Below are 68,623 nucleotides of genomic sequence, written 5' to 3' on the forward strand. Positions count from 1 at the left end.
CACCAGCAGCCAGCCCGCGGGGCCTCCGGGGGCAAGCCCGGCACCAGCCTCTCGGCCCTCCCGCCCCGCCCCCACTGCCCAGCACCTGGGCCTCAGCGCCAGCAGGTTTGGCTGCGGGTGGGGGCCACGTGTGTTGCACATTTGTGCAGCCGTGTACATGCATGTGTGTGTGTGCACACTTGTGTTTGCAAGCCCAGGACTGCACCGTGGGTGTCTGCTGTACCCGTGTGCCTGTGTGATGTGCATGGGTGTTACATGTGTGCCCACACATGCACAGTAGAGACGTGTAGGTGTTCGTGCGTTCTGTGTGCGTGTGACGCACACCTGAATCGGCATGCACACCGGGACCCAGCAGCAGAGGGCGCCAGTGGGTCTCGAAGGCCAGTGCTGGCAGGAGTGAGTACCAGGACCTGAGGCGGGCAGTGTCCCGAGACCCCTTCTTTTTCAGACCAGCCTCCAGCCCATGTGAGGACCGAGGTGCTGGTCTGCTCCAGGAGTCCCCCCAGCTCCTCGCCGCCCCTGGGTTTATGCAGTGCCCTGCTGACCCGATACTGTGGCCGCCACACCTGCCACTTCCCGTCCCAGCCTCAGTCTCTGTCACGCAGAACCCGCGGCCTTGTCTCCCTGCGGGGTCTCTGGGGGCTCGGGAGCCTCCAGGGGCACAATGTGGTGGCAGAGGCAGCTGGGGTCTCACCACACCCACAGGGGCAAGGCCAGGCCGCCGGGGGCATCCCCCAGAGAGCGTGTCTGCAGCAGCCTTGGGACGGGCTGAGCAGCCTCCCCTGACTGACCCCCAGGCCTCACCCTGTCCTGAGTGTCACCTGCTTCCATAAGGGGGTGTCAGGATGAGCCAGAGGCCACGATGGCTTGGCCAGCAGTGGTCCTTTGAGGGGCTGGACTTCCCTGGCCCAGGATCGCTGCCAGTGGTCGAGGCCATTTGGGCCTGTCAGGGTCCTGAGTCTCCTGGGGTCACTTTCCTGACGAAACCTGCCAGGGCCAGCAGCTCGGGGGCTGGGGAAGCTTCCTAGCTGGGGCCTGCACCCCCAGAACGGGGCGTGATGCATCAGGAGAGGCCTTGGTGCTGCCCGCTGTGGACACCCCAATCCTGCCCAGTCCCGCCAATGAGGGGTCCAGCAGCCTGGCGCGGGTCAGTCACTGGGCACCGAGTGCTAATGTGGGGGATGAAGGTCCAGAAGGTCGCAGGGGGTGAGACCCCAGCGCTGGCCCAAGAGGCAGTTCAGGCTGGCCCCTGCGCAGAGGGCCGCTCTGAGAGCCCCTCCTGGAACTCGGACTCCCGGGCCAGCTCTGCGGATCCTCGCCCCGGGGGTGACCAAGCTGGATCAGAGACAGGCCCACGGGAGGGACCACAGCCAAGCCCTACCCTGGCCTGTGGGAACCCAGGGGGATCAGGAAGGATGGGGGTGGGCACCAAGGACCAGAGCTGGGGTCTAGAGGTGACGTGCCGCCATCCCCACTCCATCCACGTGGGGGCAGAGCTGGCCCAGGACACGGCAGGGGGAGCGGGGAGGGGGCACTCCCTGGCAGGGTCCTCAGGGGTGAGGGGCTGCTCCCGTTTGCAGACAACAAAGGGAGTCTCCCGGGGAAGCCTCTCCCTCTCACTAATGCAAACTGCCCCGGGTATCTGACCCCCCAGCTGTCCCCCTGCAGGACCTTCCGGTGAGGAGGGGGAGCAGAACCTGGGGATGGCCTTGCCCTGAGGCGTACCTGGATGTCCCCAGACAGTGGGTCACCCACCCCTGCCCGACTGCCCTCTCTGTGTCTCTGGCCGAGCAAAGTGAAGGAAACTGGTTTGAACTGACTTTATTATTTTGTAAATGTGAAGTTTACAAAGCACTTTACAAGTAAGATCACATCCTGCTGTGTGTAAGGAACGCCAGTGGCCACCACGCGGGTGTGTGGCAGCGAGCAGGATACAGGGGGGAGGACGGAGCGCGAGCCCGGAGTTCCTCCTTCAAACAGACAAGCAAACAGACCAACAGAAAGAACAGCTCGGCAACGCTGGCGCTCAGAGAACTGGATTTATTAACAGTCGTGAGCTACAGTACTAGCTACCCCCAGGCGCCCGGGACAGCCGACTCCTTCAGAAAAGTCTCTGCCCAAACATTCCATCCAAAGGATGAATGGCTGTTCGCACCCAGCGCCATCCAAATGTTCAAGTCAAAAATATTTATACATTTTACACTTAGTTCGGGTTTTTTTGTCTGCTAAAAATAGTATTGCAAGTTTTGGCTTCTTCTGACATAAAAATTACAATCATGTGCAAAACGCTAGCAATGGATGCGGCTGATCCAAGCAGGTCGTCCGATCTGAAAGCCTTTGACTCCGCATTAAGCTTCTTCCCGTTCTCAAACAAACTAACACACCAAAGACCTCTGCCACTTCTGAAACCTCCAGCCCCAGCCCTGCACGGGGCTGGGGAGTCCCTTCAACAGGGACATTCTCCAACAGTAGCTAAAGCTCCGGGCGGCCTCTGGTGTCGACAAGAAGGCCCCGGGCCCCGGCCCACCGGTCGAGTGTCCCATAAAGTGACCCGTCTGAGCGGCCAGGCCCCACCCAGATGGGCCCGCCTCCCCCAGAAGCCAGCCCGGGCTCTCCGCGGCATCCATGTTCAGGGCCAAGTGAGAAGCCGAATCCCACGTGAAGTGAAGCGCCCGCTGCGGGCGCCCGGCACAGTGCACAGACAGACAGTTCAAGTACGAGGCGTGCTCACAGTATCTGCCACATCTCCTGTCCCTCCTACTGACCTCCGGCCCTCGAGCCGCCACAGGCCGTCTTCCTCGAAGGCGCAGGTATGACTTAGCTGTAGAATAGACTATGTAGTATATGCGTATTGCTAATAATCAAGCCGAGGGCGCGAGGTGCGACATCTCCTAAATACTGAGCTGGGGCGGGACGGGACAGGACGGGACCGAGTGTCTTGTAAACAGAGTGGGGAGGGGATGGTTTCCTTAATTGGTTTCCCTTGGGAAAAATGATCAAAAGATGCTAAGGCACTCTGAAGGCCCCAGGAGCCCGGGCCCACCGTCGCCCGCCCCATACAACATTCAGGAACATTCCGGACGCCGAGGGAGCGCCCAGCGGATACAATCAGCAGCTGTGCCCGTCGCCAAGCTCCTGCCCACCACCGCGGGCACATTAGTGCAAATCCTCCTGCAGCCCGCCGGCCCCCTCTGCGCTGGTGGGGACCCCCACGTTAGAGAGGAGAGAGCTTCTCTGTCAAAGTTAGGGCAGGTGGGCCCGTCCTGGAAGGTCCCCAGGGAGGGTCAAATTAAAGTGCAGATGGGGGGGGTCGGCGATGAAGGGAAGCTCCAGAGCACAGGCGGGGCCCCCACAGTCTGGAGGATTGGTCCCGGGCCCAGGGGGCCCAAGCCGGGGAGGAGGTACGTGGCTGGGCAGCCCCTGGCAGCCCCCCCAGGGGAGGGAGGCGGACAGGGAGAGGGTGCAGCGGCTCCCAGAACACCGATCACCTTCCCAGGTGCTGGCGGATTGTTCTAGAGGGCTCCACAGCGTGGGTGGGGAGGAGGGAGGAGGCAGACATGCCCCCCTGGACGCCCCACACGGGCTGCATGGGGTGAGGCCCGCAGGGCTGCCTCGGAGCAGCAAGCCGGTCCCTGCCCCTGCACGCAGGCCCCCACCAAGCTCCAGGCAGGGGTGCAGGCCGAGAGCCTCCTCACTGGACTCCGGCCCCACGGGGGGTGTGGGGCCAGGGAGCCTTCAGGGACCTGCCTGGGTCACGGTGGGCTCAGAGAGGGTGGCAGAACACCCTCCAACCCACTTCTCTGTTTTTAAATCTTTTTTTGCTTTTTGGGGTCTGAACGTTTCCAAACCATGTATGAAATTTTTCTGAATTAAGACAAAAACAAATAAACAATTCCAAGTGGCTGAGGAGGCGAGCGTAGCCCCCAGAGGACTCGGTGCCTGACGAGGGGTGTGGGGGGGAAGAGACCTAAAGGGTGAGGGGCGGGAGGGAAGGCCGAGTCCCACTCACCTTCCCCTGCTCCACACCCACACACAATCAGCACACGGGCCCACACACGGCACATGGGCTCACACACGTGTACATGCACCGGCCCATGTCTCTCAGTCAGCACACGAGTGTGTATGCTCACACAGATATGTGTGCACAATACTGTACATAACAGGTACACACGTGCACACATGTACCGCACACAAAGACAGACAGGTACTGCACACAGATGCACACGTGCCCATACCTCACCAACAGGTACACAGGTGCGCATACCACACACACAGGCACACGCATCACTCACTTCACTCTGACCCCCCACACACACCCCTTCACACATGGTGGACAAGTCTTAGGACAAAGGAAAACAAGGAGTTTGGCCCTTGGGGGCGGAGTCCTGCTGAGCGCCCGCGGGGGATGTCCGGTCCCGGGACTATGCCCAGCCAGTCCCTGGAGCAGCAGCGGCGGCAGGAGCTGGGACAGGCTGCGGCCCCTGGAGCGGGTGGGGAGTTAGACTCAGTAACTCAGAATGTCAGGAAGGAGGCGGGGCAGGGCCCTTCCGCCCGTCCCGATCGTTACAGTATAACGATGCACTACCTTCGTCAGTTTGATACAAGCAGGGTAAAAATCACATTGTTTTCAGGCAACAGTAGCAGCCCAGTAGGTGAGTGGCTTGATCACATTGGATTAGTAGGGCATGCATGCAGCTTTAGTACCGTCCCTCTGTCCCTCCGGCTCTACAAGGGCCCGGGGTAGGCGCCCTCCTGCCTCCGGGCCGGCGTCTGCGGCCGGCTGGAGCTGCCGCCCGCCGGCTCGAAGGGCCGCGGCGGGCTCTGGCCGTCGGCGGGCAGCGGCTCCGGGGCGGCCACCTCCTGGATGACCGAGCCCGCGCCGTCGGCCTCCTCGCCGGCCTCGAAGGCGGCGTTGGCGGCGCCCAGGTCGGCGCTCCCGGCCTCAGTTCTCAGGCCCGCGAGGGGCGCGGCGTCGGGCCTGCGCTCGAACACGCGCGGCTCCAGGCCCGGCGGGAAGTCGGCGTCCAGGCCCGCGGCCGCGCCCATCACCGAGCGGTACACCTCCACACCCTCGGGCAGCATGGACTTGATCTTGGGCAGCCAGCGCTTGCGCACGCGCCGGGCGTTGGTGCACATGTCCGCCGCGATCACGTTCATCTCGCTCTCCTTGAAGCTGGGGGCGAAGTTCTGACAGTACACTGCAGCGGGTGGGCACAGGGCGGGCACCGTGAGAACTCCCCGGCAGGGCGCCCGGCGACCGCCCACCCGCCCGCAGAGCACGCCCGCAGGGAGGGGTCTGACTGCTGGCGCGGGCCGGGCCGGGGCGGGGGGCGGGTGTCGGAGACGGACCAGCTCCACGCCAGCACCCAGGAGCGGGAGGCAGAAGCCGCCAAGCAGATGGCAAAGGCTCAAAATAACCCCAAAATGTAAATAAGGGGTTTTGTTCAAAAAGGAAAATTAGATCTATTTCACGTATTAAAATAGTTTTGCAGCTGAATTCATCACACTTGGAAACAGACCAAGAACATGCACACCTCGGCTCTGAGGGCCCAGCTCCCCAGTACCCCCACCCCCGCCCCGCCCTGCCCCACCCCCGCCCCCTCGACTCACGTTTCACAGCGTTCAGGACTCGGCTGTCCAGCGGCTTGCGGCTAGGGTCACTGGTGGACGAGCGAATGCCAGTGCCGCAGCTGTTGGCCAGCGTGTTTCTAAGGGGGGACAGCAAGTGAGGCGCGGGGACCCTGGGGGTGTCTCTCCCAGGGGCTGTCAGGTGGGGGCTGTAGATGTGACTTTTCACCTTCCTGGTAGGGCAGTAAATACTTGCAGGCCACACATGCATACACATACGCACGCGCGCACACACACGCACACGCACGCAAATATGCACGCGCACACACACATGCACACACACGCACACGCACGCAAATATGCACGCGCACACACACATGCACACACATACGCACGCGCGCGCGCACACAGGCACACACACGCAAATATGCACATGCACACATACATGCACACACATACGCACGCGCTCACACACGCACACACACGCACGCAAATATGCACGCACACACATGCACACACATACGCACGCTCGCACACACACGCACGCAAATATGCACATGCCCACACATGCACGTGCGTGCACACACGCACGCAAATATGCACGTGCACACACACAAGCACACACACATGCACATGCACATATGCACACACATTCACGCATGCACATATGCATGCACATACATGCACACACATGCACTTACACATGCACACAAGTGCATATATACACATGCACACACACGCGTGGCCCCAGGCCTGTTCCAACCCTGGGAATGCAGCCCACATGATGACTCAGAAGAGGGGTTCCAATTCTGGCCAGCGGCAATGCGGCCCCCCCACCTACCAAAGGAGGTGGCCAAGCCCCCCCACCTACCTGTCAAAGAAGGTGGCCAGGAGCCCCCCCCACCTACCTGTCAAAGAAGGTGGCCAGGAGCCGCCTCAGCAGCACCTTGTGCTTGACCCCCGCGCAGAGGTGGCAGTTCATGAGCTGACCCCGCGTGATGTAGACCCCGGAGCCTGTGTGTGAGCAAAAAGTGAAGCTCACTGACCCCTGAACTGAGCCAGGGCAGGGCCTTCCAGGGGTGGCAGGACGCAGGGAGGGTCAGAAAGCTGATGGAAGGAAAATCGCCCAGGACCAACCTGGCACCCAGCTGACCTGCCTGTGCCCCCGGCTGACGGGGCAGAAGGGGCCAGGGGGCCGGAGCCCCATCGAGCCACAAGGGAACTCCCGACGCAGCCTGCTCTGGTCCTCTGAGCCCTTCCGAGGGTGGGGTGGTGGCAGGGGTCAGAGCCGGGGGCCAGGCTGGAGACCGGGGCTGGGTACCCCTTACAGTCTGTCACGGCTTTACCACCAAACCGTGAGCACCCGCCCCTCAAGGCTCCCCAGAGAAGCCCCCGGAGCCCACCCACAAGGAAGCCATGCAGGGACGAGCTCGGGTGCAGGGGAGGGGACACAGGCTGGCCAGTGTCTGGCCTCCCTTCATGGCCAAGGGGACATTCTGGCACTTGCTCACCACCACTAGTGGCTAGTAGCACCTTGGCCTTCACCTCCATTCTACAGCCACGTACTCCCCAGTGCCGCCGGAGTCCTGGGGGCAGTTGTGGCCCTGAGACCCACCCTCAGGATGGGACCAGCCCGGCCCAAAGGGGCTGTGGCGGTGCCGGAATTAAAACATACCGTGATTGCAGGCCTTGCCAATCAGCAGCGCCACTGGCCCCGGGGATTCAATTAAAATGCTAAATTAATTCAATTGAATAACTTCTCTAATGACACATTCTTCTGGAAGGAAATCAGGGACCGGCCTGTCGCCCTGATTGGTGATGAGCTTTGTCAGGGCCGCGGGAGAGACAACCACGGGGGGGGGGGGGCAAGGGGGCTCACCTGCCACGAGCTCCAGCTTTTCCCCGGGGTCCCCCTCGGAGTAGAGCTTGGGGTGACAGCGGTACCCGATCTGGCTGATGAGGCTGGCGGGCAGGGCCACCAGGTCCCGGCGGATGAGGACACAGGAGCGACTCTCCAAGGGCGCTGGCTCTGGCTTCTCTTGCACTGTGGGCACAGAACCAGCCTGTTGGGGTGGGCACAGGCGTGCACGGCACGTCCACTCCCGCTCTGCGGCCCTGCCCCCTACGGAAGGTTGAGGGGGCCGGGAGGGCTGCCCCCGAGGCCCTGGGAAGCCGTCACACAGGGAAGGGGCTTCCCGAAAGTGCCCACCAGGCAGAGGCTGGGGAGCAGCTGCAGTACTGGGGAAGGAAGGGGCAGCCACCACGCTGGCAGGGCACCTGTGCGGGGCTCCCGCCCGGCCATCTGGGCGTGCTGCAGACCCCGGGGGGCGCCAGGAGCAGACAAGCTCACCCTCGGCACCCAGTCCTCGCCTACAGGGCCCCGAGCATCACCCAGTCAGGCTGGGGCCACTTCCTCCCCCAGATGCCACCGGTGGGGGGGAGCATGCCTATGGGAACGGCCCCCAGCAGGATGGGGGTGTACGGCCCCTAAGCTCTGGTCCAATCCTGACAGTCCGGGCGGGGGTGGGGGAGAACCCGGGTCCCGAGGATGATCCTGGAGCCACGCACCCTTCCTCCAGGTAGGAAGAGGCTCTCCGTGTGGGGCCTCCACCCACGCCGAAGGACAGAGTAGGGGCAGGCTGCCTCTTGGCTGGACCGCTCTGTTCGTGTGCACTGTGACCCTAGGGCCAGGCAGGGCGATGCTGTGGTCAGGGGTCTGAGCCTCCCACTGTGAGCGGAGCAGCATGAGCCCCGTGCGTTGGGGGGCACAGGCATCCCCCTGGGCCAGCCAGGAGGCTGCAGTCAGGCCAGAAAGAGCCGGGTTGCTGGGGATCTGGGTTGCCCTTCACCCGTTTCTTTGGGGAATGGGGCCAGGGGTGCAATCACAGGCCCCTCTGAAGAGTCTTCCAAACCCAGAATTCCTGGGCCCAAGGACAGAGGAAAACCGGCCAGCTGACATTTTATTTCAGTTTTTTTGGGGGGAGGGGTACACTGGGCAGTGCTCAGGGGAACCTTTTGGGGTGCCGGGGATTGAACCTGGGTCAGACGCATGCAAGGCAAGTGCCCTCCCTGCTGTACTATTGCTCCGGCTCCCAGTGGATATTTTAAAGCACAATTACCTCCACCCCGGATTACACAGACATGGCACGAGGCATTTGCAGTGTGCACCCCGCAGAACAATCCGGCCACGACACCCCATACACACAGATCTCAGAACAGACATGCCCCCCCCGCCCCCACAGCCAAACCTGTCAGCTCACACGCCCGGAGCCTCTTCTATTTCTGCTCTGCTACGGGCTGCCGCCGCTAAAAATACCCCAAAGAGAGCAGCTCATCTGCAGAGGTTCTCCCCACCTCTCCCTGCACCCCCAAACACTGCTCCTTCCAATTCACAACCCAGTTCTGGGGAACCAGGGCCACAGTGCAGGGTACAGGGAAAAGCCAGTGGGGAGCGGGGCACTTCCTGCACCCCAAGGCCATGGCAGGTTCCTGTGTGCCCCGCTGCCCTCCGGCCTCTGGGGATTGCAGATGGGCTCAGAGACAGTGGGGGTCAGAGCAGGCCGCCCAGGAACTCAGTCACAATGGACAAGGCCAGGTCCCTGAGGCGTGGAGGTGAAGGACATGCTGGCCCGTCCTCCCTGCCTCCTGCCCCGCAGCCTGGGGCGCACCAGGACACCCCGGCTGAGGTCACACGGCAGCCACTCTCCGAGGCACCCTGGCAGAGCGAGGGGGACGGGAGCTATGCTAAATCTTTCTGACGGTGCAAAGGGAGAGAGGAGGGCCAGCACACAGCACGTGGGAAAGAAGCTTGTCCACACCACTGGACACAGGCCCTCCTGGCTGCCCCCCACAGGCCCTGGGCACTGCCGCAGCCCGTCCCTCTGGGTCAGCAAAGACCCACAGAAATATCGGGAAGGAGGGGTGGAGGTGGAGCCGCTCCTGCGCCCCTGGGCGGAGGCTCAGCCCCCCAGGCCGAGACAGGGCCCCCCGGAGGCCCCGTGGTCAAAGTGAGCAACCAATTTTAAAAATGGGCAAAAGCTCTGAACAGACACTTCCCCAGAGAAGAGACAGATGGCACATTAACACATGGGAAGATGCTCCCAGTCATTAGCCCAGAGAAAGATGCAAACGAGCCCCACCGGCTGGGCTGCGCTTTCCTGGAAGGCTCAGGGAAACCTGCCCACACCAAGTGCGGGCAGGGCCAGGGGCGGGCGCAGCAGGGACAGTGAGGCGGGTGAGGCGGGGTGTGAAGCAGGGCCGGTCAGCGTGGAGGCGGGGCAGGAGCAGGTGGGGCAGGAGGGCAGGGCTGGCGAGCAGGAGCAGGGCCCAGACATCCGGCCCCCAGCCCGAGGGTCCTCGAAGCCTCACTCACTCCGCACGCGGGGAGGCACACTGGGCAGGGCGGGGACGTGGAGTGACAGCGTCCCCAGGGATCTGCCGCGCTCCCACCCTCCCGTGGTCAGAGTGGGGGATGGCGCCGGCTGGCCGCAAGCACAGCGGCCGTGGAAGAGTCGTGGGCGGAGGGGCCTGTCTGGTGAAGCCAGACACGGGCATCAGCAACGGGGAGAGCTGCAGCTGGGGGTCACCAGGAATAAGCAAGCTCAGAACACCACCACTGTGGCCATGCCCACATTTCACGGTTGCTAAAAGGCAGGAGCCACCGGGTCCCAGCTGTCTCACAGGGTGAAGGCACCTGGCAGGGGAGAAGGTGAAAAGGAAGCGGAGTGGAGTGCAGGGCACAAGCCAAGGCACCCACTGTACCAGCAGGTGGGAATGGGGCCTGGAGGCCCCGGAGGGCTGTGGCTGGAGCGCAAGGGCAAGTGGGTGGAGCTAAGAGGCTGTGGGGCGGGGGTGGGGCTGGGTGATGAGAGGCGGGGCATGGAGGCATCAGAAGGGCGGGGCTAAGAGGATGGGCGGGGCTAGGTGATGTGGGTGGAGCTAAGAGGAGATGGAGTGGGTTGGGATGAGGAGCGGGGCATGGGAGGAGAGAGGCGGGGCTAGGATATGGGTGGGACCTGGAGGACAGGAGGCAGGTTTGGGTGGGCAGGCAGGGCTGGAGGCCATGCCCTGGAGGGCACCACTCAGGGCCCAGGACAGCAGGCAGCTCTGACTCAGCCCCAGGCCCGGCTGACACCCCTCTGGGTGGTGCCTCGGAAGGCTTGGAGCTCCCTCTGGGCACTACTCCCAGCACCACTGCCACCTCTGCCCCCCCCCCGACCTAGTCGCCACTGTGGCTCTGGCCCCTATTTTGGCCAGAGTCCTCCTGCCCTTTACCCTTCCTAAGCCCCTCGGACTTGGTCTGGGGACAGGTAGCGCAGAAGTCACCCTCGGGGCCCTGTGAGGCGCGGCCGCCGGCTGTGTGTGGGTATGTGTGTCACGCGGTGTCCAGCAGGGGCGGTGTGGGAGATGGGCCCCAGGGTCTGTCCCCACCGACCTCGTCCTAGGAAGCTCTCAGGCCTGCAGCAGGACAGGGGACAGCAGGAGGCCGTAGCTGGGGGTGGGGTCTGGCCCATGCTCCTCTGGGAATGGGTTTGTGGGTGCCCCCCTGTACCCCAATTCTGGTCAAGATGGTACTGTCACTACTCAGTCAAGGCTGGAGCTCCATACACGGGAACAATGCTAGACTGTCCCCACTGAGGACCGGGAGCCTGGGGACCCAGGTCCTGGTTACAGCTCAGCCAGGGAAGCTGGTTGACCGAATGCAAGGAGGTGCCTCAGCCCTACGCCTGCTCTTTGGTACCCCAAAGCCATCTTCAGAGGCACTGCTTAGTCCACAGGGTCCCAAGCCAATTTGATGGACCACCCTCTTCTCAGAAAAAAATGTCCCCCAGGGCCCCCTGTCGCACCTGAGGCTACCACTGTCCTCTGGATCCCCAGCAGCCCCGGGGGGTGGCACTGCCACGTCAGGAAACAGGGCCAGCACTCAAGACAAAGCAGCGGAACCCAAGACAGCAGGAGCCAAGGCCGAGGCGTCAGGGCTCAGGCATCTGCCTGGCACGTGGCTGACCTGGGTCTGAATCCTAGTGCCAAGGGGCTCCCCAGCACACCGGGGCCACTCCTGAGCACAGCCACGAAGAGTGCCTGACCACATGGGCAAGCCGCAGGTCAGAGATCCAGGTGGAGGGTTGTGGCAGAGGAGAATAGGGCAGAACACAGGGTAAGGGGCAGAGGGGACAATCGGTCGGCAGCCATGGGCCACACGAAGGACCCTCTTAGAGGAAATCCATAGGGCAGACAGAGAGATTGTGGGCTCGGCCACAAGCACCTGGTGGAAGCACAAAAGGACGTCAGAAAAGATGGAAGCATCCCGCGGGCCGAGCCCTCTGCCAGGAGCAAGCCATGTCTGAGCGCATGGGGCGGACCCAGCAGGAGGAGTGGGGTGCTGAGAGAGCCCCGGGGAGGGAACAAAGGCTGCGATGAGAACCTTTGTTCTGGAGCACAGTGGGCTCCAATGGCACTAGCCTGAGGCCAGGACACTGAACCACCCAACAAGCTAGTGTCACTTGGACCCGACCCCGATGTCTGATGGGCAGTGGAAATGGGTGCAATGTCCACATGACTGAAGCGTTAACCTGTGCTACCCTCAGCAGTGATATAGCAGCGAAGTCGGGAAAGGGGGTGCAGCTGGGAGGAAGGGGTGCAGCTGGAGGAAGGGGTGCAGACAAGAGGAAGGGATACAGCTGGGAGGAAGGGGTGCAGCCTGGAGGAAGGGGTGTTGCTGGAGGAGGGGGTACAGACAGGGGGAAGGGGTACAGCAGCTGCTTGTGGTGCTGAGCAGGGTGGGGGCAAGAACGACACGCCCAGCCTGGTCATCACGTGGTAAGTGCCTGCATCACAGCATGGGTTCACGGTGACACTCAGAAAGACAGTGAAGGGCCTGGAGCAACAGCACAGCAGGGAGGGCATTTGCCTCGTACACGGCCAACCCAGGTTCGATCCCCAGCATCCCACAGGGTCCCCCAGCACCACCAGGAGTAATTCCTGAGCGTGGGGCCAGGAGTAAGCCCTGAGCATCGCCGGGTGTGACCCAAAAAAAACAAAAATAAAAAGAAAGACAGCATGTTTCGAGAGAAGCATCACCTCACCGCTGCCGCGGGGAACCGCGTGACTGATGATGCGTGGGCACGAGCAGCCTGGGCAGGGCCAGGCCATGTGGCCGGGACACAGGGTTGGGACAGCAGAGAGACCATGAACCAATGCTGGGCCTGACGGGCCGGAGACAGTGGGAACCCAGGTGGGCCTCACGTGTCTCTGGCCCCCACCACTGCAGACAGCCAGAATCGAGCCAGCAGTAACCCCTGAGCATCACTGGACGTGGCCCCAAAAGCCTAAATTAATTAATTAATTAAATAAAAAGACGAATCTAGTGATGAATGCCCAGCAAGTCCCTGTAAAGACACAAGAGGGAAAGGCCGATAAGCAGCTCTGAAAGCTGCCCCCCAGCCGGCCTGCGACTGGACCCTGCTGCCTGAGCTCAGGGTCACTCTCCTGGGGAGTGACCCTATGGGGAGCCGGGGACTGAACCTGCGACAGCTGCGAGCAAGGCAAGCCCCCACCCCGCTGTCTCTCTGGTCTTGAGCCTGGCTTTACTGCGGGGTCAGGTAACTGAATGTGGGGGCCACAAAAACATTGGTAACAAGCTCCCGCAGGGCAGGCTGGGCTGCAGTTCAGAGCATGCACACGGGCAGAGTGTATCCCGGGCCCGGTCGGTAGGGCTCAGCCTGGCTGCCTGTCCCAGGTAGGGATGAGGCCCAGGCAGAAAAGCTGAAGCAGTCTCGCCCGGCCCGGCCGGCGGCCGAATCTTTGCTCTGCCTTGTTTGGGGGCTACACCCTGAGAGGAGACCGAGCTTCCCTGGGCTCAGTGCTTGGGGGTGGCCCTTCGGGGTGCTGGAGCCTGGGTGGCCTGGGGTGTCGGGGCAGAGAGGAGCTGGTATCCAGAGCCCCTCCCCGCCCTGTTGCTGCGTCCTTGTCCTCGGCAGCATGACCGAGAACCAGCCGGGGGGACGGCCACGGTCTCGGAGCACTGCCAGCTACGGACACCCCCAAACCCCACAAAAGCACCCTGAGCTCTGGGCTGCACAAAAACAGGCCACATGACAGACCAGTTGGGACAGCGGCCACCAGATCCCTAAGAACATGCCGGCATGCCGGTGAACGCCCTGTCACTCATCAGCGCTGCACCCCGCCCCCATCCCCGTGCCCCCACCCCTCACCCCCATCTCTGTGCCCCCCATGCTCCCTTGCCCCCGTTCCCGTGCCCCTGTCCCTGCATGTCCCCTTCTCCTGCCCTAGAGCTCCCTGATCCCACGTCTCCAGGCCTGCACTCCTTCCTCATGGGCACTGGGGGTGCCACCAGCCATCAAAGCATGTGCTGTATGGGGTACAGAGGTACCCCAAAGACCCAGCTGGGGCTCAGGGAGACCTTGGTCAGAGAGCCACTGACCTGGGCTCTATCCCGGCATCCAGAGAGCCCCAGGAGAGGGAGGGCCAAGAAACAAGCACGAACAGTCTCAAGGAAACTTCCAGAAGGCGGTTCCTGGGCTCAGGGCTGACACCTCGCGTGCGGCGGCCTGGAGCTCATTCCTTGCCCCCAGCTGCACCCACCTTCCCAGCCCCCGAGCCTGGGCTGAGGGTGGCGAGGGGTGCCCCTGAACGGGGACCAGTCACCACGTTCTGCTGGGCACCTATGTGGCCATTCCTCGGGGCACAGGGCTGCTCAGGGAGTGGGTGGCTGCCTGACTGGCCGCCACCATGTGCCGGGAGGGGAGGGCGCAAACAGTCCCCGCCACACGGCGTCACGGGAGCCACCGGGGTGCAGCAGAGGGGGGCTCAGCAGAGGCCCCGCACAGGACTGCCAATTCCGGTGAGGGGCAGAGGGTCCCCACCAGAAGCAAAGCAGGGAGTGGGTACAGCAGCCCAAAGGGGCGCCACAGGGGAAGGGCCTGAGGAAGCACCCTAAAGACAGCCGGACACACTCTGGGAACGGCACTAGAAGTGGCCAGCACATGGGGGCCTGACCTGGCAGAGAGAGCTGGACACAGGGGATGAGGGATTGGGGAGGAACAGGGGTGCAGGGGGATGAGGTTCCAATGGGGAGAACAAACGGGTGCAGGGAGGCGAGGTTCCGATGGGGGAGAACAGGGGTGCGGGGGGACGAGGTTCCGATGGGGGGGAAAAGGGGTGTGGGGGAAAGAGGTTTTGATGGGGGAGAATGGGGGTGTGGGGGGATGAGGTTCCAATGGGGAGAACAGGGGCTCAATTTCGGGGGACAGAGAGGACAGCCCGAGGTCACCATGCGAACACCCCTCCCCAGGTATCCGGCCCGAGAGGTCTCCTGCTGGATACAGGAGATGCTTCAGAAAGGCCGTGGGATGGGTCGGAGCCATAGGCCAGTGGGGAGGATGTTTGCTTTGCATTCGGCCAACCTGGGTTGATTCCCAGCACTCCATATGCTCCCTGAGTACAGCCCCAGGAGTGATCCCTGAGCACAGAGCCAGGAGTGAGTCCTGGACACTGCTGGTTGTGGCCCTAAAGCCAATTAATTAATTAATTAAACACCATGGGGCCAGAGAGACCAGCACCAGGGCTGGAGTTTGGCTCCACATGGTGGGGTGGGGGCGGGGCCCAGACTATCCCCATCACCACATGGTCCCCTGAGCACTGCCAGGAGCAACCCCCAAAGTACAGAGCCAGGAGAAGGCCCTGGGAGCTGAGGGTGGGGCACCCCCCAAACAGAAGGGCTGAGTGGCCTGAGGCCCAGCCTAGAGGAGACAGAAACCCCAGGGCCCAAGAAGTGTCCGAGAGACAGTGTCTGTGTTGCAGGCTATAATGCCCCAAATTAGAGACATAGTCTGGGGAATATTGTCTGCCATAGAGGCAGGGGGAGGGTGGGAGAGGGGGGGTATACCTGGGATATAGGTGGTGGGGAATGTGCACTGGTGGGGGGATGGGCGTTTGATCATTGTGAAATTGTAACCCAAACATGAAAGCTTGTGACTATCTCACAGTCATTCAATAAAATTTAAAAAATTAAAAAAAAAAAGTCCGAGAGAGTCTCTGAGTAAAGGGCCATAGTCCCAGGTGGAAAACATGAGTCAATGGACGTGAGTAGACGTGAAAGAGCTTCTTTACATTTCAGAATTCTTCGAAAGAAAACTAGAGCCCCGTGTGGCAAGGCCAGTACCCAGGCTTGTTTGGAGTCACCTGACGATACTGATGCCCAGTTCTTGCAGGCGCCTGAAAACGGCATCCTCCTGTGTCAAGTGTGCGTCAGCCAGGAAGGGATGGGGCGCCCTGGAAACAGCTCAGGGCGCTGGCCTCGAGGGTACGAGGTCACGAGTTCGAATCCCGGACACCCCACAGGCGGCCCTCGCGGCTCTGTTCTGTGCGCCCCCGTGCCATGAGCAGGTGCTGCCTGCACCGAAGCCCAGAGGGAGAGGAGAGGGCCCCACCCCAGCTGGCCACAACTCTGGTGGCCAGGAAGCGTGAGCACTGAGGAGCGAGTGTGTGGGAGCGTCACAGAGCCCCGTGACGGAGGCCAAGCCTGTCCCAGCTCCAAGGGGAGAAGGGCCGGAGGACTGGGTGAGCAGCATCCCCGCGGGAGGGAGATGGCCCCACCATGAGGAACTCCACACGGGCTGCCACCAAACCCAGCCACTGGCCTCGCGCAGCCTCGGGAGGGTCCCCTCGCACTGCCTGATCTGCAGGAGAACTCACGCCTGGGAACTGCCGGGCCAGACCTCTCAGCCCACGGTCACCCCTACACTGGGGGGAAACGCCAAAATAAATGACAAAAAGCACAAATGTCTTCTCCGAGCAACACTTTTAAGAACGTGAGACAAATAGGAGCATGGAGAGAATGTTTCCATGCCACTCGCCAACACAGGGCTCGGGTCTGAATACCCAAGCACGCGCAGCTCTCGGCAAACAGCCCAGAGAAAAGCGGGAGACTCCACTGGCACAGCCACGACAGAAGCGGAAGGACACAGACGAGTACAGACGAAAACGGCCAAGAGACAACTGGACCCCAAAGGGACAAAGCCCAAGACTCTGCTCTGCCTCAAGCCGGGCCACACATGCACGACTGAGGCAGGACCAGGCGGGGACAGGCACGGAGCCGGGTAGCTCAGGGAAGCGACGAGAAGAAACCACTCAGCCACAGAGCCAGCGGGCGAGGGGGGACAGAGGAGACAGCAGGCCTGTCCCCGACCCATGGTAATGAGCTGATGTGGGAACAGTCTCCAGCTCCAAATGAAGCAGTCAGGCCACGAAAGCAGGGCAGGACCGCGCTTACTGCTCCCGCATCTCGGGGCACACACAGGCCACGCCACGCCACACCATGACGGGAAACTGGGTCAATTTAGCATCAAGAATGTTCCCATAACCAACAACAGCACTGGCAGAAGTGCGGGCCCAAGGGGCTCTGCGGAGACCGGCCTTGTGCCATGCGAGAAAGCACGTCCTGGGCACAGGCTCGCTCAGAACATGCCGAGGGCACAGCGTGCGTCTTATTCCGGCCCCCAAGCCAGAGCCACGCAGGCTGGAGGGAACTCACGAGGAAAAGGGAGCCAGTGGGATCCTAGGAGAGAGGCCCAGGCAGCCCGGCGTGGATGGCCGCCGTGGGAGATGCCACGCGCTGCCTGAGCCACCCGGAGGCCAGGGCAGGCCAGTCACGTGAGCCATAGGCCCCAAGGAAGCCGCTTAGGGCCTCTGTCATTGCCTCAGGCAGAGGCCACCAGTGGTGCCCCCTCACACCAAGACTCAGCACGAGGCCACTGGGGACAAAGGGGACCACAGATGAGTCCCCACACATGGCAGAGTCCATGAGAAACATGTTCTATCCAGTCCCTCACATAGAGATTCCAGAACAGACAAAAGGGGGTGACAGGAAGTTGGGAGCGGGGATACTGAGGCCAGAGCTGAGCGGGGAGGAGCCGAGGGGCAATGCCTGCACTGACCGTGTGACCGTGAATCGGATGGAGTCCGAGGCTGCTTGACACAGGCGGGCGAGGGGAGCCCCTCGGGGCTGAGGGAATGGAGGCTGCAGGGAAGTGGAGCTGAGGGCAGGGGGCCGCCCTGGGCAGACGCTTTGGGTGTATGCCGGGCTGGGGGAGCCGGGAAGTCCCTTCATCTGGAGGGGCCGCTGCTGCGGGAGTCACAGTCTGTCCACGAGAACCACAGACTCTGGGAGGGGACACACAGGACAGGACACGGCTCAAGAGCCAGTCACTCGGGGACCCGGGTCGGAGAGGCCCCCGGGAGCAGAGTACGGGATCGCCACGGGGGCACTGCAGCCCTGCAGTGGAGGGGGATGCCGTGAGGACAGTGGCGGGGGCCACAAGTGCTCCGAGGTGGGGTCAGCAGGAAGCGTGGTGCCAGGGCTGGCTGGGGCAGGAGGACGTTTCCCAAGGGGGTGCTGGGGCCCCCGGCGTCCCCAGAGCCTGCGGAGGCGCCTGGCCATCACTGCCAATAACCTAGATTTCCACCAGGAAATCATCCCTCGATGCCCCACTTATGGGACCAGGCTGAGTATCAGTGGCACCCGGCCCCAGCCTCGCACCCAGGGCTGGACCAGGCTCTGGGGCTCCCTCCCATCTCGTGGGCACGGGAGCCTCTGTGGGTGCCACAGCAGAGGGTGGCCAGGTGCAGCGAGGGAGGCAGGACACGGCCAGGCTGGGCTCTGCAGCCTCCACAGGGATAACCCACAGCCCCTCCTGCTGGGACCAGGAAAACGGGCTCAGGGTCTGGGGTCTGCGGCCCGGGAAGGCCCAATCCTGGGCTGTGGATTCTTCACTTCAGGAAGAACCAGGGCCTCAGGCTGGCACCTAATGCTGATCACACACAGCACCAGTCTCCAACCCCCAGTCACGGAAGCCCGCGGCACAGCCCTGGGTGCCCCCAGCCCTGACCCCAGGATCTCCCTGTCCCCAGCCCCGACCTGGCCCTGTCTGTCCCCCAGCCCTGATCCAGCTCTGCCTGTCCCCAGCCCCGACCCGGGCCTTCTCTCTCCTGACCACCAAAAGCACTTCTAGCATTCTCACTCGGCTTAGCACCTGACTGTGCCAAAGCTTAAGCTTCAAGCCGTTACTCAGGGTGCTGGAGAGATGGCACAGCGGGTAGGGCCTTTGCCTTGCACACGGCTGACCCGAGTTTGAGCCCCGCGCACCGCTGGGAGTGGCCCAAACACGAAAGCAAACCCAAATCCTCCCTGGGGCCCCGCCCCCGCCCTCCCGTCCGCGTCACCTGCATAGCCGCCGGTGGCCTTGATGTACATCTGGCCGTACTGCTCCTCCACCATGGTGTCGTAGGCCTCGTCGTCCTCCTCGTCCTCCTCATTGTGGTAGGAAGTGGGGCTGTCCGTGGTGGGCAGGCTGCTGGCGCCTGGACTGGTCCTCTCCCCCTGGGAGTAGGGCACCTGCTGGATGCCGGGGATGAGGGTGGCCAGGCTGGGCACACCGTAGTAGGAGACCCGGGGCAGCTTGAGAGGGGCGGCGCTGGCCGCTGCCACGGAGCCGTCCCGGGGCCCCATCTCCAGCGGGCGCTTGGGTGCGAGGCCCGGGCCGGTGGCCGGCGGCAGCTCCACGGCTTCATGCTTCACTCGGGTGAGCAGCGGGATGGGCACCGAGGGAGACACGACGTAGGGGGCGGCAGCCGGCTGCAGCTGGTTGCAGGGGCTCTGGGGCTCCGAGCTGGCATCGTCCACCATGGCGGTCTGCGAGTCGCAGTGGGGCGAGCTCACCTTGGCCATGAGGTCCGTGCCACGCTCCACAATGTGCTGGATCTGCAGGAAACCGGCTGTGTACATGACCACCAGCTGCTCGCTGGCCGCCATGGTCAGCCGGCCCGTGTAGCAGAAGGACAGGATCTGCTGGAAGCAGGCGGGCGGCACAGAGCCCGGCAGCTCGAAGGCGCTCTTGCTGTTGCCGCTGAACAGGTCTCGGAAGTAGAGGCTGCTGGCGGCCAGCACGGCCCGGTGGGCCTTGAAGGCCTGGCCCTTGACCACGATGGACACATCGCAGTAGAGGCCCAGCAGGCGCTGCTCATTCAGGCAGCCCAGCACGGTGCTCCCAAAGTTGGGAATCTCGATGTGCAGCACCTGGGACATGGCGGGGGCGGCGTCCTTACTCCCTCAGGCCGGCACCCGCGCGGGGCACATCTGCGGGACAGAGGGCAGGCGCTGTCGGCGTGGGCTGAGAATGTGCGGACTCAGCGGGAAGGGCCCCTGCCACGCGCCCAGCAACTCTCAGGAGAAGCTGAGCTCTGGCAGCTGCCCCGGCCCGGGGGTCACTTGGGCTCTGGCCGGAGTTTCCCCCTCCTCCCCCCCCCCCCCCGCCTTCAGCAGAGGGCAGCAGCATCCCCCCAGGAGGGGCTCCGCGCCTGAGCACCCCACCTACAGCCCAGCTCCAGGGCTCCACAGAGTTGGGAGCCCCTCACAGCCCACCTCCGAGGAGCCGATCCAGCCCGGGGACCCGGAGGGGCTGGGGAAGGGGCTGGTGCAGTGACCAATGGGCACCTCCCCCCGCCCCCACCCTGCCCCACCAAGGGCTGCTGAGTCCGGCAGAGGGGCCGGCAGCGGCAGCTCAGGACCCCAGCTTGGTTCCCAGACTCCCGGAGTTGGAAAGGCGGGGCGGTGGGCGGGGGGGGGGCGGGGGGTGAGGGGGGGGACTCAGGAGGAGGGGGGCCCCCACCCCGCGCAGCCCTGGAGAAGTTGTGGCCGAGGGGGCACCTACCTTTGGCCGCTGCCGCCTGTGGCCCCGGCCCCGGCCCCTCCGCCTGGCAGGGGCCCGCCCGCCCGCCAGCCCGCCCGCCCGCACACTGGCCGCCCGCAGCTGCTCCGGGAATGCAGCAAACGGAGCGGGAGCCCTTGGGGTGGGGAGGGCGCAGGAGCCGATAGGAGGAGGAAGGCGAGGAGGAGGGGAGGCAGCGCTCGGCCGCGGCTCAGCTGCACGCAGCCCGGCTCTCGGCTCTCCCGGGCAGCAGCGCTCAGCATCTAAATGAAGAGGCCGGATGCAGACGGACATTCAGGCAGCTCCCGGGAATGAATAGCCGCCTTTGATTTGGGAGCCGAGTAAATGCCAGCTCCCAGCCCCGCTTTAAAAACAGTGGAGAGTCGGTGCCAGAGGAATGCGCGCTCAGGGTGCTGGTACAAGACAGACTTTTGATGACTCACTGCGATGCAAACAAAGATGGCAGAAATACTGTACTGTACGTGGAGAAATGCTTCGCGGGGCCACGGCGGCGGAGACAGCCTGGAAATTTATAGTGAAGCTTTGCATATGAATTACCCAGCAAACTGCCGCCTGCCGCCCAGTGCAGGCCGTGTGTCAAAGCATTTAAACTATTCCAAACAGTCTGCGGCTGGCAGAGCCGCCAGGCTACTCCAGGGCGGCGGGGGCCGGCGAGTGGCCGGGACAGGGACAGGCCAGAGCTGGGGGAGGAAGTGGGGCCCGAGACGGGAGGGAGGAAGCGGAGGAGAAAATGAGGCCGAAACAGGCGCAGGAGGAGGGTCCAGGCAGCCCCACTATGTGCCCGGGGCCCATGGCCGCCCTCCCCCCAGCACCAGGGCATCTCTCCCCCTGACTGGGGTCCCAGGATGGAGGTGCAGCGGCCCCACCCCCCTTACCCTGCGCCTACCCCTCCAGCTTTTCTCAACAGGGCACTTTGTGCTGTGGTCACTACAGGCTGCACGTGCCACGGCCCTGTGAGCAGACGGGTGTCCAGCGTGGGTCACGGCCTCCCCCTCCCAGGACCCCTTTTGCAGCTGGACCACTTGGCTCACATGGGCCTGACTGCCCAGTCTCACCTCTGCTGCTTACCTGCAGCCAGCTGGGGCGAGTGGAAAGGCAGGGGAAGGCTAGGGAGTTGGGGAGGCTAGGGAGTTGGGGGAGGGTAGGATGCTGAGAGGTCAGGGTGTTGGGAGGTCAGGGTGCTGGAGAGGTTAGGGTGCTCAGGAGGTTAGGGTGTTGGGAGGCTAGGGTGTTGGGAGGTTACGGTGTTGGTGGAGGTTAGGGTGTTGGGCGGTTAGGGAATTGGGGGAGGGGAGGGTGTTGGGAGGGGAGGGTATTGGGAAGTTATGAAGTTGGGGAAGGGTAGGGTGTTGGGAGGTTAGTGTTGGTGGAGGTTAGGGTGTTGGTGGTTACAGGGTTCATGGAGGATAGGGATTTGGGGGAGGTGAGAGTGCTGGTGGAGGAGGCAGGAGCCGGGACCCTGTCAGCCCTGAGGCACCCTGGCAAATGCCGTCTGGCCCCGCCCAGGTGAGTTGCTCCTGTGCCCAGAAACCAGAGCACACAGGGTGCTGCCCACGGGCACAGGGACTCCACCTTACAGGACATAAGAGCTTGACTGGGTTCCACAGACATGGCCCCCACTGGGGCAGAGCGGCCAGAGCCCTCGGCCCCCACTGGAGCAGATCCCCTGCGCCTCCTTGGGCTCCGTCTCCAGAGCAGCGGAGGGGGCCCACAGGGAGGGCAGCACCCACTGTGGCACAGCCCAGACACCTCCATTCCCACCCTGACCGTCTCCAGACCCCAGACACCTGGCCGCTGCTCCCGCTCTACCCCAGCTCCACGGCACTGCTGGAACCCTTCCCTGGGACCGAGGAGCACTGCAGAGTGGGTGTGGGGAAACTGAGGCAGGCCACTGCACTGCTAAGTAGGCCTCGGGCAGCACAGGCTCCCCACTCCACAGGGAATGCTCCTCGCTGTGACGCCACATGGGGAAGACTGCGGAGGGTCGGGCCTGACAGACATCTCGGGAGCCTCCGGACCCTGGGGCCCACCATGGCCCACAGCAGGAGTCGGGGTCGGGTCCAGGGTAAGGACGGGGGGCAAGGCTGCAGCAGAGCTGAGATCCTGGGCTGCCGGGCTGAGGGGCAGGAGAGGGGTCTGCACAGGGGCCACCTGTGGGCCACTCCTGTGTGTCCCCAGGGATAGGGTATCTGCCCCTGTCACTCGCCTCTGGTGCCCTCTGCTAGGACCACACCCCATATACAGGAGGCTGCTGCTCCCCCAGAAACTGGGCGTTGGGGCCGGGACCAGGACAGCCGGTGGCCGCCGTGTCCTCAGGACACCGCAGGCTGCCCCGCCCGCCTGCCCGCTGGGGCCCGGGCTGGTGTTCGGTTGCTTTCTTAGAAGCCTCTGCAGACCTGAACAAAGCTGGGTTTGAGGAAGAAAGAAGAAAGTGGGGCTCGAGTTACACCCCACAGGACAGCCGGGCACCAGGCACCTACCCTTTCCCTGTCCCCACCAAGTCACGGGGGGCCAGGGGCCACCGGTCATCCTCGAAGCAGGAGGGACAGTACTGCAATGCCCACCCTGTCAGAGTGCAGGAGGGTCGCGCCCAGGCACCCAGCCAGGGCCTGCACGGGCCCCTCTGTTGGGCCTCCTTTGTTTGGGGACCCCCACATGCACATGGGGCACAGCCCTATGGCCAAGGGGCAGGCCAGGGCCCAAGAGCTGCACATGTGGGCCTTGGGGTGCAGGAGGGGGCCGTCCTGGCTTCCACCCCAGCCCAGACCCCTGCCTTCCCCTGCACCGGGAGCCCCTCATGCCCACGGCCACAGGCACCCTCCAGAGGGCCTGGGAGGTGGCAGCCCCGGGGCTCAGTGACTCAGGGGCGCAGCGGCACTTCCAGATTTCTGGGGGTGCTGGAGCTGGGAACGGTCCCGCCACACGCCAGTGCCCATGGAACGCTTCCTGCAGGGACGGGGCCACGGGCACACCGGGTGGGCTCAGCTCAGCCCTGCGCAAAGAGCTTTCTGCACCAGGCGGAAAGCCAGGAGGGCTGGCCTGGGAATTCCAAACATGTGGCAGGGTCCTGCCCCCGGCCCAAGGGAGGCCCCTCGGAGGGCACACGCCTGCCACAGGACGGGAGCCTCGAACCTGACACAGCACACAGCCCAAGCCAGCCAGCACCTCCATGGCTCCAGCCACAAAGGCCCTGCTGGCTCCCCAGCCCCGGCGTCCATACCCACTTACCCACCCAGGGAGGGTCCCCCAGCACCCTTGGGCCTGGGAGGCCTGGGGGTGACCCAGGCTGAGCCGTGGGCAGGGCCCATAGGCACCCCCAAAAGGTGACCTGCTCCCCTCCCCTTAGGGGTGCTGGGAGGAGGCGGGGGTGGGTCAGCCAGCACAGGGACGGGTGCTCCCTCATTAATATTCATTCCCACTCATTTGCATCGCTTCCATAAATAGTCGAGGTAAGACACAGTTCTCCTGCATTTCTAATTATGCCGAAAATCTCATGTAAATCAGACAGACACAAAAATACTAAATCAGCAGGGGTGAGGTGGGGGGATCACAAGGAGACAGCCTAGCCAGGAACGGGTGGCAGCCCAGGACCACCTGACCTGGCAGGGCTGGGGGGCCCAAGCCGTCCCCGTGCTGGCTCTGGGGCTGGAGCCCTGAGCCCTGGCACCCAGTGGACTCTGGGCCCACCTCAGGGTCCCGCTGATACCCACCCAGCGTTGGCCTCGCAGTGGGCACAGGAGGGCCACAGAGGGGCTGTCAGGAGCCTGGAGACAGCGACACAAACCTCAAGGCCACATTCTAGCTTCCTCAAGGCCCCCCAGAGCACGCGTCCTCCTCCCACCACGCAGCTGCTCACCATCCTGGCCCTGGACACAGGGGACTCAGCCCTGTCTGGAAGGGGCGTCCAGGCCTGGGGCACACGGTGGGGTACCTCACGGCAGTATCCGGGGGCTGCCCCTGTGCCTCAGGGGACAGAGGTGTCTTCTGCCCTCATCTGCCTGGCACCACGCCCAGACTTATTTTTAAGCCCATTTACTAGAAATTCCACAAATTAAAGGAAATTCGGGTAATGCAGACAGGTCCGGGGTCTGCGCAAAGTGCAGGCATGCGCTGCTCCAGGCTGAGACCACCCACAGACCCTGCCGCCCGCAGCACCCACCTGAAGGGAGGAGAGCGGGAGGACATGGAGCACAGCCACTCATACCCTCCTGTATATGGGGTGTGGAAGGGACATGCCTGGTAAACACAGACACGTTGCACACACGTGTACATCTGCACACGTGCACACACACTGCCGGAAAGGGGCACCCACAGTGCATGGGCTGGGGCCTTCACCTCCTAGTGTCCCCACAGTCACCGGCTTCCTGCCCACCGGCCTCCATCCACAGCACAGGGAGCTCCTCGGAAGGAGCCTGACCTCCCAGGAGCCTCGGGACCATGAGAGGGGCCACCAAGTGCAGGGGCGGGCAGAGGAGGGGCAGAGAGCACTGAGAGACCAAGGCAGCCTCGGCCAGGCGCTCTGGGCCAGGAGACCCCTCAGAACCGAGGACCCAGCGTTCAGACGCCTCCACTGCCCTAGGCCTGGGCCCAGACACGCCATCACTCCTGCACTCCTGCCGACAGTGGCCTCCACCCGCTCCTGCTGGACAGTGGCCTCCACCCGCTCCTACTGGATAGTGGCCTCCACCCGCTCCTGCGGAACACTGTCCCTCTCCCTTTGTCCTGGGCACTGAGGCGATCGCTCACTTCCTGCCCGGGCCCTGCCGTGAGATTCGCCCTTTCTCCTTTCCCCGCCATGTTCTGAGACCTGGCCCAGGGGAGGGCAGGAAGGGCTCAGGCGAGCAGGACCAGGGCCAGTCATCCGCGACGGTATTTCCAGGCATGTCCCTTCCTAGAGATTCGGGTTCACAGTGCTGAGTGGTCTGGCGAGGGGCGGGCGCCCGTCCCGGGTGACGTGTATGGCAGTCCCTCAGTCTGCTGCTGTGGTGTAGACGAGAGCAGCCCCGCCCCAGGGTGCCGAAGACGGCCGTGACGTGTGTGAATCTGCCCGCATCGCTGTGGGCTCGGAGCTAACAAGCTACTTTCTGACTGATGCGTCCTCACATCCCTGACTCTGAAGGAGCACAACTTTGTTTTTTGGGGGCTTTTCTGGTGTTTGGGCAGTACTCAGGGGTTACTCCTGGCTCTGTGCTCAGGGGACCTGATGGGATGCCAGGGATCAAACCTGGTCAGCCGTGTGCAAGGCAAATGCCCACCCGCAGTCCTACTGCTCTGGCCCCAGGAATACAGCTTTGGGCACAACACGTGAGCCGGTCCTGGCGGGGACCTGGCCCAGCATCCGCTTCTCTGACAGCTCCCGCAGGCCGGACACGGATCCAGAGCGGGAGAGCCCTGATGTCACAGGCAGGGGCGGGTCACAGCACACTGGGCGTGGCCCCCCTCGGAAAGGCAGGGCCCAGCACTGTCCTCCGGGAGGGGGCCAAGCGCAGACTACTGTGGGGCAGCTCGTCTGGGCTCCCCAAACGCCTCACACTGGCAGCACTTTCACATTATGCACAAGATTATAAAAAAACATAAAATTATACAGTCAACTCTATTGAATAATTCTGACACTGATCTCAAAATTAATGTGGTCGATTTCTGCTTCCGGGAGTCGTGTCTGCAACTCCGGAGTGCTGCTTTTAAAACCTGCATTGATGACTCCAACGAGTCTCCAAAAATGCCCGCCAAGGGCTGGCCTAGCCCAGGGTCCGCCCAGGGTCTGCCCAGGGTCCATCCCCGGAAGCCTGCAGGGTCCCCGAGCACTGCCAGGAGTAAGCCTGGGGCACAAACAGGTACGGACCAAACCAAACAAAAATCTTGGCCCCTCCCCTGAGAATGAACAGCTGACTGGACAGTGCCAACGAGTTCAGCGTCCCCCAAGGGAGGAATGACCGGCCGCTTGCATGAGGGCGGTGGGGAGAACTGGAGCTGCGGTGGCCGGGCCAGTCCCAGTGCCACACCAGCAGACATCGGGCTCTCGAAGGTACCATCTTGTCTGAAGAAAAGCGCAAGGAATTTGACCACCAAACAGTTAGAACAAGTAACAAATTCCGCACCCTGCAGAACATAAGATCAATATTCGAGAATCAAATGCATTTCTCCTCAGCTATGATGCACAGTCTCAGAATGTAATATGGTTACAACTCCACCTCTGATGTCACAATGTAATTAGGAATACATTTAACAAACATAGCATCACATCTGTACTTCAAAAATGCAAAACTATGGAAGAAACTGAATATCTAAATAGGAAGATATCCGTCTTTGTGGATTAAGAGCTCTACTGTCAAGATAAAAGCCCCCCTCCCAAAAGGCCCTCAGGTCAATGCACCCCTAATTAAAGGCAGCAGCTGACACATCAACTCTAATGTCCCTGCGGACACTCTGAAGGCCCAGAGCTGCTCGCCAGCCCCAGGAAAACAAAGCTGGAATGTTCGCAGTATCAGCACCAACGGTAAGGCCACAGGCATCAAGCAGCATGGCCTGCCCAGGGATGGGTCCAGTCACGACACAGGAATGAGCCGGCGGAGAAAGAGAGCCTTCTGGAATCGGTGTGGACAACGCCCAAGAGTGACCGAGGCTGGCCACCCCTCGCCCGCACTAGGCCCTGAGCACTGCACGGTGAGGCCCCGGAGCAAGGGCTCCGTCCTCATCAGTGGTGCCGAATGCACACACAACCGAAGGCAAAATTGGAACTGGGCCCAAATGAAAACCTTCTGTGTTTCAAAGGGCACTATCGAGGAAGAGGGGCTGGGGCATGGGTCAGTGGGCATGGGGCTTGGCTGGCACACAACCAGCAGCCAGGAAGGTGGGGACGGGGGAGGGAGGGAGGAATAGAGGGCGGGAGAGAAGACCGGACAGGGGAGGGGAGGGAGGAAGCAGCGGAGGGAAGATAGAAAGGAGGGAGGGAGGGAGGAGGGAGGGTGGGAGGACGGAAAGGAGGGAGGAGGGAGGCGGGAGGGAGGAGGGGCGACAGTAAAGTAGGTCTCTAGATGGCGCATCTGGAATAACGAGGGCCAGATAGCGTGGAGGGGACGAGGCCCCGCATGTGGCTGGCCTGCACGGGTCCCCCACCCCCCAGCAGAATGAACGGACTCCAGGCCCAGCAGCAGAGAGCCCACCTGTGAGTGCAGCCTCTGAAGAGACGATTCTCCAGGAGCGCAAGGGACACGGTCACAGTGCACGCGCACCACGGCAGCGGCAGCGGCCAAGCCAACGACGATTTTGTTGTTGTTCATTTGGGGTCACACCCAGCAGTGCTCAGGGGTTGCTCGGGGCTCTGCACTCAGAAATCACTCCTGGTGGTGTTCAGGGGACCCTACGGGATGCCAGGGATCAAACCTGGGTCAGCCAGGTGCCAGGCAAACACTCTCCCCGCTGTACTTAGCGGTGCAGTCTTCCCCAGGGCCAGCAGCACCCGGCCAGGAAACCAACCAAGGCCACTTGTCATCACATAGTCAAACTGGAAACAGTAACAGAAAAGCAACACAGAAAGCTCCCAACCTTGGAGATCCCTAAGAAACTTCTGAATCCGGGGAGGAAAGGTCTCTGGGAACCAGACCCTGGAGAGTTTAGAGCACTAAGGCATGTAGCAGAAAAAGGAAGGTTTACATCAATAATCTAAGTTCCCATCTGAAGAACCTGGGGGGGGGGGGCGGTGCGGGAGAGAACAGAACCGGCTCAAAGCAAGCAGCAGGCAGGAAATAAGAGCAGAGATCAATATAATTGAAAATAGAAAACAACAGGGGGAATCAATGACGCAAAGAGCCGGTTCACTGCAAAGATCAATGAAACTGACAAGATTTCACGAGACTGAGCGGGACCAGACAGGCCGGCCACAGGAGTGGGCGAAGGACGTCCGGCCCTGCGCAGACCAGCCATCGACAGGTCCAGCGCGGCCCGTCCCACAAGAGCCCCCACACTCTGCCAGGATCCAGCGTGTGTGCCCCCCGTCCCCGCCAGCCTCCGCAACAGGACAGAGAAGGGGCACATTTTCGAAGGGAATTCTATCACGGCTTTCAGAAAGGAGGTGATGACACAGACGTCACCCACGTCACTCTGGTACCTAGAGTAAACGAAGAGACGCCACGGCGGGAAACGGTCTCATCTCCACCAAGGACGTGAGTGTGTGGTTCAGACGTGTCCCAGAGCCCGCTGGGTAGAGCGGGTTCCCTGTGGAACAGGACCATGAAGCACGACCCTCGGAGGGCCGAGGCAGGGGAGCTGCGAGGACCGCCTTCCATCCCCGCAGCTCACCAGACTGAGCACAAAGCCAGGAGTCAGCCCTGAGCACTGCCATGTGTGGCCCAGAAACAGAAATCCTTGACAAATAGGCTCCGGCATCAGAGGCACAGAAGGCCATGGCTGCCTAGGGGGTCTTCTGAGATAGTGGGAAACTCCAGAGACCCTCGCCAGGGGCCGCAAAGGACACATCCAGTTCACCTTCTCCACAGGATGAGGCGTGGCCAGGGCGCTGCCCATGACCCCACGGGCACGGACAGGTAGGGGCAGCCGGGCGGGTGGGCATTCTCCCCCCAACCCCCCAGCTGGGCCATCGCCTCTCCCAGGGCCATGAGGGTGGCAGCCACGTCCTAGAGGCAAAGCAGGGGGTGAGGGAGGCCAGAAGCACCTGTGAAAGCCCAGGCAGGTATCACCAGAAGCTGGTGGAGCCTCTGGATGCCAGCACAGGTTAAAGATGCCTCATTTTCCAGTCAGGGCTACTTCCCTGCCCTTCCTGGCTGGCCACTATCCGTCCTGAGCCACTTCCTGACTGGCCACTATCTGTCCTGAGCCACTTCCTGGCCGGCCACTATCCGTCCTGAGCCATTTCCTGACTGGCCATTATCCGTCCTGAGCCACTTCCTGACTGGCCACTATCCGTCCTGAGCCACTTCCTGGCTGGCCACTATCTGTCCTGAGCCACTTACTGACTGGCCACTATCTGTCCTGAGCTACTTCCTGACTGGCCACTATCTGTCCTGAGCCACTTACTGACTGGCCACTATCTGTCCTGAGCCACTTCCTGGCCAGCCACTATCTGTCCTGAGCCACTTCCTGGCCGGCCACTATCCGTCCTGAGCCACTTACTGACTGGCCACTATCCGTCCTGAGCCACTTACTGACTGGCCATTATCCATCCTGAGCCACTTCCTGGCCGGTCACTATCTGTCCTGAGCCACTTCCTGGCCAGCCACTATCCGTCCTGAGCCACTTCCTGGCCGGCCACTATCCGTCCTGAGCCACTTCCTGACCGGCCACTATCTGTCCTGAATCACTTCCTGGCCGGCCACTATCCGTCCTGAGCCACTTCCTGGCCTAGGGCACTTCCTGACTAGGCTCCCAACCTAGGTGACTTCCTGATGGACTACTGCTTCCTGGCCTGGGCCACTTCCTGACTAACCTACTTCCTGGCCTGGGCCACTTCCTGACTGACCTACTTCCTGGCCTGGGTCACTTCCTGACTGACCTACTTCCTGGCCTGGGCCACTTCCTCACTGGGCCACTTCCTCCCTGGACCACTTCCTCCCTGGACCACTTCCTGACTGGGTCACTTCCTGGCCTGGGCCACTTCCTGACTGGGCTACATCCTGGCCTGGGCCACTTCCTGACTGACCTACTTCCTGAGTCACTTCAGGAACTTTCAGAAAGTTGTCCTGGGCACTGTCCTGCCTCTTTGCCAGCCGCACACCTCACACTGTTCCTATCAACCATGTGGGGGCGGCCCTTCCATGTGCACTGGAGATGCGCCCCCTCCGCAAGGCCCTCTTTCCTGTGGGCTCGGGGGATGCTGCAGCCGCCCTCAGGAATAGCTGTGAAATTTCAGCCTAACCGTCTGCATGTGGCCGAGTCTGAGTCTGTCTGTTCTGGCCTCGCTACTTGGCGTGTAAAGTCAGCCCTGAGCCCAGGCTAGCCCGCACCCTCTCTGGCCAATGCAGAACGCACTGCCCTTCCCTGAGGACAAGCCGTCTCTAGGAGGGGGACAGTTATGGACGCTTTTCCGGAACCTGAGTCAACCTGTCAGCTGCGGTGGGCACGTCTGTGTCTGCTTTCCAGAAGAAAGAGCAGAGAAGGGGAGTTCTGAGAACACTGAGGGCTGAAGGAGGCTCACCCAGAAGCAGAAACAATCCAGGGTGGGCAGACAATCAGGTGACGGAAAAGACTGAGCCCCAGAGAAGGCTAAAGCCATAGCCCGGGGGCTCCGTGAGAGAGCAGCCCTTCCCAAACTGGGGCCCAGTGGAACCCTGGTGTGATGTTCCAGGGGGTCAAGGTAAAAAATGCACAAATGAGGGGGTCACGCACAAGACCAGGGAACTAGCTGGTATGAGCAGGGTCCACGGGGAGAGAGGCGGGAGGGGTCACGGCTGGAGAAAGGCTGAGAAACACCAGGGGGGAGGTCAGCTTGAATGATCTTTTTTTTTTTTTTTGGCTTTTTGGGCCACGCCCGGTGATGCTGAGGGGTTCCTCCTGGCTCTGCACTCAGCACCATATGGGATGCCGGGGATCAAACCCGGGTCAGCGGCATGCAAGGCAAACGTCCTCCCTGCTGTGCTATGGCTCCAGCTCCTCAGATGCTGCATCTTAAACTCTGGAGAAAGTCAAATCTCTGGAGAAAGTCAAGATAAATTATTGAGTAACGGGAGTTCATCGAGTATCTTGATCAGTATTACTCACTGAACTAAGGTAGCTTTGAAAACCGGGAAGCCAAACCTATACAGAGTACAAATATGTTTTAAGTAAGAAAAATAATGAGTGGAGGTATTTTTGTTGAGAGAAAAGTAAGAATTCTGCCTTACTGTGAAATGGAGTAAAGGAAAATCCCCAGTCTTGGTTTTAAGATGGTGAAGTTTTATCTCTACCTCTGAAACCTTTGTTTGTGTCTTGGTAACGTGAAGGTGCTTTATTTTTATTTTTATGTTTTTTTCAGTGTTTCGGTTTCGGGGCGACACCCAGCAGTGCTCAGGAATCACTCCTGGCGGGGCTCAGAGGGGGACTGCACACATCAGCCCTGGGCTTCAGGGGAGGCACTGTAAGTCTCGTAATGCCTGGGACAGAAATCAAAATTCTAAGGAAGAAAAACTATCTTGGCTAGTTAAAGGGAAAGTACATAGGAGGGTCTCGGAAGAGCTCCTAACACATCAGTACTCTCTGGCTCTACAGACACAGAACCATTAGGCCCGTTATGGGAAAGGTCCTGGGAAGCAACAGCATTCACGCAGAAATATCGGACCTTCTAACAGACGTGGAGAATAATATGCTGCCCTGAAATTCTGTGGAAATCCTGAAGACTGTTATGTTCTGGTTAATTCTGGGTATTTTAGAAAATTGTATGTCACGAATTGAACAAACCTCTTTGCTATTATCTGTAATAGTGTCTTTAATTGTGAGCACTCTAAAGCCTTTTGCCATTTACAGAATTGTACCCGTCCCTTATGTTCAGAGAGTCCATGGGGGGAAAGACTTGGACAGACACTCAAGAGGACGGATCTGTCACAGACCTGAAGCTGAAACTGCAGAGCTTATGGAAAAAATGGACACTTGAAAACTGCAGATCAGGATTTTCTGAGGGGACTGAATGGACTACTGAGAAGGAATTTAATTTTGACCTCCAGAAACCTGGTAAATTGTGTCTTACGTAAGGAGAACTGAAACACTTGCTTTTCTCTCTTGACAGGTACCTTTACGGTCGTTTTTCTAAACATTCATGGCAATATGCTTGCATAAATCCAAGAAATCAATCCTTTCTCTTTGCAACAGATCATTGGAAATTGATGATATCACTGAGGCTTTGCCTGGAATGCTAACACAGCGGCTCAGGCCCTTGCCCTTGCACGAGGCTGACCAGGGTTAGATCCCCTACACCCCATAGGGTCCCTCGAGCACCAACAGCAGTGACCCCTGATCCCTGAGTAAGTCCTGAGCACCACCGAGTATGGCCCCAAAATGAAAACAAACAAAAAAACTAAGATTGACCTCAACAATGAGAAACTGTTCAATGGTTTGTTAGAAGGGTCTGGCCTGGGGGTCAGAGGGCTGTTCCAGTGGATCAGAGCTTTGAACACAGCCGACCTGGTTTCACATAGGGTCACCACCCCCAGCCCCACAAGGAGTAACATCTGAGCAGTTAGGGGAAAGCCTTAGGTGTGCCACTGGGTTGACCCCCCCCCACTCCCTCCCATAAGAGAAGGAATGAAGACGGAATGTTTCTCATACCCAGATGCAACTTCCGGAAGCATTTGCCGTTTGGTTCAAAACTCACTTTCACTAAGACCAGGGAGCAAGGTGGCTGGGACACACATGACAGGCTCAGATGACAGAGATGACAGAGACTGCGGGGATGAGAGAGACTCTGAGATATAACAAAAACTCAGATGACGGAGACCCAGCGATGACAGACTCAGATGGCAAAGGAATAAGGGACTGCACAGTGGAGACTCAGAGATGACAGAGACTGCAGAGAGAGGACAAAAATTCAGAGATGACAGAGAATTAGATATGGTGGAAACTCAGAGATGAGACACAGCAGAGAGATGACATATTGCAGAGATAACAGAGACTCAGAGATGACAGAGATGTGTCAGACTTAGAAATGACAGACTACAGAGGTGATGGAGACTCAGAGATGACGGAGACTCTGAGAAGCCTGCGCGGGGGAGTCCTGTCATCTGCTGGTCAGGGACACAACTTTTGGGATCCTGACAGAAAGTGCCCCTTGCACAGATCCATGCACCCTCACGCCAGGAAACTGGTCCCACGAAACAGCTGGAGGCAGCAGCTGCTGATCTGGGGCTTTCTCCAGAAGACCCGAAAGCTGGGCTGGACAGCAGCAAATGTTGCCCAAATGTCTCCGCAAAGTCCCTCCGCTGAACGGAGGTGGAACGGCTGCCCTCCGCGGGCTCCTGCCCACCAGCCGCTGTCCCGTCCACCTTCTATGCTTGCTGCTTGGCTGGAAACAGCCAGATCGAGTCACCACTCCACTCCCAAACGAGCAACATGGGTTCTGGAAACCTCGGACGAAAGGGAAGCCCCTCGAAGGAAGTGGCTCCCCGGGAGAGGCCGTGGGCTGCCCACCCCTCCCACAGCCCCAGCTCGGCTCGATCCCTGGCGTCCGATCATACCACAGGCAGGAGTGACCATGGCCACGGAGAGTGAGGCTGCAGAGTTCGCCCACAGCTCGGCCTCCCGCACCAAGCCGAAGCCTTACTGCTCAGGTGTGAAGAGAAGACGGAAACGAGGGGTTTTCAGAGCTGCCCTAAGACCCCCAACCTCTAGGAAGCCCTTTCCAGAGACGGTGGCTGTCTGTCCTTGCCCACCTGCCAGCCAGTCACAGGGTCTCTCCATGGGGGTTCCAGGAGGAACCCCCCTCACCTCCCACAGAGCCCCCGGAGACCCAGCCAGAGGCAGATGGAGGGCTTTAGTAGGGCCAAGCGGCAGTCACCCCAGGACGAGCAGGGACATGACCCGGTGCTGGGTCCCCGGCCAGGGCTTCTCCACAGAAGGACTTCAGAGCCCAGTGCTGAGACTCGGTCCAGTGGGAGAGTGGACATGGGTCTGCATGGATGTAGAACAGGACAGACATGCAGGAACACGGAGACAAAGGCCAGACATGAGGACAGGGATGGAAAGACGTTTGAGGACACCAGTGACCAGCCAGCGCAGCAAGGTCACCACAGGGACACCCCGAGGTCCAATATGACCGCTGAGTGTCCAATGTGTGGCTGTGCCGGGGGCAGGGGCCAGGTCAGAGGCAGATGAGCACAGGCTGAGCCTGGGACATGGGGTCTCTGTCCTGGGAGCAGGGTCTAGTGCCTCAGCATCACCCTCTCAAACCTCACCTGCTCCCGGTTCCGGTCTGAGAAAACCCCGCCCTGGCCAGTGTGGACACTCTTGGCCCACACTATTCACTCCCAGATGTCCACCTGTCCCATTCCGGCTCTCCTTGTCCTGAGTTGCCGCTGTTGTTGGCGCCAGGGATGGAACCCAGGGCCTCAAGAGTGAGGGTCAAGTGCTCTACGCAGCCACTTCCCAACCCCCAAAGGCACGTTTCAGAAAGCTACACGCCACTGAGTTGTGTCCACCAGTGCCTAAGCACCGGCTCTGAGTGAGGCGGGGTCACCTCGTGAGGGTGTCGGGGCACTTTCTGCCAGCCGGTCCCTCCGTCATCCTGGTCCCACTAGCTGGACAGGAAGCCGGGTCCAGTTCCTGTCCACACCCCATGGAACCAGACACACTTTACTTTTGTAATTTTACTTTTGTTTTGGGGCCACACCCAAACACCCAGCAGTGCTCTGGGGCCATACAGGCTAGGCGTGGGACCCAGTGACGGGCAGGCAGGTGCCCTCCACACTGCGCTATCCGGACACGGCAGCAGGGAGGCCGGGGTGCCCTGCGCAGAGAGAGAGGAGGCGCTACGGACGGGCACATGCTGGGGGTCCCAGGGGAGTCGGATTAGGGGGTGAGGCTGGATGTTCCATGGGACCCAGTGTCCACCCGAGGTGGATGTGGGGGTGGTACACCCCTGCAGTGGGTGGGAGCACCGAGTGGCTCACACACGACTCAGCAGTTTCCAGGCCGGCAACTGACAGGAATGAAGCACAGGTGAGCCAAGGGGCGTGCAGCCCAGCTCAGACCACACAGGGGCCCCCAGCCCCGGCAGGAGTGACCCTGAGCACAGAGCCAGGAGTAAGCACTGAGCACTGCCAGCTCTGACCTAAAAACCTAAAAATAAAATAGAGAAATGGAACCTTTGACAAAGTTCCCAAAGACAAGAGAAGTGGCGCAAACCCTCCAGATAACGGCCAAGTATTAGGTGGAACTACACCAGGCGGAGCAGAGGGAGGACCCAGCAGAAGGGCGGCACTCAGGGAGGGACCGTGGGGTCGTGGTCCCTGCAGGCCTGCAGCCGCCACAGACCACCGGAGCCGTGGGCAACTGGACAGTCACGCGCCACACTGCACCAACACGTGCTGTGTTGATGAATCCTCCCCAACACGTGCTGCCGAGAGCATCTGAGTCAGGGGCAGCAAAAGCAGCCAGAGCCCCAGCGGCCACAGCCCAGAGACCCCCAGCAGCTACACCCAAAACCCCCAGCAGCCACCCCAGCAGCCTCACCTCCCAGGCCCCTAGGGGCCATCGCAGGCCCCAGGTGCCCGTTCCCGTGCAGCTCCGTGGGTTCCTAGCAGCATCACTGGTACGTTCCCGGGTCCTGCCAGACTGGCCACCACGGGGACACGTGGCTTTGGCCCACTGAGGGCTGGAGGGGCCCAGTGGGAGGCGTGCCAGGCCCACAGCAGCCCCAGGCTCACCATCTCGGCATCATGGAAACAACGGATTCTTTCCCTTTCCTATGCGCAGTGGTGCTGGGGACAGCGCCTGGGGTGGCCCCGCCTTTGACGCCTCCCTGTCCGTCTCAGCCAGCACATGTGAGGGTGGGGCCCAGGACTGGTCCTCATCCTCACACGGGAACCTGCTCCTGGGCAAATGAGGGGTGTCTGCCTGCAGGGCTAAGTCCGCCACAGCGGCAAGGGCCCGGGCCTCAGTATCCAGTAGCTGTCACGCCCCTCTCTTGGCTGCAGCCTCGCCTTTCCCGGCAACGTGGAGGCAGGGACAGTCCCCAAGGGGAGCGGCCCAGCTGAGATCAGGAGGGAGGTAGGGCCGGACGTCCCAGGAGCAGGTGGCTGAGGGGAGGGCTCGGTCCCCTTTGCCATCTGGGGCTTCTTTCCAGGGATCCCCAGGACGGGTCCCCAAGGCCAGCCCAGACCAGCCAGGGGCTGAGGGCCCGACCCAGCTCCCGGCCCATTCGGCCACCCAGGCGTCCTCCTCCTTCAGTGGGGACGGAATAGCTACCGACACGAGGCGCACGCTGGCGCTCTCCCACATCCTGTGTGCGGGTGGGACAGCGCGTGCAGGCCTCCCTCCAGGATGGTGCGAGGCAGAGGATGCAGCCAGATCCCCGGGCAGGGGCCACGCGGGGCAGGGACACGCCAGTCACCCCAGGGAGGCGGGTGCTTCCGGTGCTTCCGGCAGCTCCAGAGGGCAGGGGTGAGCGACACTGCACAGAGGATGTGGCTACGCTATTTCACTTCCTAGATTCAGGCCCCATGAGGTGGGGTCACGGGGCTGGCTGAGCTCAGCCCCCAGCCTCTGCGGGTGCAGGAAATCAGACAACGCTCCTCCAGGAGCTGTGCCCAGGACAGACCCGGGCGAGAGACGGCAAGGGCCTTCCAAGACCAGGGACAAGGGCACCTGGACACCTCCGGAGCCCCGGGGAGGCAAGGGCTGATCTGGGCTGTCCTGCGGCCCTGAGGGGGCTCAGGGCACACCAATGACACGTCAACCCCCAGGGATTCCAGCAGTGAGGTGGACAGACCAGCTCAACTGGGCCTCCCAAGTGCCTCCTACCCTTGGGGCCGGGAGGCGCATCGTGGTGTGCCCACAGGCCCTAGAGAATTCCCTGGTGGGAATTAGCGCGTGTGACGTGATCACAGCTGCAGGCCAGTGCAGAAAGATGGGCTGCCCTTGCCTCACGCCCACCTAGGGCATGGATGGGGGCCTCCTGCAGACAGGGTCAGGCGGTGGCTGGGCAGTGCCCCTGCAGCCTGAGGAACAGGGGCCCTTGGTGCCCGGGGGCGGCTCAGTGGCTACAAGAGTCAGTTTCCAAGCACAGGGCCATGAGCCAGATGCCCATGGCTGCCCGCATGCCCAGGACGCAGCCCTGTGTCTCTGCGTGAGCCTGCAGGCCTGGGGGGGAGGGGTTTCTCCCCAAAGGCAGCCGCAGGATGACCAGGAGGCCACGTGGAGCAGGGGCCCTCAAGGGCTCTCACCACGCCTGGTCCTCCCTGGGTCCACCAGCAGGCCCTGCCACATGCCCCATTCATCCCTGCTCCCAGACCCGCATGTTTCTGAGGCGCTGCCAGACCCCAGGACAGGCAGGCAGGGGATCTGGGACCCACAGAGGCCTCAACCCCCAGCCCCTGCCCTCGTACTGGAGCCCGGGCTGGCCCAGGCTGAGAGAAGGCACGGTGGGGCAGGGCTGGTGCAGCCAGAGAGGAAGGAAAAGCCATGGACGTCTGCCCAGCTCCCCAAGCAATGCTCGCCCCTTCCTAATGGGACCTGGGTGACCCCCCAGTCCCTGGACGGGCCTGTATGGACACTGTGGGACTGCAAGTATAACATGCAAGCCATTAGGGGGTGGGGGGGGGCGAGAGGCCCGAGGGCCGGCGACAGCCCAGACTGAGGCAGGGAGACACAGTGCCCCTCGGGACCCAGACAGCCCGACACTCCCCTCGACACTGGACACTGCCCCCCCTTGCGCCACGATCCGGGTGACCTTACATGCCTGGGTCTACACAGGGGCTGCCGAGGCCTTGCCTTTGGCCCAGGAAAGAGGGTCCCAGAACAGCCTTCGAGGACCGTGGAGGCAGGCCTGCCCTGGAGGGTCTACCAACAAACGGCTGCCCCTGCCCGACTCACTCCGACTCCAAGGCACCTCTGGGAACGAGGTGGGGGCTGGGGGGCACCTGCAAAGCACTCACGGGTAGCCTGGGTGAGGCCTTCAGCATCCGGCACAGCTCCGGACTCCCTGCTCCGGACCCCCGAAGAGGTCCAGCCCTTGCTGCAGTGGGCAGCAGTGACCCTAAGTCTAGCTGGAGAGAACACAGGGCTTAAGGCACTAGCCTTGAGCACAGGTGATCTGGGTTTGGACCCCTGAGCCCTGTCAGGAGTGACGGCCCCAGAGCCAGAAGTAAGCCCTGAGCACTGCCAGGGGTGGCCCCCCACCCCAGGGACCCCAGGCCCAAGGGCCTCCCAGTTGAGGAAGGCGGGTCTGCAGGTAGGAGGGGTGGCCCCTGAGCAGACACAGGCGCCTGACCACAAACTGGCCAGGACCCTGCTACCTGTCTTCCTTCAAGCTCGCCCGGCCCTTGTGAGGGAACCAGGTCCAGAGAGGGGTCCCTGGCGGCATGGAGGCGCCCCAGGGGCCTCTACCTCCCCCCCTCCCATTGCAGCTCTGTCCTGTGGGCTTTCCAGGACCCACCTCCAGGGCCTTCGCCATGCAGAGGGCAGAGGGGGCCGGCTGGGGCGGAGGGCGAGGGGTGGCCAACCCCTCCCCCCACAGGCGAGCCACCTGCTCAGCGGGGTCTGTCCTGCGTCTCCAGGACACGGGTCATGGAGGCAGCACTCAGGGAGCACTGCAGGCCTGGTCCCTGCCGGCCAGTGTCCCCCCCTCCCTGAGCTGACCACAGACGGCCCGAGACAAGAGGCTGCAGGCACCCGGGCGGGCGGGAGCGGCTTCCCGGAGCGGGCGGGCAATTTGCATAATATTCTTTGCAGTTAATATCAGCCTCTGATAATGATCTCGGCATAGCGCAGGGCGCTGAGGCGGCTGTTACAACACTCAGTAATCATATTTTAAATTATGTTTCCCTTTATAGAAAGGTGTTGCAAAAACACACAGACATGGAATCTGGCTGTGCAGCCAACCACCTGACCAGCTTCCCAGCCACACAGCCTCGCGGCGTCACCCACCTCAGGCCACCTGCAAGGCCCAGCTCCAGCTGCCCAGGACAGGGGTGGGGGGTCACTCCTCAGCAGCACCTGGGCTGGGGCCCACCTGTCCCCCAGGCACACCCCAGTCGGGAGGTCCCAAGGCAAGTGATAAGTGACAGCTACGCGGAGACTGGATCCACCCACTGGGCTACCTGTCCCCCAGGAGGATGGTGGGGGCAGGGAGCTGGGACCACAGAAGGGAGAGGGGGGACAGGGCCAGGAGGGAGCCCCCAAGAAGCTGCACCCCATCCTATTCACTCTCTCCCTTTCAGAGCCAGGGGGCGACCACTCAACCTCTATTTTCTTAAAAGCTTTTTTTCCCCTCTTTTATTAAAAAAAATCCAATTATAGCAGGAGTCTCTCAGTAGGGGTCAGTGTAGAATAAGAATAGCCCAAGTTAATGGACATGACACCGCAAGATTAATGCTAAAGGGCTTCGAAAGTTGTATGATGCAGATTTCATTAACATTTTAATTGTAATGTATCTTTTTAATCTTCTCTCACCCTAATGGCTCTATATCCAAAAAAGAAAAAAGGAAGAAAAGACTGCTGAGACAACAGAAAGTCTCACTACACAAACCTAACAACGCTCAGCAGAGCGATGCAGGAGAAATTAAATGAGCAAAACTCAGCTAACAGTGCCCCTCGCAGCAGCCCTGACGCCTCTGGCAGGGACGGGAGGGAGAGGGGGGTCACGGCGGGCCCCTCGGCCACCGCAGCAGCCTGCGCCCTGCCCACTGGCCTGGCTCCAGCGCTGTCCAGGAGAGGGAGGCGCTCTTCCAGAAAGTGCCAGCCCTGGAGAGGGGGAGGGGCGCGTGCCCCGGCGGGGGGTCCACAGCTGCATCTCCAGGTTCAAAGGGGGAGCCCCAAGGCTGTCTGGGAGGGGGCGCTCAGTCACGAGCCGCCGCAGGGAAGCCTCACCCCAAACGTGGCTGCCCTCGAGGAACCCAGCGCTGGCCCGCAACGCCCGCTCCCGCACTGACTATATATGGACACTTTCGGCCCTTCGTCCTGCCGGCCCTGCCTGCGCCCAAGCCCACAGGCGGGGCCCGTCCATGGCCGGGTGCCCTCCTTGATGCCAGGGCTGAGGGGGAGGAAGATTCCTTCAGAAACCCAGAGCCAGCCTTTCCTCCCGGGGGGACCAGAGAACCACGCCTCGGAGAGAAAAAAGCCTCGGTCCTCTCTGGAGACGGAGAGGCTGCATCCCCTTAAAGGGGCATGCATCTGCAGGCTGCAACCTGCTAAGTGGGAGGGAGCAGAAGGGACGGGAGCCCCCTCCCCCTCCCAGGCCAGGCCTGCTGCCTAGCACCGAATAAGGAAACTACTATGTAGCACTGTAAAACCCAGCAAGGCGGGGCTCAGAGAGGGCAAGCTACCCATCCAAGGTCACACAGCTTTGAGTTGGGCAGCTCCAGGAAGAGACAGCAAGCTCCTTGCAAGGGCTGAGGCTAAGAGCAGAGGTTGGGGGCAAGGTCAAGGTTAAACTCCCCCTGCAGAGTCCACCCCCAGGAGCCAGCATCCTCACCCTCATGCACTGCCCCATTCTGCAGATGCCAACCCAGGGGGTGCCACCAGGCTATAAAGGGCACCACCTCTGCCACTGTCTGCAGGACCCTCACCCACAGGTGCTCAGTGCCAAAACCTGCATGTGGGAGCTGCTGTGGTGCAGAGGCAGCTGGGCGCTGTGGACCAGCAGGTGATGGGACAAGGGGCGGGCGGGCAGGCCAGCTGGGAAACGTTATCCTGCACATGATCTGGAGGGCCAGCCCGGGGCAAAGGCACATGGAGGCTGACTAGATCGGGGGGGGGGGGGGGGGGCAGGGGGGAGGGGGAGGGAGGGAATCACAATCACTGCCCAGGATGCCCTGCGGCGTACAAACACAGGGAAGGGCTGGGGGCAGCAGACACAGGCCTGGCCCAGGGCCACTGCATGCTGTGACACAGGCCCCTGCACTGGGGCCTCTGGCCTTAAGCCATATTCCAGTGCCCACTCAGCGAGGCCAGAGGTGCTGCGAGCAGACCCTGTGGGAGGGGCCCAACAGACTCCACAAGCCCCCAGGGTACTCCAGCGCCCAGACCACAGCCCTGGGGTCAGCAGCCGCAGAGTGAGCCTGGCCCTAAAACCACGGCACTGGGAACCCAGGCCCCACACTGGGTCAAACTCCCCGAATCCCGCGGAGTCGGGCAGCGAAGGGCTTGCTCCTACGACATGCTGAAAAGTTCGAGGAGGGACCCAGAGGTGCTGGGGCTGGCACAACCCACTCTCACACAGCAGCAGATTCCACCCCAGACTTAGTGAGGTGGTCATCCCCACAGCCCAGAGGGACAGCAGACAGGAGGGGCTGCCCCGACTGCTGTGGGCAGCAGGATTCCAGGACACCCGGCTCTGCACCGGTGGCACAGGCCCAGGGTGTGTGTGTGGTGGGGGGAGCTTCCTCTTAGCTGCTCCAAACCGTCCCCTGAGGCCCAGCGGTCCCTGGACAGGGGCAGGGTGGCCTGAGGACACGTGCCCCTGGCCACAACGCAGGCCAGGAAGCAGGACGGAGGTGCAGGAAGGAGGCTGGGCGGCAGATGGCCCGCAGGAGAGCGGGCGCACCTGTCCAGCCCCTAGCCCAGCCCCGAGACCCAGCCCTGGGTGTGACTGGCGAGGACAGGCGTCTGGCCGCTGAGAGGTGACAAGTGATATCTTGTTCTAATTCTGTGCTCTTTCCAACTGCTCCCCGAAAGCGGGGCCCAGCGCCTGGGGCGCCTCCTACTTCCTCTGCCAGGTGCCACCCAGGAGCGCCGCGGCCCTCGGGGCAGGGCCGGGCCGGCGGGGCGCTGCTGGGCCGGGCCGGGCCAGGCGGGGCGGGTCGGGGCGCTGCGGGCCGGGCCGGGGCTGCTACGGGGCCGGCGGGCCAGGGCCGGGCGCGGGGCGGCTGCGGGGTCGGGCCGGGGCGCTGCGGGGCCGGGCGGGCCGGACCGGGTCTCGGAGCGGCTGCGGGGTCCGGCCGGGGCGCTGCGGGCCGGGCGGGCCGGACCGGGTCTCGGAGCGGCTGCGGGGCCGGGCAGGGGCGCTGCGGGCCGGGCGGGCCGGGCGGGGCGCTGCGGGCCGGGTGGGCCGGGCCGGGCCGGGCCGCTGCTGCAGCGCACCCCCCCCCCCCCCCCGCGCCCGGTGCCGGCTCCTTCCTGCCCGCACCCTGCTCGCTTCCTCCCGGCGCGCCCGGCCGCGGTGACCCGTCGGCTCGGCCCGGCCCGGGGGGCCGGGGGTGCGGGCGGCTCGGCCCGGCCCGGGGGCCGGGGGTGCGGGGCGCGGGCGCGCGGCGGGGGCCCGGAGCGGCGCGCGGAGGAAACTGAGGAAGGGGAGGCGCGGCGGGGCAGGGGCGCCGGGGTCGGGGGCCGCGCGCGCGAACTTGGCCGGGGCGCGGCGGGCACTGCGGCAGCGCGGGGCGCGGAGTTGGCGGCAAGTTGGCGCGTACCTGCGGCCCGGCCCGGTCCGGCCTGCGGCGCTCGCGTCCCCGGCGGCTCCGCGGACTTTCTCCGACCTCGCCCAGCACCGGCCGCACCGCGGCGGCGGGGGCGGGGCGCGCGGGGAGGCGCCCCGGGCCGTTTAAAGGGACAGGCGCCCGCCCCGCGCGCCGAGGGGGCCGCGGGCGCGAGTGCCCCCTGGGCCGAGGCGCCGGGCACAGCCGCGGAGCACACGGACGACCCCGCCCCCAGCCGGGGTCCTCAGGGGCCGCCTCGGCTTCACTCGCGGGAAAGTGGGGTGTCCCGGGAAGCGATCCTGCGCGGGACCGCGAGCGGCGGGGCTGACCGGCACAGGGGGCGGCTGCGGGCCTCCAGGGACGCAGCGAAGTCAGGCGGAGACAAAGTCAGCAGGTGGTCCCAAGCCCCGCAGCCCCCCTCCCGCCCGGCTGAGGCCCGCCCCAGACGCCCCCAGCTCGCTCCCTGCCTGCCTCGAACCCCCTAGAACCCAGTACAGACCCGCCCGGCTCCTCAGTTCTGGGCTGTGGGGCCCAGGCCCAGGACAGCCACAGGGCCTGAGTCTGTACTGGGGTCCTCACGCTCGGGTGGGGGTGCAGGGAGGGCAGCAGAGGGGTGGGCGGGAGGGGAGGAGAGAGGAGGGCCAGAGGTGGGCAGAGACTGTCCCTCTGGATGGAGGACACTCAGAAACTCGAGCTGGGAGAGGACATACCAGACAGCCCCCGGGGGGAGGGACCCCTGGGTGTCCACTGGCGGCTTCGCATGCTCAGCACCCTGCCCTGCCTCCTGTCCCGGCCCCGGCCTGCCCGCGGCCCCGGCCCTCCCCTCAGGCCTCACCGCTCCTGTCGTCCGAGAGGGCAGAGGCACAGGCACAGGGGAGAAATCCCATGGGAACCCCTGGAGCACTGTCCGGAGGGAGAAAGACCAACACCACGCCCTGGCCTGGGAGCGTACAAGTGCCCCAAAGGCGCTGAGGCCCATGACGAGGAGCCAAGTCCCGTCCTGGCTCTCCCGCCCTCCGCCCGGGTCCCCGTCCTGGTGGTGCAGGGGTTCTGCAGAGAGGCAGGAGCACCCCCAAACAGCGGAGGGGCCTATGCTGCAGCTCTGTCGTCCACGTGGTGGCACAGGCCCAGCCCAGCTTGCCCCCCCCCCCGCCTCCTGGACACTGCAGCAGGAGGGAGCCTGAGTCCAGGAAGTGACACTCTGCCCATCTTCATCCCGGCCACCTGTCCCGGCCTTCTTTGTCCAGCCCCGTCCCGCTGCACATACAAGCTTCCAGCTTGCTCACGCCCCTGCGGCTCGGGGCTCCCCGAGTACCCCACTTCTCGGGGAAGTCTGGGCAGGGGTGCGGCATGATACCAGCAGTCCCCGTCTACCCTGGGAGCGCGCAGACGCAGCAGGACCCTGATGGCGGGACTCTGGAAGGACTCTGGCCAAACACACACTAAATGGGATACCCCACGGGGTGGGGAGCCCCTAAGGGGTCAGTGGGTGTGGGCCTTCTGGGAGGCCGCACAGGCCCCCACTCTGCTCGCTCTCCCGGAGACTGGACCTGCCTGCACCTTGGGGGCTCGCTCACCTCCGCACTCAGGCACAGGCCGAGTCTCTCCAGCCCTGGCTGCCCATCTGCCCCACCCTTGCTGGGCACCAGTTCAGCCCCCGCCCACGGGCCCCTCTGGCCCGGACTCTGCTCCTGGTCCCTTCCAGGGATGCTCTGGTTTCCTGGGGCCCAGCACCCACCCCTCTGACCCTGGCCACTCCTTGCGAGCCGCCACATTCTCTGCTCCAACCTGGGCCACCATGGTACCCAGCTTGGGAAGTCCTGGGACCCTGGTCCCGGCCCCCAGTCTCTGGGTCGTGATGGGCGTGGCATGCACCTGAGTTCTCTGGGGGGACCCAGGCCTGGCTGGGACAGACTGCAGCACTGTGAGTGCCCAGTGGCCCCCAGAGGTCACACCTGCCTGTTCAGCAGGACCTCTGGAGGGGCCTGGCGGGGGCAGGACCCAGGTTCCTTTGCATGTCTGCTGGGGACGGGGACGGGGATGACACCCAGCGGAGAGGGTGGCATCTGCTGTGGGCAGAACCCACACGCCTGGGCCTGGAAGGGAACGGCTGACTGTTCAGAGGTGCCTTGCTCCCCATGTCACCCCAGGTGGAACCAGGACCTCTGTGGCTCTGGACGCCCCCAGGGCCCTACCCAGGGGCCCCTCTGGTGAGGGAGTCCTCAGCGTCCTCACCCGCCCGCCAGCCTCACTCTCCGGCCCTCCAGAACCGGGGCCCCTTCCCCTTCCTGGGTTCTGCTGTTCCCCCTCCTACAAAACGGCACCTTCGCCCAGGCCCAGCGCAGAGGCTCTGTGGGCGGGGTGGAGCCCGGGGGACGAAGCGCCACCCCCACCACCCCAACTGACACGCTGCCCCCAGAAATCCCCCACCCCGGGATCACCATCTACCCCCAGCACGAAGCCCAGCCTCCCAGAGCAGCTGACCCCCAACAGCGAGCCCAGGCCCCCGACCCAAGAAGGGCCATGCACCCAGAGAGACGTCCCAGCGATCCGCGGAGAACACCCTGCCCACCCCACGGGGGCGTCTATCCACCAGCGGGAGCCCCGTGCCCTAAGAAGCTCGCCCCAAGGAAAGCCCCGCCCCTTGGAGGAGATTACGCCCATCAACGAGGGCCACGCCCCTCAGGGAGAAAGCCCCGCCCCTCGGAGGAGATCCCGCCCGTCAAGGAAGGCCACGCCCCTCGGGGAGAAAGCCCCGCCCCTCGGAGGAGACCCCCGCCCGTCAAGGAAGGCCACGCCCCCCATGGGGAAAGCCCCGCCCCTCGGGGGGTGCCTGTCCCCTTCAGAGAAGACACGCCTCAGAGAGAAACTCCCGCCCCCAAGGTCGCACAAACACTCCCGGGAGCCCCATTCACCAGAGGCGGGTTCCCAGCTGCACTCCCCAGAGAACCCCCCACCAGAGGACCCCGAGAGAGGAGCCACCCCCAGAGAGAAGCCGTGTTTCTCACCTCCGGGATATTCCAGGAAGGCCGCAGCAGAAAGGCAAATGAATGAGGACCCTGGGGCAGGAGACTGGGGTCCACAGCCCCTGGGGGCAGGAGACTAGGGGCCACAGCCCGAGAAGGCTGAGACGCAATCGCCCCGCGGAAAGCAGCTCCCCTCAGTCGGTGCGCTCTTCAGGCAAGCCCCGCCCCCGGAAAGCCCCGCCCCTCTGAAAGCCCCGCCCACAGCCCCCCTCGGACAAGCCCCGCCTTACAACGCCCCCGCCCCTGATAAGCCCCGCCCCACAAACACCACCTCCTCCTGGACAAATCCCGCCCCCACAATCCCGCCCTCGGATAAGCCCCGCCTACAAACCCCGCCCCTCGGAGAGCTGCCCCTCCCCCAGAAAGAACTTCCGGGTTTCTGGACAGGAACCTGATGTCCTGACAGGAAGCGCAGTGTCCCCACAGAGAATTTCTCCTCCACACCCGTCCACTGGGGAGGAGCTCTCCCCCAGAGGAAAAACCCTCCCCTCAGAGAGCAGCTCCAGCCCCCTGTGAGAAACTCACCCCCCAAGAGAAAATCGCCCCAACAACAAAACTCATCCTGGGTATCCACTGGGAAGGTTCCCCTGAGAATATCTCCTCCTTCCGAGAGACGCTCCCTCCCCTCAGAATCGTGCCCCTCAGAAGCCCACCCCCGAGGGGGCCTTGGCCCCCGGAGAGAACCGGGTGCCCCACAGTGACAGCCAGCACCCCCTCCCCTGGCCTGCCACCTTCTCCCCCAGAGATCAGCTCTGGTCTGAGGAGAGAACGTCCACCCCCAGCTCCTGAGGGGGCAGCTCCCTGTGCTTGGGGCCAGGCCCAGCCCACAATAGCCCTTTTGTTGGCTCCGGCTCTGTGCCAGCCCGGCCGCAGGGATGGCAGAGGCCTCCCCTTCCTGGTGCTGGGCTGAGGGGTGCACCTCGGGCCCCTCACCCCAGAGGGCAGGCTGGGCCCCTGCCCAGAGCCCAGAGCCGGCAGGCCTGCGTGGCCTGGGTGCTGTCCCCGCACCCCACACGGTGCCCTGAGCACTGCCCGGTGTGCCCCCTCTGGTGAGCCTCTGAGGGCAGCGGGGACTGCTGGTTGGCGGTGGCTAATGCCCCACCCCACAGAGGCCACTGGCATGACCCCAGGCCCAGGCCCTGCTCCAGCCAGAGCCCAGGCAGGACATAAGGACTCAGGGTGGACAGTCCTGATGGACATCCTGTGTGGCCCCGGTCCTGCACCCCACGTGGCCCCAATTCTGCATGCTTGCCCCCAGCTCCAACACCTCGGGCCGCCCGAGCCTACGCCGTGTGGCCCCGCCTGCAAGAGGGCAGTCCTGGAGAGGCTGAGACAGCAGGGCGGGCTCGCAGGGTCCACTCTGGAAGAAACGGAAGGCACTGGGTGAATCCTGCTCCGCCAGCCCACAGAGCCTGACCATCCCTCTTGGCCTGTAGTGCCAGCTCCCACTCTGCCCATGCCACTGCCCCCCGCTCCCGTCGGCAGCCAGGCCACCTCTCTGCCCCCACTCCCACACCAGCTGCCACAGGACCTTTGCACAGCCCCAGCCCTGCCTCCCCCCTCCCAGGGCTGTTAGAGGAACTTGCACCCTCCTCTCAGGGCCTGCAGGGGCTGCCACACCCCACGAGCACAGTAGCACAGTGGAGAGACAGTCGCACCCCAGTGCCTGTCAGGCCATGTAAGGACAGAGACGGCCACAGCCCAGGGCAAACCTGTTCCCTGCCACAACTCCCTATGGACGCACATGGGAGGCCCTTGAGGTGTCACAGGGCCAGACCCAGGGACCCCGGTCCTGTGGGGCCTGGGGGTGAAATTGGAGGGAGAGCGGGGATGTGGGGGCTCACGGGGACGCGTGTCCTTCTGGGAGGAAGGCCAGGTCCCGAGCCAAACTCGGCACGGCCCTTCTCGAATAGCAGAGACCCACCGAGGTCACGTGGTGCCCGACTGGCTTCTCTCCTGCTCCGGGTGGGCTTTGGGCCGCGAGCTCTGGGGACCGCGAGGATCAGGGCTGCACCCACACACGAAGCCTCGGTTTCCCAGCACGGGAGCGACGGCACCCCTCCCAGCAGGAGAAGGGGTCCCCCTCACACAGCAGAGAGGGGAGCCAGGGGCCAGGCAGGTGGGGCTCATTCCCGGGAGCAGGCGCGGGGTCAGGCCTCCACTTGGGGCCTTCCGCACCCGCCCCGCCGTGCCCCTCCTCCTGTCCTGCACAGGAATCCCAGCAGACACCAAGCCTCAAGCACCCCGCGCCCAGCACAGGTGGTGTGTTCGCTGCCCCCCTCGTGGCCTGCAAGTGTGTGTGTGGGGGACGTAGGGGCAGCCCCGCGGGCCCCGGGGCCCCTCAGGACCTAGAGCCAGGGGAGTCTCCGCAGCCCCCGCTCCACGAAAGCTCCTGGCAGGCCTGCAGAGGGCAGCGGGACCCAGACTTCGCCTCCTCACCCCTGCGGGCAGAGCAGGGCGGCCAAGGCCGGGGGCTCCACTGGCAGCAGAGGCCGCACCCACCAGCCCCTCTGTTTCCCGCCGGTCCTGGAGGGCAGAGAGCCCTGATCCCAGGCCAGGGTGCGAGTCGCGGCCAGTCACCTCCTGCTGCTCCGTGACCAGAGGGGGCAGCTGGCAAACTCCAGCACTCCTGCTCAGGTGCTCTCCTCCCTGGGCGGTCACGGGGTCACAGAACCCGTCCAGCACGTGGGGTCTGGGCTGCTCGCAGGGGGCCAGTCCTGCTGCCTGCCCGGCTCTGCCCGGGGCACCTCCCCGTCTCTGCTCACCTGTGCCTTCATCCTGCCATCTTTGCTCCGTTCTAGAAAATTCTGGACAAAGACCTGGTGGCTCAGACCCAGGCTGTCAGTCTCCTGGACTCCGCGCAGAGCCCCTGGCAGCTGGGCCCCAGGCCCAGCCTTGGCACGGGTCTGCCACAGGCTGCAGGCACATCCCGGCGGCACCTTTCTGCTGGAAGGGCCGCTGCAGGGCAGCAGGCGCGCGGCTGAGAGGGAGGCAGGCACCCCAGCACAGGGCCAAGCAGGGCTCCCGGAACCTCACCAGCTGCGGCCCCTGAGCAGAGCCAGGAGTAAGCCTTGAGCGCTGCAAAATAAGGAGTCCGGAATATTCTACAAGAAGCTGGTGCCGCGAGGCACCTGGAGCACAGATGGGCAGCACCGGGCCCTGCGGGGTGCAGTGGCGCAGCTTGCCCCGTCCTCTCACCGGCCACGCGTCCCCGGCCAGCACCCTAAGAGCAAGCCCAGGGGCACGTGCGTACCAGGCCAGAGGTGGGCTGTGTGCCGAGCAGGCCTGCCAAAAGACCCAGGACCTCTGCCTGGCTCCAAGATGGGCCTGGGGAGGACTGGGCAGTGGCTCAGACCCCCCGGTCCCCATCAGCTTCTGCTCTCCGGCGACTCCTCCCAGAGAGCCCCTTCCGGGGTGGTGTCAGCTCCTGCCTCCATGGTGGTCTCCAGCCAGGAGCACCTGGGGGAGCACTGCAGGTGCACATGGGGAGGGGCTGGCGGGGCACCTGGGAGGAGGCCAAGGTGGCCCCAGTGCCGGGACAGGCTGCGGGCCCTGCCTGAACTCCCCCCGGCGCTGCCCCTGACCCTCTGCCAGGCATCCACCGGGAGGCTGACCTGGGGGTCTGCCAGGTACCGGCCCGCTGAGAGGCCCTGACAGAGGCCCCGCGCCGGGCCTGGCGGGCGAGCTCGGTTCAGTCACGCTAGGAAACTGGGTGAGTATTTTGGTGCCTCGGCAGAACCCGTGCCGCTCCGTGCGTGAATGAGGGCAGCTCCGTTTCGGCTTCTGCGCGCCTTTGCGGGCTAAATCCGCAGCTCAGCCTCCTTCCTCCTTTGTCCTAAATTTCCCTCCAATGTGCAGCTGGAGAACAGCTGCTGCCTCCTGCTCCTGGGCGAGCCCCGGGGGGTGGCCTGGGGACACCCGCGCCAGCAGGAGGCTGCGGCCCAGACCCTAAGCCCTGGGGGCTGCCGGGAAGAGGCAGGGCCACACCCACTCCAGGTACCCCAGAGGCAGGCGCCCCCCAAGTTCCAGCCTCAGGTCCTCCCTGCCCTCCGCAGCTGAGGGTGCAGGAGGGCTCCACACAGCTGGGCCCAGGCCCTGGGTGCTGTCGGAGAAAGGGCCGGCAGCCCCCACCCCACCTAGGCCAGTCCTGAGCCACCCCAAGCAAGGACACCCCCTTTCCTTCTCCCTGCGTGCGGTGGCTGGCCTGGGGCGGTCTGCTCCAGCAGCCCTGGCGCTTGGCACTCACTGCACAACTCGGCAGCCCCTCCCGTGTGCTCAGAGCATGCCGCTGCACCCAGCACCTCGCCCCCCGAGAGCACTCCCCCCTCACCGTCCTCCTCTGCTCGGTGCTCCTCACTCACAGCGCCTCACAGTGCACCCACCCCTCAGTGTGCTCCACTCACTCACCCACTCTACCTCGCTCACCCCCAGCCTGCCAGTACTCAAGGGTGAGGCCGAGGGACGGACTGAGACACCCTGGCGTGCTGCCCCACCCAGCCCCACCTGCTCCACCCTCTGCAGGACCCCTGGCTTCCGGCTCTCCCTCTGACCAGGGGCCCTCACTGCTCCAGCAGCTCTGGCCTCGGCTGCCCCCTCAGCCTCTCCCCTCCTGTGGGTGCGTGTTCAGCAGCCCGTGTCCTCCCTCAGCACGCCCCGCAAGGCAGTCGGCGCTGACCGGGGCACTCCCATCCTGCAGGGAAGGTGCTGGCGGGACCACAGTGCCACGGCCCGTTTCCTAAGGCCCCGCTCCTCCACCTTCCAAGAGCCCCCGGGGCTCTGCAGGCACCGTGCACTGTCTGGGTGAAAGGGGAAGGACTCCGACCCTGGGGTGATGGGAACAAGCTGGATACGTGCACCCAATGCATACCCCAGCCACGTGTGCACATGTACGCCTAACATATGCACACTGCTTCACATTCTTGCACATGGGCACCTAACATGCACATACCAGCTGCATACATGTAAACACATGCACCCAACATGTGCGCACATCAGCTGCACACACATGCACAGTGCACCAAACATGTGCACACTCCAACCACACAGCCACGTACCTAGCATGTGCAACCCAGCATACATGTGTATACACTTGATTTAGACCTAACATGTGCACCCACTTCACACACATGTACCTACGTGTGCACGGCGTTTGCCCACTACTCAGATGCTTCCCAGAAGGACCTGAGGACAGTGTGTTTCCAGGGCCTTCAGGCACAGAGGGGCTGGAACAGGAGAGCCCGCGAGGACACACGTTCCCGTGCTGGCCGGGCTCCCGAGTGGGAGGAGGCACAGGCACCTGGGCCGGGGGGCTGACCATGCGGCTGCTGGGCAAGGATGGCCAGGGCCCTGGTCAGCAACCAGCGGGGAAGCTGGGCAGCAGGCGTGCTGGACAGGGCCCTGTGTGCTCTGGTCACACACGCCGGCTGGCGGGCTGTGGGGTGCAGAGGACAGTGCCCGGGCCCCCGGCTGTGTGGACACCCCAGGACTAGCCTCCTTCACCCAGCCCCGAAGCCTGGACGGTCCCTGGTTCCTGACCCCGGGGCGCCAGGGAGCAGGGAGAGAAGGCTGAGAGAGGAGGACCGGCAGGTCCCCCCGGGGCCCCTGTATCCGGCTCCAACCAGGCCACCTGGCACTCCCTCCTCCCGCCAGGAGGGTCCCAGGCACTCTAGGAAGGCAGGGTGGGCCGCGGGCAGGTTGGCATTCTCAGGCTTGGTCTCTGGTGCCCGCCCCCATCTGTGCAGGGAAAGGACCCTGGGGAGACCCTGGGCAAGGGGAGGGCCCCCCAGCCCCTCCCGCAGGAGCCCCAGGTGAGCCTGGGAAGGCGAGGCGGAGGCCGGGGCGCCTCTGAGCGCCAACCTGAGGCCACAGCGGGCGGCAGGGCCACTTCCTCTGCAGCACCTGCAGCGGGGGCGGGGCGCTGCTGACTCAGCGGCTGTCCTGGGCCGCCTGCTGGCTGGCGGTGCGGGAGGCTGGGCGGCTGGGGGGAGCCCGGCCCAGTGCCAGGCTGCCGGGATCTGCAAACTGGCTTCTGCCAGCAGCCGCGCCTCTGCCTCCAGGGGCTGGAGGAAGCCTTCCTGGAAGCTGCGTGGCCCCCCGCCCCCAGGAACTGGCCCGACGGGGGAGACGATGGGGAGACGGGCGGTGTGGGCGCTGCAGATGGGGGCTGGCGAGTGCTGAGTCAGCGCCAGGGGCAGGCCGCTCCGATCACAGGGACCGCTCAAGGTCACCGCGCTGCCACACAGGGGGGCGGGCAGGGAGGCCCTGGGCACTGCCAGGCCTCCTCAGACAGCACCCCCGAACTAGCCCTGCCTGCGGCTGCCCGCCCACTCACGCTCCAGGCTGGCACCTCCGAGCTGGAGATGGCGCTTAGGCCAGGAAAAGGCAGGGGACGCTGGGGTGGGCAGGGCAGGCCCCCATGTCCCAGCACTGCCCCCCTCCGCCGAGCACCCTCTTCCCCACTGCCCGCCAGCCCACCCCCTCCACAGCCCAGAGAGCCCCCAGTCCTGAGTGAATAGCCCAGGGTCACCGCGGGAAAGCGCAACGAGCTCTGGAACCTTCCGGGGCCCAGCAGTCCCCACCACGTCCTGCTGTGCAGCTCCCTCCGGCCCAGCCTGCCCTGCGGGGGGCGGGGGGGACCCTCCACCCTCACAGGCCCCCCACCATCCAGACGCCCCAGAGCGCTCTCGGGCCCTCTCGCCGTTGCAGACCCTCTGCTGGAGCCTGCAGCCTCCGAGACGCCTGCGGGGTCCCCACGCTGCTTTGCTCCCACGGGTGGCCCCCAACAGGGAGCAGGAGGTTGGGGGCAGGCAGACAACCCCTCAGGGGCACAGGCCCCCACACTCCACCTTCCGATGAGCCCCCCCAAAGGCTGTGGAAGTAGGACCTGCCAAGTCTCTGCAGGGCAGCACACCCCACGACGGGGGCAGGCCACCTTCTGGAACATTTGGTTCTGCCACGGAATGGCACTGCCTGGCCTTCCCTCGCTGCAGGGTGAGGACGGAAGGTCACGCCAGGCAAGTCTCTCGGCTTCCTCGGGTCCTCCCTCGAGGCTGGGGCCCGCTGCGACGCCCTCCTGCCCTGACACGGGACCCGTGCTGCCACACGCACTCAGGGCCACGAAGCCCAGGCCAGGCGCGAGCCGGTCACGCGGGTGCGCCCCGCCCGGTCCCTGCTCGGCCGGTGGTGGGGACGCGAGGGCGCGCCGTCTGGCCACCACGGGGTCGCAAGGGCGCACCGGCTGGCCACCACGGGGTCGCGAGGGCGCGCCGGCTGGCCACCACGGGGTCGCGAGGGCGCGCCGGCTGGCCACCGAGGGGACTTGAGGGCGCGCCAGCTGGCCATCGCGGTGACGGGGACTCAAGGGCGTGCTGGCTGGCCACCGAGGGGACTCGAGGGCGCGCCTGCTGGCCACCGCAGTGACAGGGACTCAAGGGCGTGCTGGCTGGCCACCGAGGGGACTCGAGGGCGCGCCGGCTGGCCATCGCGGTGACAGGGACTCGAGGGCGCGCCGGCTGGCCACCGAGGGGACTCGAGGGCGCGCCGGCTGGCCACCGAGGGGACTCGAGGGCGCGCCGGCTGGCCATCGCGGCGACGGGGACTCAAGGGCGTGCTGGCTGGCCACCGAGGGGACTCGAGGGCGCGCCGGCTGGCCACCGAGGGGACTCGAGGGCGCGCCGGCTGGCCACCGCGGTGACAGGGACTCAAGGGCGTGCTGGCTGGCCACCGAGGGGACTCGAGGGCGCGCCGGCTGGCCACCGCGGTGACAGGGACTCAAGGGCGTGCTGGCTGGCCACCGAGGGGACTCGAGGGCGCGCCGGCTGGCCACCGCGGGGGCGCGAGGGCGTGCGCACACCTGGCAAACGGGACCCGGCTGTCTGCGCGTGCAACAACGGCCCAGCCACAGTAAAAAAATAAGTTTAATGCGGGCGGCTCCTTCCCGGGACCCGAGAGGCACTCGCAGGGTCTGCCCCGCCGCCCGGGACATGCACCAGCTCTGAGCCAGGGGCGCGCCGAGAACCGGGACAGAGCGGGACTCAGCGCCCGGGGGTCGCCCCAGGACTCGGCGCTGCGTCTCCCCGGCGCGCTGCGGGCCCGCGGGGTCGCCTCCTGCCCGCCGCCCTCCCGGGGCGCTCCCCGAGACCCCCAGTCTCAGTCCCGGCGCCGCCTCCCCGCGCGCGCCCGGCCTGGCGGCTGGGGGGCTCCGCGCCCCTCACAGGTCCAGGAAGACCATGAAGCACCAGCCCAGGCCGCCGAGCAGCAGCACGGTGACGTGGATGGCGGACAGCAGCAGCTCGTTGAGGCGGCGGAAGTCCAGGCGGCGGCGGCCGAGCAGCAGCAGCAGCGCCGACAGCTTGAGCTGGAAGCGCAGCAGCGCGCGCACGCCCAGGTACTGCAGGCCCAGCAGCGCGGCCAGCGCGCCGCACAGCGCGGCGGTGAACAGGCTGCAGCTGAAGTAGAGCAGGAAGCGGATGAAGCCGTGCAGCCAGCGCGCGCGCGCGTACACGTCGAAGTTGTGGTACTTGGTGCGCGCGGGGCGCGAGGCGCGCGCGGGCCCGCAGGCGGCGTGCAGGCAGCTGGAGTGCGGCCCGTGGAAGGAGCGCACGCGGCGCGGGATGGGCAGCACGGGCATCGCGGCCGCGCCTCGCCGGGCCCCGGGACGCCGCCGCTCCCCGGGGCCCGCGGCCGGCCGCGCCCGGCGCTCCCGTCCCCCCGCGGCCGCCGTAGGCGCCGCCGCCGCCCCCGGCCCGGCGCGCGCGGGCGGAGCAGGCGCAGCGCGCGCCCGGCACTGCGCAGGCGCGGCCGCCCAGACGGCCCGGGCCGCCCCGCCCCTGCCCGCCGCCCGGCCCCTCTCCTCTGTCCCCGGTCGGCCCCGCTGCAGCCCGGCCCGCCCTTGCCCCCGGCCCCTGTCCTCAGCAGCCCCGCTGCAGCCCGGCTGGCCTTGCCCCCCTGTCCCCTGACTCCGTCCCTGTCCCCAGCCTGCCCCGCTGCAGCCGCCCCGGTCCCCGGCCCCTGTCCCCTGTCCCCAGCCAGCCCTGCTGCAGCCGCCCCGGCCCCTGGCCTTGTCCCCAGCCAGCCCCGCTGCAGCCGCCCCGGCCCCTGGCCCCTGTCCCCAGCCAGCCCCGCTGCAGCCGCCCCGGCCCCTGGCCCCTGTCCCCAGCCTGCCCCGCTGCAGCCGCCCCGGTCCCCGGCCCCTGTCCCCTGTCCCCAGCCAGCCCTGCTGCAGCCGCCCCGGCCCCTGGCCTTGTCCCCAGCCAGCCCCGCTGCAGCCGCCCCGGCCCCTGGCCCCTGTCCCCTGTCCCCTGCCAGCCCCGCTGCAGGCTGGCCCCTCTCGGCGTTCAGGCAGCAGCACCGGGCCAGGGAGGAAGCAGGCGGGTCAGCGCACAGGCCGGACCTTCCTGGCCCCGGGGCTCGCCGGAGCCGGCGTTCCCCAACCCTTGCCTCAGTCCGCGGTGTGGAGGGCCCTTGGTCTGCCCTGACGCCCGTCTCGTCCTGCCGTCCTGCCCGCCCAGGCCCTGCCCAGGCCTCTCCCTTCGCGCCCCCAAGGCTCTGCCAGGTGACCTGGCCGCCACAGGAGCCTCTGACCATGCTTCCCTGCCACGGCCCACAACATTCGGCTTTTCCCCAGCAGACGTGCCACAGAGGATGACCAGTGTCCTCAAGGCCAGCTCAGAGCAGGGTGGGGGGGCAGGGGGTCCAGCTTCCCCTGTGTGGGACCCCGGCTGTGGGCAGGGGCCTGGCGCCACCTGCTGGCACACATGAGCAATGTCCTGAAGTCCCGCTTGCTTGGGGAAGGGGGAGGGCAGGACACTAACAAAGTCCAACCCCTCCTCCGGTCCGCTGAGAACACGAGGCAGCGTCGGACCCCAGTCCCGTCCCATCCTTTCACTTCCTACAGTGTGGTCGGGGACCTGGTCACTCCGGGCCAAAGCAGGAGCACCCTGGGCAGTAGATGCAAGGGAGCTGGGCAGCCCCAACAGGGCTGCGTGGGGACTGACCCAGCCATGCTCCCGGCTCAGTGCTCGGGGCTAAGATTGACGCAGCGCCCGTAAACAGTAACCCTTAGAGGTGGCCACCCTGCAGGTCAGCGCTGTGATGGCCCAGCTGTCCCCAGCAGTCGGCCCCCGGTCAGTGCTGCCCTGAGGGGAGGGCGCCTCATGTGGGGCTGCCTGGGGCCATCGTGAGGCCGGGGGACACTCGCCAGCTCGCAAGCTCCAGAGCGTGGACCGGCCCGGCCCTGGCCTTGGAGGAGCCCGGGGCGTGGCCTGCCTCGATGGAACCTGGACACCAGAGGCCTGGGCTTGGGGTGGCCGAGTCAGAGGGTCGGAGCGGGCAGCAGTGGGGCAGAGCTGACCCAGCCTCCAGGCTGCCCCTGACCCCGTCCACCTGCTGGCCAGCATCCTGGCACACCGGCTCTGTGCCACAGAACCCGGGGTGTAACCGTGAGTGGGCCCGTGTCTCGGCGCCCTCAGGGGGCCCTAGGGTGGCCTTGGGGGTGCTGGTGACCGGACACAGGACCGTGAGGCCCCCGGCCTGATTCGGGCACGGAGGCTGGTGCTGGGAGGTGGCTGTGCGGGCACCCGCCACACGCCCCACGGTGGCTCCGGGGTAGGGGACCTGGCAGCCGCCTCTGGTTCTCCCTGTCTGGGGCCGCCTGGGGTCGGCAGGGGTGTGCCTCCGTCCCTTCTCCTCTGCGCTGGGCCTCCTGCGCCCCAGCCCAGCTCCTCCAAGTTGGAGCCATTATGGCCTGGTGCACGGTGTCAGCGAGCTCGGCTGTGTCTGTCTCGGGGCTCGGCTACCCCATCTCTGAGGGCTCGGTCCCGTCTCTGAGGGTTTAGTCCTCATCTCTGAGGGCTCGGTCCCATCTCTGAGGGCTCGGTCTCTGTCTCTGAGGGCTCGGTCCCTGTCTCTGAGGGTTTAGTCCCCGTCTCTGAGGGCTCGGTCCCATCTCTGAGGGCTCGGTCCCGTCTCTGAGGGCTCGGTCTCTGTCTCTGAGGGCTCGGTCCCTGTCTCTGAGGGTTCAGTCCCTGTCTCTGAGGGTTCAGTCTCTGTCTCTGAGGGTTTAGTCCCCATCTCTGAGGGCTCGGTCCCGTCTCTGAGGGCTCGGTCTCTGTCTCTGAGGGCTCGGTCCCTGTCTCTGAGGGTTCAGTCCCCGTCTCTGAGGGTTCAGTCTCTGTCTCTGAGGGTTTAGTCCCCATCTCTGAGGGCTCGGTCCCGTCTCTGAGGGCTCGGTCTCTGTCTCTGAGGGCTCGGTCCCTGTCTCTGAGGGTTCGGTCCCCGTCTCTGAGGGTTCAGTCTCTGTCTCTGAGGGTTTAGTCCCCATCTCTGAGGGCTCGGTCCCGTCTCTGAGGGCTCGGTCTCTGTCTCTGAGGGCTCGGTCCCTGTCTCTGAGGGTTCAGTCCCCGTCTCTAAGGGTTCAGTCTCTGTCTCTGAGGGTTTAGTCCCCATCTCTGAGGGCTCGGTCCCGTCTCTGAGGGCTCGGTCTCTGTCTCTGAGGGCTCGGTCCCTGTCTCTGAGGGTTCGGTCCCTGTCTCTGAGGGTTCAGTCTCTGTCTCTGAGGGTTTAGTCCCCATCTCTGAGGGCTCGGTCCCGTCTCTGAGGGCTCGGTCTCCATCTCTGAGGGCTCGGTCCCCGTCTCTGAGGGCTCAGTCTCCGTCTCTGAGGGCTCGGTCCCCGTCTCTGAGGGTTTAGTCCCCGTCTCTGAGGGTTTAGTCCCCGTCTCTGAGGGTTTAGTCCCCGTCTCTGAGGGCTCGGTCTCTGTCTCTGAGGGCTCGGTCCCATCTCTGAGGGCTCAGTCTCTGTCTTTGAGGGCTTGGTCCCCATCTCTGAGGGCTCGGCTCAGTCTCTGAAGGTTCAGTCCCTGTCTCTGAGGGCTCAGTCCCCGTCTCTGAGGGTTCGGTCTCTGTCTCTGAGGGCTTGGTCCCCATCTCTGAGGGCTCGGCTCAGTCTCTGTCTCTGAGGGTTTAGTCCCCATCTCTGAGGATTCAGCCCCTGTCTCTGAGGGCTCAGTCCCCGCCTCTGAGGGCTCGGTCCCGTGTCTCCTCTCTGAGAGCACAGTGCCCAGAGTTCTGTGAGGGGGGGGGCGGGTGCTGGCCCACAGCGCTGCACCAGGCCAGAGACATCCTTGGCCTGTGGGTCACCTGGTGCTGTCCTGGGCAGAGGGAGGGCACTGATGGGAAGCGGGTTGTGCCCAGCACAGGTCCAGTCTCTGCCGGGCACCTGCTGTGCCCCGGGCACTAGTGCAGGCTAGTGGGCACAGAGCCCGCACAGGCTGGGCTGGAGCAGGGGACAGCTCGGGGACCCTCTTGGACTCGGCTTGTGGGCGGCGCCCCAGCCCGTGGGGCCCGCAGGCCTGGGCTTCAGCGCTGCGTCCCTGGGGAGCCGGAGCCCTGGCCTCGCTGCCCTGGCTGGCCGGGCACGTCTCCTTGCCCAGAGACAGTGGGGCCCGTTGTCCCTGGGCGCAGGAGACAGGCACAGGCTCCTGTACGAGACGTGGTGCCGCCCAAGTGGTAACTGTGCTTCCTGGAGAACTCTTAGTGGGCTGTCTGCTTTGCGGGAGACTCACGGGCCGGAGGGGAAGGCTGGAGGCATCACCTCCGCAGACCTGTCACCTCGGCGACAGACAGACTCTGGGGTAGCCCCTGTTTCAGATAAATCACAGAGCTGCATCTTAAAAGAGGTTCATTCTGGGCATTAGTGCTTGATGCCCCCCCAGTCCAGACTCTCAAGTTAAATTATGCAGAGTCAAAAACAAACCTTAGACGACTTAATCAAACCTGCATAAAACTGTCAGGCCCAAATAAATTCTCTCAATTAACCCGCTTCAGATTGTGATGATCGCACTGGCTGATTTAATCAGCCGCACAGGCAGGGCTGAGGTGGGGAGCTGGCCCACCCGAGGGCGCCAGATGCAGGGCCCCCTTGGATCAGTGTTCACTCTGGCGGTCACAGGGACAGGACGCTGGACAGCCTGCGGGTGCTGCTGCGGTCTGGCCTGGAGCAGAGTGGGGACAGTTTCCCGGGCCCGAGTGTCCGCCTGGAGGTGGTTCTGAGGGGCACTGGGTCCACAGCACCCCAGGAGTGAGCTCACCGGGCCCCACCAAAGACGACCTGTTACCTCAGCCCACAGGAGAGAAGGGGTGCTGTCCCCTCCCCCGTCCCTCTCCTGCTGTGTCCACATGCACTTCTTCGGCCCCTTTCCTGACGGGGGTGCTGGGCTGTGGTGCCAGGGGTCACACGTGGACACATGGTGAGGGCCGAGTTGGACTCGAGGCTCACTCCTGGGATCTGTGTGGTGTGTGAGTGTCTGTGTGTGTGTGTCTCTGGGAGGAGCTCAGGGTGTGTGTGTCTCTGTGTCTCTGTGTCTGTGTGTGTCTGTGTGAGTCTGTCTCTGGGAGGGTCTCAGAGAGTGTGTCTCTGTCTGTGTGTGTCTCTGTGTCTGTGTGTGTCTGTGTGTGTCTCTGGAAGGTGCTCAGGGTCTGTGTCTGTGTGTCTGTGTGTCTGTGTGCGTGTGTCTCTGGGAGTGGGAGGTGCTCAGGGTGTGTGTGAGTCTCTGTGTGTCTCTGGGAGGTGCTCAGGATATGTGTGTGTGTGTGTGTGTGTGAATGATGCCCTGCGTTTCTTGCTGGAACTCGAGACCAGGTGCAGGCAGAGTGGAGGGCTGCATGTCCCTAGGTGGGGGTCTCTGTGTGTGGGGCTCGAGCTGGCTTCTGCTGCCCCACCCGGCCGGGGCCGTGCCCACCAGCTGCCCTTAACCTTGTCCCCGACCCTCCACCCTCTCAGAGCATCTCCCTGGGTCTGGCTCGGGGCTGCGGGTGACTCGGGCCAGGAGGCAGGGCCGGGGCCTGAGGACCTGAGGCACCGAGGGCCCCTCCACTGCAGCCGGAACTGTGTCGGAACTGGGGGGTCACCTCAGTAGGCAGAACTGGCCCGAGAGGCGGCCCTGGGTGGGGCAGATTGTCCCCTTGAACAGGCCAGTTACCCACCACGGGCACAGGCTCGTGACACCAACACCCCCGGGCCTGAAACTCAGACACCCCCAAACCTCTGACACCGCAGCACTGACACCAGGAGTCTGACTCCCCAGCATCCTTGTACCCAGGGCCCCCACCCTCTTTAGGAGGCCTGTGGCTGTCTGGGGCGCTCTGTGCCTCAGTTTCCCCTCACACCAGCTGGACATGGAGTAGGACCTGATGAAGGAGCTGTGGTGTCAGGGTGCCCGCTGTTTCCTGGGTACCTGCTGCCCCACTCCTACGTGACACGGAGCAGGGGCCCAGAGGGGCTTAGCCCCTGTAATCCTCCAGGCGCAGTGGGGGACATGGGAAGGAGGACTGTGGCCAGAAGGTCCCTCAGATCACATCCCCCAGATGCTGCTGTTATTCTGGATGTTGGCACCAGGGGGCGCCATTGTCCTTCACCTGGTGCCTTTGGCCGTCCTGGGCTGAGCAGGTTGGGTGGGGAGGGATGGAGCGACCTTCTGGCACAGCAGCTGGGCTCCAGCAGGGGTGCCCAAAACACAGACAAGGTTGGCCAGAGACAGAGACAGACGCAGAGACAGGGAGAGACAGAGAGACGCAGAGACAGAGAGAGACAGAGAGAGAGACAGCGAGCAAGAGCCACTCTGCGCCCAGGCCTGGGCTGCCCGGTGGGAGAAGGTCCAGGGTGGGCAGCTGAGGGGCGGCTGAGGAGGCAGCGTGAGACTGGGGTGAGTCCCCAGGTGTCCTGGTGGAGTTGGGGCTGGGCTGGCCCGGGCGACCTGGGGAGGTGCCGGCCGGGCAGCAGGTGCTCCTGTGGCCCCGAGGTGGGGGCACAGCCGGGCCCACCGCCAGCTCTGCGGTCTGTCAGGGTGTCCGGCACTGTGAGGGGCTCAGAGAGACCTGGGTGTGGGGGTGCGCCCCCCCCAGTGTGAAGTGCTGCCACCCGGTCAGGGGCGGGGCGGGGCTCGGCCTGCATGTCCAGGCTGCGGCCCTGGACACTGCTGGGGCCAGGCCCCTGCCCGGGGAGGGGGAGGGGGCTGGAGGGCCGCCCTCAGGCTGCCTGGGTGTCAGAAGGGCCGGCACGCACCTGTGCCCTCCTCTGCTCCCACGGGCCCGCAGCCCACCTGCTCCCACCCCTGGGTGCCCCTGTCTCCTGCACGCATGACGACACGCGGGCGACAGGCCCCACCCCCCGCCCTCGGTCTGCCCGCACAGCCCGAGCCCGCTGCTGCCAGCCTCCAGCCCTGGTTGGTCCCGGGGTCTGACCAGTGCGGTACCCGCTGTGTCCTGGTGTGGGTGGTGAGGAGCCGGCCCTCAGCGCCCAGCGCCCTCCCCCCACCCAGGCCGAGCTGGCCGTCGGTCCGCAGAACCTTCCGCGCCTTAATTAAAGCTCCGTTTAATTAAAATCCAGCTCTTCACTGACTTGCTGATTGATTCAATTTTCTGTGGCCAAACACCTCCGTTGCGGTGAGGCCGGCTGGCCGGGAGAGCAGCAGCAGTGGCCGCGGGCGCCCCCCCGCCCACCCGGCCCTGGACGCCCCGCCGTGCTCGAGCAGCGGTCAGCTCCAGGAGAGAGGGCTGCGGCCTGCAGCCAGGGCCCACGAGCTCTGTCTGGCTTTGTGCTGGGATGGACCGTCCATGGGCTCTTGGCTCACCCATGCAGGGCCCGCTCTGGTCACCCTCGAGAGTGCCCAGGGCGCAGCAGGGCCTCGAGGTCACCTTCACCCGAGGGGGCGGCCGGCTTTCGTCCCTCGCTTCTCTGAGCTGCTTGTCCTCCTGCCTCAGCCACCCGCCGCCAGAGGCTCCTCACTGGAAGTGGGCGGGGCCAGGGTCACAGAGACTCAGGGGTCCCTCCCCAGCACCGCCTGCACGGAGCCCGCCAGGCACAGCCCTAACCATGGGGCTGGAGAGGGAGGTAGGGACAGGCCGGTTCTCACACCGCCACCACTTGGTCCCCTGAGCACTGCCAGGAGTGAGCCCTAAGCACAGAGCAGGGAGTCAGCCCTGAGCACTGCCAGGAGTGAGCCCTGAGAACAGAGCAGAGCCAAGAGTCAGCCTTGAGCACAGAGCTGGGAGTGACTTCTAGCACAGAGCCAGGAATTATCCCTGAGCACAGAGCCAGGAGTGAGCCTTGAGCACAGAGCAGGGGGTCATCCCTGAGCACAAAGCCAAGAGTCAGCCCTGAGCACAGAGCCAGGAGTGACCCTGAGCACTGCCAGGAGTGAGCCCTGAGCACAGCCAGGAGTGAGGCCTGAGCACAGAGCCAGGAATGAGCCCTGAGCACAGAGCCAGGAGTCAGCCCTGAGCACTGCCAGGAGTCAGCCCTGAGTACAGAGCCAGGAGTGAGGCCTGAGCACAGAGGCAGGAGTGAGCCCTGAGGGAGTGAGGCCTGAGCACAGAGGCAGGAGTGAACCCTGAGGGAGTGAGGCCTGAGCACAGAGCCAGGAGTCAGCCCTGAGCACAGAACCAGGAGTCAGCCCTGAGCACTGCCTGGAGTGGCACCCATAAGTGAACAAAAAGAAATAAAATGAAAGTAGCTGCTGACGGCCCGTGGCCGGCGTTGCCACCTGGGATCCCACGGCCAGCTTTGCGGGGTAGGGGCACCACCACTGGCGTGCGTGGCCGTCTCACGGCGTCTGCAGCAGCGCGCGTGGCAGCGGCGGCAGCCTGCTGTTGCCTCTGGCGGGCGGTTCCGAGCCTCCCGGGTGGCAGGACCCTGATCCCTGGCACTGGCAGTGGCCCCAGAGCCAACACGACCGCACTGCACCTGCCCGGCCCCCCGAGGGGCACGGGCTGCGCCTGAGAGCAGTGCTCGCCCGGGAGCCCAGCCCCCACCCCCGCCCCCGCCCCGGCGGGCGTGTCCCCTGGCAGAGGCTCGAGGGCCCCCAGGACTCAGCCACCCACCATGTGCCCCCGCCCACGGCCCCCCACAGCGGCAGGCCCCGGGGCATTGATCTCTCTCGTACTCAGTTTAGCGTAATGATCAGAAACCCCAAACAAATAAAATTCCCTTTAAAAAGTCTAGGAGATCAATGCCCGAGGGCGGGGCCAGTGACCCAAGTCACGCCTCAAGCCAGCGGGCCGGGAGGGGCTGGCCCCGGGTGTGAGCGGGAGATGTGCAGACCTTCCCTGTCCCCCGTGTCCCCGGGACACCCCGTCAGTGACCGGCCCCCTGCGTGCGGGGCCTGGAGGCTGCAGGCCGGGCCGCGGGTCAGCAGGGTGAGGCCGGCTGTGACCTGTTTGTGCGGCGGTCAGAGCCGAGCCCGGGGGGCGGGGGGGGGGCGCCCAGCAGCCCCCTCTGGGGCGGGCCCGCCTCCCCCAGCCGATTTAATCTCTCGCGGCAGCCGCTCTCCGAGGCCTCATCAATCTTTCAGGGCCAGCGCTCAGGTTCCCTGCGCGGCCCCCGGGCCTCGGGTGTCCGCAGCCTCCGTCGGCGGAGGGACGAGGGTCCCCGTGGGCTTGGGGCGGCCCCCTGGGCAATGTGCCCCGGGTCACAGCCAGGCAGGTGGCTCTGGGTGTCTGGGGCAGACAGACGGGGCGGCGGCCCCCCCTGACCTGAGTGCTGCTGCTGTGAGCTCTGCGGGCCGGGTGCTGGTCCCGAAGGACCCCCTGCCCCCCCAGAGCTGGTAGGGTCGGAGCAGGTGGGGGGCGCCCACAGCCAGGTCACACTTCACAGATGGGACAAGGCGCCCACGGGCTGAGCTGTGGCAGGTGGGGGCGGCTGGGCACGTCCTGTGCCTTGGGGTCGCTCGCAGCCAGCAGGGCCCCCACCCCACCCCACTCCCCACCCAGCCTCACCATCGTCCATCGGGGCGGAGGACGCTCACGGGTCACTGAGTGCCCGGAGTCGGGACATCCGATCAGCTGGCCCGTCACTGCCCATCTGGGGCCCTGCCAGGGGCCTGAATTATACAGCAGGATGGGGTGCCCGTAACCAGAGCTGGGGCTGCAGAGATCCCACGCTGCCCCCCCTGCAGCCCACCCACTGGAGCCCCTGGCCACACTGCCCCTCATCCTCGCACAGGCCAGCTGCGGGGAGGGGGGGCTGGGGTGCCCGGAGGGGGCCAGCGAGCCTGCAGGGGCTGGGGTGCCGCTAACGGCCTGCTGTGCTGGGCCGCTCAGAGCCCGCAGCTGGAGGACCCCGGCCTCTTTCTCAGCCCAGCTGGTGTGGCCAGCGGGGGTCCCAGCTGGGAAGTCCCTGGGGCGGCTTTGGGAAGGGTCGGGCAGGCGTTAGGCGGCCAGAGGGGCCGGCCCAGCACTCCGGTGCCCGTCCCCACCCAGACTCCTGCGCCACTGGGCCCCACACGAGTCTCTCAAACAATGATTTATCTCGGAATTAAGTGTATTACATGGAGAACTTGCCAGTTCCGACCCGCCGACGTGCATGGGGAATCTGGCTAATTAAATATATTATGCAGCGCGGCCTTGATTGTGGGGAATGAATCAGTTTAATTACGGCCAGAGTACGCATCACAATTAATTCTGGAGCTCTAAATCAGAGATGGGGGCTTGCCTGCCCTCACGCCTCCCAGCCACCACAGGCCACCCCCTGGTCCACCTGCAAGGCCAATGAATGCCCAGACTGAGGTGCAGGAACGAGGTGCTAATCTAGGAGGCTGCCTGGAGGAGGTGACCAGGCTGTGGGAGGGGACCGAGGGCCACAGCACAGAGGGGGCTGGGGGACGGGAGCTCCAGCCCCAGGTCCAGGGGCTCTCATGAGGGGGTGGCCCTGCCTGCTCTGGGCGCCTCCTGGCCTCCACTGCGCTGGGAGCAGTGAGGACAGGCCCTGCTGCGCTGGCCAGCCTGGACACAGGTGAGGCACCCTCAGCTGTGGGCGGGACCCACACCAGGGGACCCTGAGACCCCGCCCTGAGACCCCGCCCTAGAACCCCTGAACCCCTTCCTGGAAGCCCCTCCCCGGCCCCATCCTTCCCTCCCTTGCTGGATCTTCTCCTGCCCTGGGGTCACTCAGGCTGATGTCCTGGGGTGGGGGCGGGGCTGGGCCATGTCCCAGGGGCCCAGAGCTGCAGGAGCATCTGTGGCACCCCATGGCCCCGTCCCTAACCTGGGACCCGGGGACGGGGGCTCCGGCTCTGTGTCCATCTGCAGTAACAGCTCCATGGCCTGTCCCCAGCTCTCGGCTACTCAGTTCAGCTGCCTGGAAATGTGGCGCTGGTGGCCTCTGTCCCCCCCACAGGGACGGGGAAGCATCTCCCCAAGGCCCGGGTGCAGGGCGCCAGCCACTTTGGGGGCCCCGGAAGGAGAGACCTGTCTGGCTCTCCCCAGTCACATGGCCACTGCCCAGTCAGGAGCTGGACATGGGACCAGAACTAAGAGGTGACTGAGAGTGATAAGGTCAGTGTTCAGAGTATCACAGGAACTGGGGTTCAGAGTGTGACAGGGGCGGGGCCTCAGACTGTGACAGAAAATGACGGGGCTCAGGGCTCAGAGTGTGACAGGGAGTGACGGGGACCAGGGCTCAGAGTGTGACAGGGAGTGACGGGGCTCAGGGCTCAGAGTGTGACAGGGAGTGACGGGGACCAGGGCTCAGAGTGTGATAGTGATGGGAACTAGGACTCAGAGTGCGACAGGGAGTGACAGGGACCAGGGCTCAGTGTGACAGGGAGAGACGGGGCTCAGGGCTCAGAGTATGACAGGGAGTGACGGGACCAGGGCTCAGAGTGTGACAGGGAGTGACGGGACCAGGGCTCAGAGTGTGACAGGAACGGGGCCTCAGAGTGACAGGGCGCGGCTCGGACGCGGCCCTGCTCCTGTGTGAGGGCAGTGGGCTCCTGTGGCCACGGCAGGAGGGTAGTGAGAAGCTGTCGGAGAGCTCCGGGCAGTGGCGGCCTGCCTGGTCCTGGCCCTCCCATGTCTTCCATCCTGGGAGGGGCCGAGAGTGGCCACGAGTGGACAATGCCTGTGGCAAGGGCGGCCCAGTGACCCCGGGAAGAGCCAGGCAGCTGGGGCGGGACCCCATGGCACTCGCTAGAGACGAATGAGGGTGGTCACAGCTCTCCCTGAGCTTCAAAGTGGCCGTGTGCACTGGCCACTGAGTCCCTCTGCGTGGTACCTGCCCACCTGACTGTGGTGTGGCTGGAAGTCACATGTGGCACTGGGGACAGCTCACAGTGGAGCTTCTAGAACACAGGTTACACTCATGGGATGTGGAATCAAAATCACGCGCAAGGCGTCAGGCAGGCGCAGACCCTTGCATCTCCCCTGTGCCCAAGACCCATCGCGAGGGGTGTGAGAGGTTTGGCAACAGTGAGAGGCTCCTGAAGGTCTGGCCTGAGGCACTTAGGCTGCATCTCTCGGGCGGGAGGGGCGGCCAGCAGGCCAAGGCTGAGGCCAGGGCCCCCAGCACCACCTGCTCCCCTGGCCACTGTTAGTCTCCCCTAGCCGGGGCTTGAACCCAGGGCCTCACACCTGCAAAACCTGTGCCCCCACTTTCTCTCCACAGTCTTGGCTTCAAAGTCTGAGCAGGAGCTTCAGAGACTCCCACAGACCCCCATCCCCCACACAACACCCCCACTGTGGGTGCTGTACCCAGATGCTTGTCACCCAGCCCACAGTGCCCTTGGGGCCACAGGGGTCCAATGCCTGAGGGCACCCTTTGAGGGTCCCCAGCCCAGGGTGGTGGTCTGCACCCTGGAACCCTCCCACATCTCTCCCTCCACTCAGTGTGGGGGCCCCCTCAGAGGTCAGAGTGCCCCAGTGCTGTGGTGGGGGAGGGGGAGGAATGCAGATCTGTGAGCATTTCTGACACCTTCGGGCAAAGCCACAGAATGGCTAACGGAGGTGGTGGAGGCCTATGAGGGCCTGTGAGACCTATAGGGGCCTGTGAGAGCTTGTGAGACTTATGAGACCTCTGAGGGCCTATGGGGGCCTTGCGAGACCTGTGAGTACCTTGAGAGCTTGTGAAGGCCTCTGAGGGCCTGTGAGGTTTTATGAGGTTTATGCGGGCCTGTGAGGAATTGTGAAGGCCTCTGAGGACATGTAGTATGAAGACTGTAAGACCTTTGAAGTCTGTGAGGGCTTGTGAGAGCCTGTGAGACCTGTGAGGGCCTATGGGAGCCTATGAGGGCCTGTGGGGCCTGTGAGGACTGTGAGGGCCTGAGATCTGTGTGGGTCTATGAAGCCCTGAGGGCCAGTGAGGGTCTGTAAAACCTGTGAAGTGTATGAGACCTGTGTGGGCCAGTGAGATCCTGTAAGATCTACAAGGCCTGTGAGGGCCTGTTAGAGCCTGTGAGGGTTTGTGAGGACTTGTGAGGGCCAGTGAGATCCTGTAAGATCTATGAGGCCTGTGAGGGCCTTTGAGGGCTGATGGGCCTATACAGCCTGTGAGGGCTATAAAGCCAGTAATGGCCTACGAGGGCCAGTGAGGCTCTATAAGACCTGTGAGGACTGTGAGGGTCTGTGAGGGCTGTAAAGTCTGTGAGAGCCAGTGAGACCTGTGAGGGTCAGAGATCTGTGAGGGCCTGTGAAGCCTCTTCCAGCCAGTGAGGGCCTATGTGGCCTGTGAGAGCCTGTGAGGGCCGGTGAAGCCCCATTAGACCTATGAGGCCAGTGAGGGCCTGAGACCTGTGAGGGCCTATGAGGGCCTATAAGGCCTTTGAGGGCCTGTGAGACTTGTGAGGGCCTGAGATCTGCGAGGGCCTATGGAGCCTCTGAGGGCCAGTGAGAGTCTATAAAGCCTGTGAAGTCTATGAGGGCCTGTGAGGGCCAGTGAGGCCCTGTAAGATCTATAAGGCCTGTGAGGGCCTACTAGAGCCTTGGGAGGCCTGTGAGTGCCTTGAGGGCCTATGAGCCTGAGAAAGCCTGTGAGACCTGTGAAGGCCTGTAAGGGTCAGTGAGGCCCTATAAGACCAATGGGGCCCGTGAGGGCCTGAGAGTCTATGATGCCTGTGAGGGCCTATGAGGCCTGATAAGGCTTGTGAGAGCCTGTGAGACCTGTGAGGACCTGTGAGGGCCGATGAGGCTCTGTAAGACCAATGAGGCCTATGGGGGCCTATTAGAGCCTGTTAGGCCAAAGGAGGGTCTATAGGCCTGTGAAAGTCCGTGAGACCTGTGAGGGCTGGCGAAGAACCTGATAAGGTTGGATACAGAGGGCCTATGAGAGTTGTTGAAGCCTCAGTGAGGGCTGGTAAAGGCCTCTGAGAGTCTGTGAGGGCCTATAAGGTCTGGTGAGGCCTGTGATACTGGTGAGACCTGTAAGGGCAGGTGAACTCCTGATGAGGACCTGTGAGGGAAGGTGAGGCCTGTGAAGACCTGTGAAGATCTATGAGGCCTATGACTGCCTGTGAAGGCCTGTGAGATCCTGTGAGACCTCTGAGGACCTGTGAGACCTATGAGGACTGACTTCCTGTGAAGCCTGGGGCCTGTGAGACCTATGAAGGTTGGTGAGGCCTCGCTGAGGGCTTGTGAAGGTCTGCAAGGATCTGTTAGGGCCTGTGAGAATATGGGAAGCCTGTGAGGCCTGTGAGGGCCAGTAGGGCCAGTGAGGGCTAGTGAGGGCAGTGAGAACAGTGAGGGCCAGTGAGGGCAGTGAGGGCAGTGAGGGCCAGTGAGGGCAGTAAGGGGTAGTGAGACCTGTGGAGGCCTGTGAGGGCTGTGAGGGTCTGTGAAAACTGGTGAAGCTGGTAAGGGCCTGTGAGGCCTGTAAGGGCTAATGAGGGCCTGTGAGGACCTGTGAGGGCTGGTGAGGCCTGCAAGGGCCAGAAAGGCTGCCATGAGGGCCTATGAGAACTGGCGAGGCCTTTATGAGGACAGGTGAGGGTCTGTGAGGCCACTGAGCCTGTGAGGGCCTGTGAGGGTCTGGAAGGCCCACGAGGGCTGGCTGAAGGCCTAAGAAGGCCTGCAAAGAGCAGTGATGGCTGGTGAGGAGTGGTGAGGCCTGTGGGGGTCTATGAGGCCTGTAAGGGCTAGTGACGGTCAGTGGAGGCCTGTGAGGCCTGGGAGGGTCTAGGTGGGCCTGTGAGACGGAGAGACCTCACTGAGGGCTGGCGAGGGCCAGCAAGGCCCCCATGAGAGCCCAGGAGAGCGGGCAAGGGCCTGTGAGGGCCAATGAGGGCTGGGGAGAGCCGGGGAGTCCCCACTGAGGGTGCTGAGGGCCAGCTTTGTGTCTGTGGGACCCCCCCATGCCATCTTCAGAGCTCTCCCTGAGGCAACAGGGTGTCCCAGCTTGATGCACTCGGAAGCCCAGGAGCAGCTTGGGCCTCGGGGCTGGGTTGGGGTGGACAGTCCTCTCTGGCCCCTGT

At 64.1% G+C, this 68,623-nt stretch overlaps 2 protein-coding genes across 3 annotated transcripts; both read right to left on the minus strand.

The window, feature by feature from the left end:
* Nucleotides 1-1,805: 1,805 nt before the first annotated feature.
* NACC2 (NACC family member 2) lies at nt 1,806-42,495 on the minus strand. Of its 2 annotated transcripts, none has more exons than XM_055124108.1 (6): nt 42,359-42,495; nt 18,811-19,723; nt 7,448-7,612; nt 6,477-6,582; nt 5,611-5,708; nt 1,806-5,198 (listed from the first exon to the last, which is right to left on the minus strand). In XM_055124108.1, exons 2-6 carry the CDS (start codon nt 19,670-19,672, stop codon nt 4,726-4,728), a joined length of 1,704 nt encoding a protein of 567 aa, XP_054980083.1. In that variant the 5' UTR covers nt 19,673-19,723; nt 42,359-42,495; the 3' UTR covers nt 1,806-4,725. The 2 variants fall into 2 exon arrangements, with proteins under 2 accessions (XP_054980083.1, XP_054980084.1); XM_055124109.1 differs by lacking the exon at nt 42,359-42,495 and adding an exon at nt 20,298-20,644.
* A 10,793-nt stretch (nt 42,496-53,288) lies between these two features.
* Nucleotides 53,289-54,107, minus strand: TMEM250 (transmembrane protein 250). The gene has a single exon (XM_055143392.1). It carries the CDS (start codon nt 54,017-54,019, stop codon nt 53,600-53,602), a length of 420 nt encoding a protein of 139 aa, XP_054999367.1. The 5' UTR covers nt 54,020-54,107; the 3' UTR covers nt 53,289-53,599.
* Nucleotides 54,108-68,623: the final 14,516 nt, after the last annotated feature.

The sequence above is a fragment of the Sorex araneus genome, chromosome 1, assembly GCF_027595985.1.
Source record: "Sorex araneus isolate mSorAra2 chromosome 1, mSorAra2.pri, whole genome shotgun sequence".
Lineage (NCBI taxonomy): Eukaryota > Metazoa > Chordata > Mammalia > Eulipotyphla > Soricidae > Sorex > Sorex araneus.

Coding starts and splice junctions, on each gene's coding strand:
- NACC2 (XM_055124108.1), bottom strand. CDS start 19,672: ATGTCCCAGGTGCTGCACATCGAGATTCCCAACTTTGGGAGCACCGTG. Junction 7,613..18,810: donor GGCCACCGGCGGCTATGCAG/GTGACGCGGACG, acceptor CTGTGCCCACAG/TGCAAGAGAAGCCAGAGCCA. Junction 5,709..6,476: donor CTGGCCACCTTCTTTGACAG/GTAGGTGGGGGG, acceptor GTCCCCCCTTAG/AAACACGCTGGCCAACAGCT.
- TMEM250 (XM_055143392.1), bottom strand. CDS start 54,019: ATGCCCGTGCTGCCCATCCCGCGCCGCGTGCGCTCCTTCCACGGGCCG.